This window comes from Suricata suricatta, chromosome 2, assembly GCF_006229205.1.
Source record: "Suricata suricatta isolate VVHF042 chromosome 2, meerkat_22Aug2017_6uvM2_HiC, whole genome shotgun sequence".
In the NCBI taxonomy this organism is placed as follows: domain Eukaryota; kingdom Metazoa; phylum Chordata; class Mammalia; order Carnivora; family Herpestidae; genus Suricata; species Suricata suricatta.
The window spans coordinates 81,018,276-81,080,926 of record NC_043701.1 but is presented as its reverse complement, the minus strand read 5'-3'; the positions used below and the strand labels follow the sequence as shown (position 1 = coordinate 81,080,926).

The 62,651-nt window shown below is 42.0% G+C and overlaps 2 protein-coding genes across 3 annotated transcripts in view; one reads left to right on the top strand and one right to left on the bottom strand.

The window, feature by feature from the left end:
• The first annotated feature begins 2,459 nt into the window (after positions 1-2,459).
• LOC115306665 (serum paraoxonase/arylesterase 1) lies at positions 2,460-36,013 on the top strand. 2 transcript variants are annotated; one of them, XM_029957191.1, is made up of 9 exons: positions 2,460-2,580; positions 10,218-10,288; positions 12,338-12,393; positions 13,606-13,774; positions 16,824-16,950; positions 20,640-20,840; positions 22,510-22,591; positions 32,988-33,116; positions 35,616-36,013. In XM_029957191.1, exons 1-9 carry the CDS (start codon positions 2,507-2,509, stop codon positions 35,772-35,774), a joined length of 1,068 nt encoding a protein of 355 aa, XP_029813051.1. In that variant the 5' UTR covers positions 2,460-2,506; the 3' UTR covers positions 35,775-36,013. The 2 variants fall into 2 exon arrangements, with proteins under 2 accessions (XP_029813051.1, XP_029813057.1); XM_029957197.1 differs by lacking the exon at positions 32,988-33,116.
• Positions 36,014-42,546: 6,533 nt separating this feature from the next.
• PPP1R9A (protein phosphatase 1 regulatory subunit 9A) overlaps positions 42,547-62,651 on the bottom strand; it is a 314,086-nt gene continuing 293,981 nt past the window's right edge. Inside the window, exons 14-20 of the mRNA XM_029918866.1 lie at positions 61,660-61,747; positions 61,484-61,567; positions 49,738-49,936; positions 47,661-47,780; positions 46,794-46,817; positions 45,469-45,651; positions 42,547-44,116 (exon numbers count right to left, since the gene is read on the bottom strand). Coding sequence (XP_029774726.1) covers positions 43,907-44,116; positions 45,469-45,651; positions 46,794-46,817; positions 47,661-47,780; positions 49,738-49,936; positions 61,484-61,567; positions 61,660-61,747 — 908 coding nt within the window. The 3' untranslated portion in view covers positions 42,547-43,906. The remainder of the gene's footprint in view (positions 44,117-45,468; positions 45,652-46,793; positions 46,818-47,660; positions 47,781-49,737; positions 49,937-61,483; positions 61,568-61,659; positions 61,748-62,651) is intronic.

Sequence of the window (62,651 nt, the reverse complement as noted above, 5' to 3'; positions counted from 1 at the left end):
AAAAAGTTCTGCTATGGACACATTTTGAGGAGACTATTAGACACTCTGGTGGAGTATAAACCAGGCAGCTAGTCAGTGAGCACAAAATGAGTGCTCGGCAGTCTACCAGTCATTAAATGTTTAATAAGGGACTACTCTTTGCCAGGCTCTTTCTCACACTTTGAGGTCATAATGGGAAACAAGACAAAAACCCTAACCTCAAGGAGTTTACATTTTTTAGGCAGCAACAGATCACAAACATATAAGTAAATTAACAGGATGATTTCAAAAAATGAGTAACGAAAAATATAGGATAATGTCCAAAAGCTGCTGTAGGTAGGGTGTGCTACTTTAGCTAGAAAGATCAAGGATGATTTATTAGAGCCACAGTAATAGACTTGGGCTAGGTGTGTATATTTTGGGAACACTAGCATACTAATGGTATTTAAATCCACCGAATTGATGGGATCACCTCAAGAGAGAATGTAGAAAGAGAAGATGTTTTAGAACAAGTCCTAGGGCTTCATCATTTAAAGGTCAGAGACAGAAGGACCTGCAAAGAATGTGAGGAAAGTAGGGGGGAAAATGCAAGAGGATGGAATCACAGAATGCAAGAGAGGTAAGTATTTGTAAAGGAGGGAGTGGTGATCAATGCCCAATGTGGCTGAGTATGATTTTAACAGAGAAGTAACCACTAGATTTGATAACATGGGTATTATGGGTCGTTTAATAATAAGAGAAAATTCTACAGTCGGGTCAAAGGAACACAAGTTATATTATAAAATGGGGTTAAATAGAGAATGGGAGATAGGAGATATTTCCTAAAGTTAGTTCCTGAACCAATCATTTTCTTAAGCTCTTAAACAGTAAGTAAGGAATTTGGGCAGGGTTCAGTCAGTAGATTCTTCTGCTTCACATGACCTCAACTGGGGTGACTCAGTGGTATTCAGTTGGTGGCTGGACTACTGTGGAGTGTCCAAGAAGGCTTCATGCCTGCATCTGTTGCCTTGGTGTAGATGGCTGGAGAACTGGCCAATTTCCCTCCCCACGTGTTCAGAACCTTGTATGTGGACACTCCAGTGGAGTGATCAGGTTTGTTATGCCAAAGCTCAAGGTTCAAGAGCGAGTATTCCAAGTGAAATGGAATACTGCCTGTCTCTAAGCTGTTCCTGCAAACTTTACATGAAGTTTAAAATAAAACCACTGTGGTTTAAAGCCACTTAACATAACATCACTTTGTTTTATGAATTAAGGCATTCAAAGAGTCAGTACCCACTTGAGAGGAAAAGTCTTGTGCCTCACTTCTTAATAGGAGAAGTATCAGAGAATTTGTGGCCATCATTAAGCTGTTACAAGAGATGATAAAATGGAAGCAGCAACTGTTGGCAAATCTTTCAAAGATTTAAATCTCTCTCTATCTCTCTCCATCTCTATTTTTCTCTCTCCCTCCCCATATTTATATATATATTTATTATTTATATATACGGAGAGAGAGAGAAGAAAAAGGGCATAGTTAGAATGAGGAGTGAAAGAGCATTTCCCCCCAGAATACTATGAGTCACACCAAATCATGTTGGTATCTGGGAGCATTATTTCAGAAAAGAGGAAATGATGGATGTTGCAGTGGAGACAGGTGTCACTGGGACCAAAATCCTTGAGAAGAAAAGAAAGGGAGAGGCTGAGCTTTAGTGAAGGAAGAAACACTTCATTCATGGTAACAGGAGAGAAAGGAGACATGGGTATAAAGAGGCACCTCCTTTCCAGCTTTGCTCAGAAGTCCCCTTATCAGTGAGGTTTTCCCTGACTCCCATTCTTTAAATGGCACCTCAGTACTCCATATCCTTCTTCCCTGCTTTATTCTTTTCCATAGACGGTGTGCATACCCATAATGCATGCATGAGTTGCCCACAGCACTATATAGGCAGTAGTGCTATATTTTACTGATTTCTGGCACATAGCAGGTACTCTGCTAGTGCCAGCAAGTGCCCGGAATGAATGAACACTGCAGTGATGTTCTTGCTGAGCTGTAAGGTCAAGAGTGGTGCTCGGAGATTAAGGGGCTGGAAATCCAGATGTTTGGAGGTGACACACAGTGGTAGCCTGGTGAGAATGAAGTCAGACCGTAGGGCTTCTAGTCACGACCCTTCCTTCTTTCCGTGAGGCTTCTGGCTGAGTCACTGTGATCACATTACTGAACCCCTCTGAGCCACAGGGATTAGGACCTTGTTGGCACAAAGTGAGAGCTCACCGGAAGCCTGGCTCCCTTTTCCCACAGCTCTCCATTTCTACCCATCGACATGCTCTCCCCGTCTTGCAGGGGGTAGACAGCTGTTCTCCGTCGCCCCTCTCAAGTCTCAGGGAGCAAGCAGCTCCTGGCCTCCCGCCGTGCAGCTGGGAGGGCAGGGCAGGGGCGGGGCGGGGCGGGAAGACGGACCCAGGGACTGCCCCAGCGAGGTTCAGGTTGCAGTCCAGCCAGGGTCCTGGCCCTTCAAGTTTATGAGCCCAGCCATCCGTTCTCATCGGAACCATGGCGAAGCTGGTGATGCTCACACTCTTGGGGCTGGGACTGGCACTCTTCAGGGATCACCGGGCTTCTTATCAGTAAGTTGGGTTGTGGTGAGGGCTGCAGCCCCGGTCCTCCCCCACTTCAGCAACCCCAGGAGGGCCCCTGAAAGAGGGGTGTAGTCTTAACCGAAAGTCCGAGGCAAGTTTTAGATGCACATCCTGCAGGGTTTTCGTAAATGTCTGTCCAGCTTTCGTGTGCCATTTGAAAGCCTGTCCTTGTGCACGGCCCAAGGCATGGGGTAAAGAGACAATTATCACTGGTCTGATGGTCAAGTTGCTGGCATATAAAAACTGATTTTTCATGAAGATCCATGTGCCTTGGCAAAAGATTCACTTCTCAATCTCTCTTCAGGATAAATAACCAGACTAGGGGCCCCCAACCCGCCCCCCCCCCCCCGCCCCGCCCCGCCCCGCCCGCCATACTGTGTTGGTCAGGGAAGTAGCTGCCGGGCCATGGCACAAATCTTCCCAGCTTGGAGAATCTCACTTTGAGTTTGAGGCCACACACAGAACGCAGGTGGAGTAAAGCAGGTGTGAGTAAACGCACTCTATGAGGGTCTGCTCCCCACCCACCATCCTCTCCAGTTGGGTAGGGGTGGGGGGTACAGGCAGGAAAGAACCCTGGCGCAGCCCATATTTGATGTCCTGGGTTCTTACTCTGTCCCTTCCATTATGGGATTTCAGGCAAATCACTTCACATCTCTAACACTGTCTGCTTGAGTAAGCCTGAGCCAGTAATCCACACTTCTATGTGAGGTGGCTAACATGGTGGCTGGGATATAGTAACTCTTTAATAAAAGTTAGTACTCTGCTTCCCTTAAAGTATTTATAAACTCTAAGGTACTGTAAAAGGGAGGAAAGTTTTAAAGAATGTTTTGGTAGTTTGATGGTAACTTTACAGGGGTTCAAAGTCTAGAGATTATCCTGGTTCCTAAGGTTTAGTCAACATCTTGTTATTTACTTTGAAATAAAATATTACTAAATATCAAATCAAACATTTTGGGCCTTTAAAAAAATTATATGACCCCCTAAGCTTTCTTTCGGAATAACTTTTTGCAAACTATTGGGGGGGGTTCCTTCTAATTGTTGATTATTTTTGTAATCACAAACTTTTAGAGAAAAGTAATGGAGAGTTAGTGATTTGGGCTTTAAAATCATGTAAAAATTACAGTTTGTGGATTTTCATGAATCAAAGTACTGTTTGATGCTAAAGGAGAATCTCTCTCTCTGTACACATGCACGCACACACACACACACACATACATATATATGAATATTTTCCTCCTTCCAGCATATGTGTGGATCATGGTATTATCCTGGGATGCAAATAAATGGGATATAAAGAACTAAGACCCCTTATATACTTTACCCTTTCAATTCTGAATCTGTACCTGGGTTTCTTCTGCCTCTACTCTTCCAGAGGTCCCCCATCAAGATGTCTTACAAAGGATTACAGATCTGCCAGGAAGGAGTGAGGGTCTATCTGATTTACCTTCCTTAATTCACTCTGAGAATGGAGACTGAAGGCATTTTGTAGATGTATTTGTGTAAAAGCATAGCTTCCCTACCTCAAATCTAAAACGTTTCTCTAAACATGTGGTCTTAGTGTATGTGATTCACCATTAATACTTCCCCAAGTTTTCCCCTGGAACATGAACCACAAGACTTGCTCCACACAAAAAATACTTTCCTTGAACACATAATTCGGGAAGTGTTGTCTATTACAGTCTTTCCTACAGATCGGCACTGCACTCTGGCCTGCTGAAAGCTTTGAAAAGCTCTTCAGTTTAAATAAGCAACAACAACAAAATGATTTTGCTTTAAGTTATCATTTCACAGACTTATTTGCCCATACCTCCATTCCCCTTTTGGGGTACTATCTACCAGCATCTTATAGAACTCCCTGGTATACAGTGTGAAAAGGACTATCCTAAAGCAGTGACCTGTACCATGACAAATTTCAACCTGAAAAAGTTGGGACCTGTCCTTGGACAGCAAGAGGACCTTGGCCTTAGATTTTGGGCTTCGAGCCTGATTCTGATTTTTCCGATAGGACCAAAGTACAAAGTATCATGATAACCTGACATCACATCAGTCCCAGCAAGTCCCTTTGTTGACCTTACCTGCGGCTTCCTGTTGTGGGTAATGTGTCTGCAGCAGATGCTCTGCTGTGGGGCTGTCACAGTGGGAAGATGTGGAGTCTGGGTTGGAATTAGGAACTTACTGCTTTAGTTTCTGCACCTGTATTCAGCTAAGGGGGAGGGAGCCTTAATCTTCAAACTTCTGTCTGTAAGCAGACAACCGAGAAGGGAAGAGGAAAGTGAGAGGGAGCTGGACCTCTGGTTTTAGAATGGAAACGGATCTGGAAGAACCCGAGGGAAAGGAGCAATGCAGCGCCAGGAGAATGGTGGTTATGGAGATGGAGGATGGGGGCAGCCCAGACAGGCGAAGGAAGGGAAATTGCAGGCCATATTCCAAAGGCCCTAAAGCCTCATTCCTCAAAGGGGCTGTGGACCAGATGCATGAGCGAGCATCATCTGGGAGCTGACTCGAGTTGCACACTCCCAGGCCCCACCCCACACCATTGAATCCTCACTGACATTATTTAACCAGTTCCCCAGGGAGATTTGAGTGTACTTCTTTAAAGGACACGAAAATCCTGCAGCACCCACGTCAGAACCTATCAAGAGATTCTGGAGGATCAGTAAGTTACCTTTGTTACCTTTGTAGAAATAAGGCCCTTGAGTCCCAGAGAAGATCATGAATCTGCCCAAGGAAGAGAGGGGAGGAGTTTATGCCCTGAGGCCTGCATCAGGAGCAAGCCACGCCCCCACTGTGGATACACCGTTTTATCCTCAGAGATCCGATGTAAAGGGTCACAGGACATTGTATAGGCCTAGAGCTGGACGGAACTTGCGGAAGGATACAAAAAGTGTCTTGAGGAGTTCTCTGACACTTTCTAGGTGAAAACAGCACAGACGAAGGAACTGAGAGGGCTCCCCTGGATCAGCAGTCTTCCCTGTCCATCTGTGAAGTCCGCTGTTGTGACCTTGTGGGTGTGCACGTGCAAGTCCAGGGGATGCCTTGGACTAGGATATAAACAGCGCCCTGCGGAATGTTACAGTCTGCATCTCTATAGCAACTTCCCCATTTCTAAGTTGCTGACTGTAATGTGTGACAGACACTACTGTTTCCCTTCATTAAAAGGAGGCTGCAAAGCTGGCGTTAGCATTTTGCCACCTCATACCCTGTCCACACTCCACACTGCAGGGGGTAGGGGGCAGGGGTGGATTCCAGCAGACCTGGGCTGGATGCCGTTTCTGCCACTTCCAAGTCACTCTACCATGCGGAGCCTGTCTCTCCACCTGATAAGTTATGGGATAATAATACATATCACAGTGGGATAAATATAAAATCTGGCACATGAGGGTATTCTGTAAATGTAAGCTTTTCTTATTGCCATATGCTATCTCAAAAATCCACCAATCAATGATCCACCTAATAAGTGATGTTTGAATATATAGTATAATAATTTCTCATGTGACCCAAAGCTAAGGGCAAATAAGTAGTTCTGCAGTCTTCCGTATCAATGCAGCCAACACCATTTTCTCCATCTGATGCACCAGCCTAGTAATTCCACGAAACAACTCAGCGGACATCTATGGAGTACCTTCTTTATGCCAGTGCTGGGTTCCTGCTGGATCACAGGGATGAACAGGAAGTGGTACTCATTCAGATTTCAGAGTTTACTGTGAGCCATAAGACCAAAACTGGTAACTGCAAAACACTAGAGTAAGAGACTTGATAGATGTATAGGTGGAGGTTCGTGAGGAAAAAGGAGTTATTATTCCTTTCACAGTAGATCAAGAGGAGCTACAGAAAATCATGAGTAGGAGCCTTCCCCCTAGGTTAGGAGGCATGGGTATCCTAGATGGAGGGAGACGCTTGACCAAATGAAAAGCAGTGTAAGAGCAATATATAGAAAAGGGCCACTAGTATTATGATACTTCATTTCAAATCTCAACTCTATCCCTTTAAAAAAGCAACAACAAGCAATCTATGTTGCTTCTCTGTGCCTCGGGTTTCTTTCCTATCAATTGAGTAACATTCATCATTGTCTCAAAAGTAACAAGGAGAGGGGTACCTGGGTGGCTCAGTCGGTTAGGCATCCAACTTTGGCTCAGGTCATGATCTCATGAGCTGTGGGTTAAAGCCCTGCATCCTGCCCTGTGCTGACAGCTCCGAGCCTTGAATCTGCTTCAGGTTCTGTGTCTCCCTCTCTCTCTGCTCCTCCCTCACTTGCACTCTGTCTCTCTCTTTCCCTCAAAAATAAATAAACATTAAAACATTTTTTTAAAAAGATAACAAGGAGATTGATTGAGGAAGTATGTGTAAGAGCCCTTAGCACAGGGCTTGGCACACAATAGGTCCCAATAGCAATATTGGATAAATGAGGAGTGTGCAGTGATAGAAAATAGACTGATGGTGCTGCATATAGCCGCAAAAAAAATTCCAGAGTGGTTTTTTTTATATTCATTTGATTTTTTCTTAATGTTTTTATTTATTTTTGAGAAAGAGAGAGAGAGAGAGAGAGACAGCATGAGCAGGGGAGGTTCAGAGAGAGAGGGAGACACAGAATCTGAAGACAGGCTCCAGGCTCGGAGCTAGCTATTAACACAGAGCCCAATGCTGGGCTTGAACCCACGAATGAGCTGAAGTCAGACACTTAACCGACTGAGCCACCCAGGCGCCCCTATGTTCATTTAATTATGAGAGAGGGAGAGAGAGAGAGAGAGAGAGAGAGAGCGAGCGCATGAGCAGGGAAGGGACAGGGAGAGAGGGAGACACAGAATCCAAAGCAGGCTCCAGGCTCTGAGCTGTCAGCACAGAGCCTGATGCAGGGCTAGAACCCACAAACTGCAAGATCATGACCTGAGCCGAAGTCCAATGCTCAACCAACTGAGCCACCCAGGAGCCCCCAGAATAGATTTCTTAATGCATAAACTAAAGAGCCTTACTATCTTTTGTAAGAAGCAAGCACATATTTGCAAAGAATAATTCATAGCAGAGATTGTGTGATTTCTGGTCAGACTTCAGAGGCCTTAGGAATCAGGGACACATCACAGACATCAAATTTTAACCCTTAGACCTGGAACACTTGGACCTAATCAAGTCCTTGACCGGGCATTTCCTGATAATTGAGACTAAAGTAGAAAAGTACAAGCTAGATTATAGTAACACAGGGGGAATTGTCTTCCGGTGGCTCCTCTGGGTTGTAGGTGACACTACCTGTACACTCTGCCTGCATAGGAGGACTGGATGTGAGCTTTGACTTCATACTTGAGTTCCAATCCCAATTCGGCCACTTCCTAACCTTGTGGATTTGGAAAGCCACTTAATCTTAGTTATCTGTGAGATCGGGAAAATAATACCTCAGAGAGGTGTTTGGAGGGTAATTGAAGGCGTATATACAGTACCTGAACTGTAGTAGCAATGATTCTTCTGTTGAGATATGTCTTGTTTTTTAGCCGCAAATTAGAACTCAAAGCAACTGAGTGCTATCATCATATCACTTTGATTATTCTACCTTTTCCAGGTTAGAGATTGCCTTCTGTTAGAGAAAAAGCCTGATTTGGGATAGGTGCTAATCTGTTCTGCTTTTTTTGCCTTCTAGGATCCCATCAGGCTTATAAGCAGTGTACCTATTCTTCCTGTGTGGTTTTGACTCTAAGAAAAACTAATTTGCCTACTCTTGGTATTTTTCACAAGTCTGGGCCCACTCAGTAATTTCACATCATTGAGTCTCTTCTTCTGTGTCACTTTTTGTGTTGTTTTATATAGGACCTGCACCTTGAACATCTTTTATGTCTGTTTTTGAATCCCTTAGGGCACTTTACAAATATTCACTGAGCTTTCCCTTGACTACTGTTTTTCAAAATGGTGGTTCACAAAAGCAGTTTTAGTAGATTATGGCCAGCATTGTAAAATGAATGAAATGTGGGGCGCCATGGTAGCTTAGTTGGTTGAGCGTCCGACTTTGGCTCCAGACATGATCTCATGGTCTGTGGGTTCAAGCCCCAGCTGTCAAGCCCTGTGCTGACAGCTTGGAGCCTAGAGCCTGCTTCTGATTCTGTGTCTCCTTTTCTCTCTGCCTGTCACCTGCTGTGCTGTCTCTCTCAGCCTCTCAAAAATAAATATTTAAAAATTTTTTAAAATAAAATAAAATGAATGAAATAGACTTGAATAGAAAAATTAAGAATGTATTATGTATGTTAAGGTGAGTATGTTTTTGTTTTAGGGGTATGTGTGTGTGTGCGTGTGTGTGTGTGCGCGCGCGCATGCCATGCAAAATGCTTTTCCTACTGCATCATCACTTTATTCCTTTTATTTCTTTATTGTGAACTTTTGTGATTATAATGTCAGATTCCCATTTTTAAAATATCGTTTAGTTTCTCAAATCATGAGGGCAGATCCCAACATTCCTTTGAAAGTCTGCTTTGTAAGCTCGAGTCCATCATTTAGGGACCCCCCTTTGCTTGCACGCCAGGCCTTCCTGACCTAGTCACCCATCTCTGGAGCTCTAGCACCGCGCTTGGTGGCTCTTCACTCTGGTTGTGCTTTGGAATAAACCTAACAGCTCAGACTCCTTCCAAAGGTGGACTTGACAGTCAGTGCCATTGTGTTAGGAACATGTTACATTTCTTTCTGAATGAAAGGATGAAAGATCAAACAGCCCCCAATGCCCATGATTTTATACCAAATTGGGAATTTTATCCAGAATGTCCCTTAGCCCATCCTCTTCCTCTGTGAGACTAAATTATGAAGAATTTCTCAGCCTATCTCTAGCCAACTAAGATTTCTGGTGATCCTTGGATAATTGTTGCTACTCACTAAGACTATATTGTATTGTTAGTTCTCAAAAAAAAAAAAAAAAAAAGAATGTTGATTGTTTAAATCTCTTGGCTGTGCTGATGTTGTGGTCCAGTTCCTTTAAATGCCTCATCAATAGCTTTGCTCTGCTTAGTACTTCCGTCTCACATCTGTCCTTTTTTCCTATGTCCTTCACTCAAATATTCCCCATGACGTTTATGCACTCAGATTTAATAAGTTGCTTTTGTGTGCGTGTGCATATGTGTATGTGTGTGTGTGAAATGTCTTTTTATACGCTGGTCTTGGGTATGATTTTCTAAAGTTATAAATCCTTTAAGCACACCTGTGTTTTTCAAGTGACACACCCGAGAGCAGATGCCCAGTCCAGACTTTGGAGCCAGACTGGGCAGATGTGTCAGCAGCCCTAAAACATCAATGGAGTAAATTGGAACCATGTTGCTATTTAACCCAAATTTCCACATAGGACTCCTTACACAGCGAATGAAATAGATCCTATTCCTGCCAAAGTGCACAGAGCTGTGGAGAGGACACTGTGTATTTGCTTTGTGGATCTGTCTAACTCTGAATAAATAAACACTAAACACTGAATGTACCCTGAGGCCCCACGGGCCTTGCTCTGGCCTTGTCTGGTAGAATTGCTCAGACTTCAGGGACCACTCACCATGGGGATTGAAACCCAAACAAAGTCCAGTTAAGGAGACTTTATTGGCGGCTTACTTGTACAACTTAACTATCGTTTCTGAATAGTTTCATGTGTGTTTTGTTCCTTTTTTCTTCCCCAGAACACGACTTAATGCTTTCCGAGAAGTAAAGCCAGTAGAACTTCCTAACTGTAACTTAGTTAAAGGAATAGGTAAGTATGTGAGCGGAGGGAGTATCTCATTTGAACTTGAAGTACTACCTTGCTATTTATTTGATTAATATACCTGCTTAATTTTCTTCAAAAATAGAACTATGAACCCAAAGAGAATGATTAAGCCAGTAGTTAATTATAAATACCAATGTACTTGACTTTTGACTTCACCAACACATTGCCAAGGTATTGACAGTTTTTGATAGTTTGTTTTTATCTGGTCACTTTAGCAAAAACAATAGAGGAATGATTTTCTGGTAATGCAACCTGAGGGACAGAGGAAAGAGAAAAAGCTGTGAGTAAAGGGACACATTTTAAAAAGCCTTCACACACCTTGGCAGTTACCACAAGGCCTCACCTCATGCATCTCTCTTTTAATATCGGAGAGGAATATTTTTCCCGGAAGTTCTCAGCAGATCTCCCCTTAGATCTCATTAGTCAGCGTTAGACAATAAGCTGCTGCCCTAGCTGCAAAGGAAGCTGGGAAAGTAATTATCAGGCTTCCATTGTGGAAAGAGGCTCTGTCAGCAAAGATAAAAAGACAGGGGAATAGCAGCCTGGTAGGCAACCAACAGGGAGTGTCACAGGACTCAAGTCCCCCTCTGATTTCAGCCAACCACCTTTGTTGTTTGAGGACAACTTGTTTGAGATCCATGCTTTTCTCATGTTTTGTTTTGTTTAGAGTTATTGATCTCCGTTGACTAAGGTTGGACAGATTAGACCATTAGACTTACTCAGTCTGCGTCAAAAGGTTGGCCAGATATCTTTCAGTGCAATTTTTTTCTAGAAAAGAAATGTGATATTGATATTTGATATCATTGGATATTTGAAAAGCAAACATGTCCACTAAAAGTATCAATTCAGGGGCACCTCGGTGGCTCAGTTGGTTAAGCATCTGACTTTGGCCCAGGTCATGGTCTCATAGTTCGTGGGTTCGAGCTCTGCATCTGGCTCTTTGCTGACAGCTTGGGATTCTGTGTCTCCCTCTCTCTGCCCCTCCTCTGCTCATGCTCTGTCTCTCTGTTTCTCTCTCAAAAATAAATAAATATTTTTTAAAAATTTAAGAGAGTATGAATACAAAATTGAAAATCATATTTGTCTCTAGATTGATTGAAAGTTTAAAAATTTATGTGTACTTAAAGTATAATTGGGGCACCTGGGTAGTTTAGTCGGTGGAGTGTCCGACTTTGGCTCAGGTCCTGATTTCACAGTTTGTGGGTTCAAGCCCCTTGACAAGCTTTGCACTGACAGTGTGATGCCTACTTTGGATTCTCTGTCTCCCTCTTTTACTGCCCCTCTCCCTCTCACAATCTCTCTCTATCAAAAACAAATCAATATTTTTAAGTATAATTAACTTGATGATATTTTACTAATGTTTATAATTAATAGTAAATGCATATTTTGTATATGAAATGCATCTGCATTTTAACTGAAGCATTTGGAATTTGGATTCTATTGGATTTGAAATTAAGTATTAATATATATTGGTAGTTCCCTCTGTGTCTTTAACAAAACAGCAAGCTATTTTCAAATTATTGTAACTTTTTAAAATTTTGTGAATTTCCATAAACTTTATGTAAGAGATTTCAGACTCTGATGAAAAATTTTAAAGATATGCGAACAAGAAGCCTGGGCGGCTCAGTCAGTTAAATGTCTGAGTCTGGATTTTGGCTCAGGTCATGATCTCATGGTTAGTGAGGTCAAACCCCGCGTCAGGCTCTATGTGGCAGTGCGGGTTCTCTCTCCTTCTCTCTCTGCCCCTCCACTGCTCATGCACACTCTCTCTAAATAAATAAACAAATAAGCAAACAAACAAATAAAATATACTAAGTGTAAACTTTAATTATGCTTAGTTATATTAATGTCTTCTAATTTTTATATAATCATATTAGTCAATTTGAATAAATGAAAGAGTTAATTATTCTGAATCTATCAAATAAGAGCTAAATATATAGCCTTCTTTTCCAGTTAGGAGTGATAAAGAAAAGGATCAGTAGCTCCCTGCAACAGTCTGCAGCAATCTGTCCTGACTAGTCTGTTTTCTGGCAGAATCTGGCTCTGAAGACTTGGAGATACTTCCTAGTGGACTAGCTTTCATTAGCTCCGTAAGTATTTTCATTCTTTTACAGTGCTCTATACCATTTTCTAGAACCAGCAGCTAAAGTCTTTCATGTAAGCCTATTATATACCAATGCCCACCTTCAAATAAAATAGACAGTCATATGGTTCAAAAAACAAACAGTATATGCATTTACACTGGTGTTAAAATTATGACTGTATGCCTTCTATGGCTATTTGTATATCTGCATATACGTTGAACTCTAATATTACCTTATCTTCCATTTAGTGAAAATTTGTGAGTCCAATGAGTGTAATATTGGCTTTCCATCAGTGGCCTATCCCTTGAAGCCCTTAAGTGGTATACGCAAATATTTACTGAATTGGGTGTATGTATGCATATATATATATATATATCTCCCCTCACAGGTCTCTTAGATTTTTACCATTTTTTTTACACTTTCCAGAATAAGCCCTTTCATATAGAATTGTTGATAGGTCATTCCACAATTCCCACACTTTGAAGAGTGAAGCCATCTTGTTTGTGGAACCTCTTCTGCATGCAAATCACTGTGGTCGTGACATAGCTCAAAACAAGAGAAGCCAACACCTTTTGCTACCTGTTGTAATCGATTTAGTCCAATTTTCTCCCTTGAAGATGCAGAACTAGTCATCTTCTACAGCAGTGTCTTCCAAATTCCTTTTTTTAAGCAACAGAATACATATTCCAAGCAAAATCTTATGTGGGACTCCAACATTGAAAACAGAAACAGAGCTGTGTTGTTCTAATTGAAGGCTAAGAAAGAGGTTGTCTCTGGGCTCATTAGACTTCTCCTAAATCTCTCCCTGAGATGCTTCCAGGGAGACTGTCAGGAGACATTTTAAAAACCATAACAAATGTTCTTTCTCTGTTCCTTGCTTTAATATGATGAAACCCGTTAGCAATTGCCCATTTGGTCTACTCTTCCATTTTTGATCTTTGTCATGATTTAGGAGCTGTGGTATGAGACACTTAGGGCTTTGCTGCTGCTGGAATGGTCTGTGCCCATATTTTGTGTGGGGCAGCCTGGTGGAGCACATGGCTTCCGGACTTCCAGACAGATCCCTTCATGGTCCTATTGCACAAGCCGATCAAGAGGTGTCCCATGCAGCCCTGCAGCCTGAAGCAGATAGTATGAACCCATGTGCCGTCTACCACCTCTATCAGCTTTTGAGATATTTGTAACATGCCTGTTTTTTTCTGGTTACTGTTTTGTAAGGGGTTAAAATATCCTGGAATAAAGAACTTTGAGCCTGATAAACCTGGCAAAATATTTCTGATGGATCTGAATGAAGAAAATCCAACAGTGTTAGAACTGAGGATCACTGGAAGCAAATTCGATCATTCTTCATTTAACCCTCATGGGATTAGCACGTTCACAGATGAAGGTAACAATATTTAATGTTTTTTAAGAACAAAACCAAGTTTAAAAAATGTTGAAGAGCGAATATTTCCTTCCATTCAACTAAAGTGTAGTCACGGTTAATGTTACTATTCTGTTAAACTTACCCTCTATGTTAATGAAACATAGTATTATAACCACTTTAATAGTGGAGAATGCTAACATACTTCAGATCTGTAAAGCACTTACTTTTAAAGATACCAACATTCACATTATTCCTATAATTACAGTAGCAGTAAATTTAGCCCTAATCATTATGGGTTCTCCATTTTAAACGATTATGCAGATCCAGAAATTTACAGGGGTAGATTTTTCAAACTGATGGCATCAGCAACCTATAGATCCACTGACAGAGGCACCATGGTCACTTTTCTATCAGCCCTGTCACCTTCAGTCCCTTTCTGTCCACTGGTTTGTCTGTTTTGTCATCAGATGACTTTTCCACATTTTAAAACTATCAACATATTGCCCCCATCCCTTATGCCTTCCTCCCATTTCTTTCTTCCCCTTTTTTTAAGAGAGAGAGAGAACAAGAGCAATAGAAGGAGAAAGAATCTTTCAGACTTTCCTCATTTTGAGTGACTAAAACATCAGTAATGTCCTTATTAACAAACCTTTCTTCCAATTTTCCCTCTATTCTTTCCTTCCTTCCTTCCTTCCTTCCTTCCTTCCTTCCTTCCTTCCTTCCTTCCTTCCTTCCTCTACTTCATTTTATGTTGTTGACCACTTTCTCCTTCAAATAAATTGCTCCTCCATGTTAACCCAATATACTTACCTACCTAAGTTCTAATCCTACTACAGGCTTTTTCCCTGTTCATTGTTTCATCATTTATTTCAGATTCTCTGACATTCCCCAAAAGTCTGATCTTTCACCTCTTCTTTATTTGCTCTATTTCAGGAAGTTCAGACAAGTCACACCCCTTAACTGTCCCTGCTTTCTAGGAGAATACTGTTAGTGGGGTATTCTTTTTTCTTTTTTTTTTTAATCAGCTCTTTAGTTCCATTTGGTTTTTTTATAGTTTTTTTTTTTTTTTTTGAGAGACAGAGACAGCATGAGCAGGGAAGGGTCAGAGAGAGAGGGAGATACAGAATCTGAAGCAGGCTCCAGGCTTTGAGCTAGCTGTCAGCCCAGAGCCCAAGGTGGGGTTCAAACCCACAAACCGTGAGATCATGACCTGAGCTGAAGCCAGATGCTTAACCGACTGAGCCACCCAGGCGCCCCTCTTTAGTTCCATTTCTTTAGCTTACTAGATTATTCTATTTGGGGTCCTCTTCTATAGCTGCTTTAAACTCAAAATGTTGAAAACTTATTTTCCATCCTTCTATCTTTTTTCTTTACCTTTATACACCATACGAAGTATCTTTATATATATATATATATATATATATATATAAAATCCCTTTTCAGTGATCTCCCCACTCATTTATCAACATCATATTTTATATTTAAAACATTTTTAAGTGCAAAGAAATATGCTGTTGGGTATGTGTACACTTTTAAAAATAGAAGGGAGTAATATTACACAAACCTTTCTTATAAACTGCTTTTACATTTATCATTACATGATAGACTCCCTTCTATGATTTCTATGACAGTGCATTGAGAGCTTCCTTTGCAGTGGCTGTTTGGGATTCAGCTGCAGGGGAGTGCTCTAATATAGTTCTTCTGTTGATGGATATTCAGTCTGTTCCTGCCTTTATGCTCATTGCAAACAATGCCAAAGTAAACATTCTTGTATATATATCTTCTGTAAATATTTCCTTAGGATAAATTCCTGGAGGCAGAATCTGCTGCACACAGAATGAATCTGGCTTTCAGTCCTCACTTACGTTTGGTTTCTGACTCCCCCATTCCTCAGCCATCATCAAGGACTTTTGATACTTCCTGTCAAATGTCCTCATACCCTTTCTCGCCATTTCTTGTCTACGCCATCCTTCTGGCCCCGTGCCCTCTCCCCACACGTCCGGATTACTGCGGTAACTTCAGGTCAAGCTACTCCTTGGCTCCAAGGCCCCAGTGACCAAGCCCCGGATCCTCACCCCAAGACTGGCCGTGGCTATCTACGTTTATGGCCGCAGCTTCCCACCCATTCGCTCACTCTACTTCATCCACAGCCTCAGGCTCTTTGCACACTCTCTTCCCTCACACCTGGGATACTCACATGGTTTGGTCTCCTACTATCATTTCCTGTTCTGCTTTCACATCACTTCTTCAGAACTTCCCTGAGTCTCAGGAAGAAAACATCTCATTACCCTTCATTCCTTGATCTGGTTTTATTTTTCCCTTTGTAGCACTTAGCACCCACTAAAATAAACACTTGTTTGTTGAATGGACAAACTGCAAGGAGCTTTCTAGTTGGCTTCTCTGTTTAATTCTCTTCAATTCAACCCACTACATTTTGCATTGTTTTCCTTTAAACACCAGTTTGGTTACATCAAAGGTTTCCAAAGACTTACTGCTTCTTAAGGCAAAGACTGTAATAATCTAACTTCGCTCGTCAACTCTAATCACACCTTCCTGACCACTTAGATGGGTCTCTTTTGTGTCTTAAATCCGTACTGTCTCAAGGAAGCTTCTTCCCTTCCATAGCATCTCTCAGGTGTTCCTTTTATGGAATTGATCATTTTACACGGTGTAAATTACACCTGAGCACACCTTCTCATATTGGTATTCTCCACATCTTTTATCTCTTTTATCTCGGCTCTGCATCTTGCTGAGACCATTTGCAATAGAAAGCTTAACAGCTCTTTGGAGTTTCAGTGTCAAGCTTTGCTCATTCTTAAAGTGAGGATTCCTCCCCCCTACGCCCCCCCATGGAGTTTGGAGGGTTTTTAGAGACTGTCACTAGTTCGTCTTTTAGCCATTTTTCTTTGGAGCAATCAGAAGTGCTTCTCTCTACAAGGAGATGAAAATATTCCATCTGCCTGACACCCTAAGTACTATTTGGGGGTGGGTTGAAATTGCTTTCTGGAGACAGGGCTGACAGCTGAGAGCTCAGTTAAGGTTTCGATTTTTGTTTTTAATCTCTTTTCAGATAATACCGTGTACCTGCTGGTGGTGAACCATCCAGATTTTAAGTCCACAGTTGAGTTGTTTAAATTTCAAGAAGAAGAAAAATCACTTTTTCATCTGAAAACCATCAGACACAAACTTCTGCCTAAGTACTGAGATACATCACATTTCTATTTTCCTTTCAAACCAGTGGATGGGTGATCTACCTTTAGTTTTTCCTTTTAGCCAGAGTGGGGGGGTGGTAATGGCTGGTCAACCCTCCTTTCTAATAATCACCAACTCCTCCAAATGTTCTTCCGCAGATACTTTTGAGGATTAAAACCCTTGATGGAAGACCCATTCTCTTTCTTTCTCATTTTCCAGGTTGCCTGGACCCTGACTCATGGCTTCCGGCTCAAAACGTCAATTTGAGCTGTTCTCGAGAAATAGCTCTGCTCTTCTCCAAAACCACACTTAGTATTCCAAATCCGAACCAGTTTTGCAGATGAATTCCACATCTTGAGCTTGCTTATTTATTCATTTATTTATTTTTGTATTAAAAAATAGAATCTTAGATGTTTCTATGAGTTAGAAACATATACCCAAGGGAGATCTGAAATCTAGTGCCTGTAAGACCTCCTTGTACTACCTCTACTGATGCTGTTTGCACATGACTTATGTAATAAATTTATCTGTGGTTAACACTCAGCTTCAATCCTAGACTTCTTGACAATATAATACAAAGAAAAAGAAACCACTCAGGGATTCCTGATCAACTCCACAGAGAATCAACTTCCTCACTTAGGATATGGTTTCTGAGGCTAGTGATGGATTTGGGACAATAATCTGACACTGTCTTCCCAAACAATCTTTATCCTTTAATCATCAAGATTTTCTAGAATCCCAACCTTTATTTGAATAATTAGCAGACAGCATTGGCAGGATTTGTAAATCTAGATTTCTTTTAAACTGCATGTTATTTACATGCAGGGACCTAGCAGAGGGCCTAGCACGTTGTGTGCACTCAGGGTTCCCAGTGTCCCCTCCCCTCTTTTCTTACCTGGTGGTTTCAGAGACAGAGAAACTGAAGTGGGACAGAAATTGAGTTACTGGATGAAGGCCAATCAGTTAATTAGAAGTTGAGTAGGTACTATATGGCCCAAGTCTTTTTCTGCATCCCTGGTTTGGGTGAAGATTCAGAGAGCAGCTTCTGGTGGGACAGTTTATTTTTACATTCATTCAACAAATAGATTTTGGAAAGAGAATGCGAATACTGAGTGTCTGGCAAATGTGCTGCATACTGAGATCTCAATTAGGGGAAAATATACAGAATGGAGAAGCTGGGATAATAATAATAATAATAATAATAATAATAATAATAATAATAATAATTCTGAGTTTTAACTCTAAGTTAGGTGCTACAATAATCAATGTAAACTGATGACTTCATTATCTTTTTACAAATGCCTGTTTAATTATGTGTTATTATTATACCTTTTTGGATTCAAAAAAAACCAACTTTGAAGCCTGGAATATTTAACTTGCCTCAGATGTTACCATCAGTAAAATTGTATAGCTGGGATTTTAACTCTGATAGCTTGAGGCTGAAGCTCTTCCTCTGAGCCACTGGGAAAGTGTGAAAACTTCCTTTATTTGTCTCACAATAAGTCTTGGAAATCTCAGATTTGTCCAGTATCCCAGGGTTAGAGTATTTTTTCCAGCCAACTGCAAAAATATTTATCTTTGACAATGCGGAACCAAAATGAAAATAACCATAGTGCTACAATTAACCAAAATTCTGTTCTCTGAACCAAAGGACTAGCCAGGTAGATGTTCTGCTTATATTTGATGGTTGTTTATACTGAGCATTAATGCTTAAATTACTAATCTATTATGATTTAAGCATGTTATTCATTATAACACTGTGGTCCTTATTGGTTGCCTATTATATGCCAGGCATAATGTCAAGGTCTTTGTATTCATTCTTTCATTTTATTTCCCTAACCTCTAAAGGAACAGAGAGGAAACTGGGGCTTGGCGTTTAGTCACGTGTTATGGACCCACATACATAACAAGCAACATCAGCATTCAAATGGGGTCTACAAGATTTCAAAACTATGGGGCGCCTGGGTGGTTCGGTTGGTTAATAATGCTTTGGCCTTTGGCTCAGGTCATGGTTTCACCTTCCTGGATGTGAGCCTTGTGTCAGGCTCTGTGCTGACAGCTCGGAGCCTGCTTTAGATTTTGTGTCTCCCTCTCTCTCTGCCCCTCCCCAGCTTGTGCTTTGTCTCTCTCTCTCTCTCAAAAGTAAATATTAAAAAAAAATTTCAAAGCTATTACTCTGACACATCCATCTCTGTTCTTTTTTATGAAACACAGGCAAATGATTATTATAAAGTGCACTCATTTTGGAAATTTACTTTTAAAAAGGAGAGGGAAAAAAAGAGAGAGCAGAAAGAGGTTTATGCCGGGAGCCTGAACACACTAATCCTAAATTCCTAGACTTTTTTTCCTCGTGTTGTGATAATGGTCACCATTGATTGAGGGTTTAGTGAGTGGCAGGCTTTCTACAAATCACACAACAGACATTGTCTTACAGTAATTTCTCGCGACTCCACCAATTAGGATTCTGACCCTTAGTCTTATACTAATGAGCTGTATGAATTTGGGAAAATTATTTAACCTCTCTTTACAGATGAGAAAACTGAGGCTCTGTATGCTTATCTAACTGGAACAGGAGCCCAGAGCTGCGTCAGAGCTGATGTGCAGGCCATTACGCCCCCTGCACCAGAGCGGAGATCATTCTCTCTCGGATAATGGCCCTGGGGAACTTCTGTCACCTCAATCAGCAAAGAATGACTCACTTATGTGCTCACTGTTGTTCCTATTAAAGCAGAAAAATAGACTCATATATCTTAGATTTTTCAGTAACAGAGAGAGAATCAAAATCAGAAAGAAAATGCACCATAGTTTCCTGTTTCTGAGCATTCTTGTTCATGGGCATTTTACTGGATTTAGAATCATGAAGCTCTAAAGCCGGAAATGACCTTTTAAAGCTGAAAGATAGACCGGTCCATCTCATCTTCCTTTTACAGATAAGGAAACTGAGGCCAGAGCCTCACGTGACATCACTGATTTTGCCTAAATTGCATAGCTAATAGTAGCAGAACTTTAACTAAAATGCAAGTCTTAAGATTGTCTACTGGCAGTGTTCCCACTGCCTGAAGATGTCTCGAATTGTTCTATAGGAAAGTGAGTTCTAGATGAGCATAAATAAATTTTGCCCTGATAATGATTCCCGGCCTAATTTAATATCTACTGAATTTAGTATATCTACACACACACACACACACACACACACACACACCATAGCACTATTTTTAAGATACAGTTAAAAAAATTTTTTAAATACATTTTTACTTATTTTTGAGAAAGAAAGAGAGAGCAGAAGCAAGGGAGAGGCAGAGAGAGAGGGAGACACAGAATCCAAAGCAGGCTCCAGGCTCTGAGCTGTCAGCACAGAGCCTGATGCAGGGCTCGAACTCAAGAACCCTGAGTTCATGACCTGAGCCCAAGTTGGGTGCTTAACTGACTGAGCCACCCAGGTGCCCCTAATAGGACTTTTATGTTACATTGCTATAACAACTTTTTAAGTTTTTTTTAGAGTAATTGCTGTCTTTGAGGATCATACAGGTAGGACTATTGCCATATCAATTCTGCGCTGTAAATTGCTAGAGTGAAATCTTCATCCCACATTTTGATTTTAGGAACAGACATTACTGAATGCTAATGAGTGCGTAGTCCTGTAATGTACAATACTTTTGCCTGTATATATCATATTGCATGTTTGAATTTACAGTTTGAATGATATCGTTGCTGTGGGACCTGAGCACTTTTATGCCACAAATGATCACTATTTTGTTGACCAGTACTTGAGATCCTGGGAGCTCTATTTGGGACTAGCGTGGTCCTATGTTGTTTACTATAGTCCAACTGAAGTTCAAGTGATGGCAGATGGATTTGACTTTGCAAATGGAATCAACATTTCACCTGATGGCAAGTATGTGAACTCTTTCAAATGTCATGCATTCCCCCAGGTTCTTGCTAGATATCTTTAGAACATTTTTTTTTTCAAAAAATTTTTTTGGTTTTTTTAAAATTTATTTTTGAGAGACAGAAAGAGACAGTGTGAGCAGGGGAGGGTCAGAGAGAGAGAGAGAGAGAGATACAGAATCTGAAGCAGGCTCCAGGTTCTGAGCTGTCAGCACAGAGCCTGACACGGGGCTTGAAACCATGAACCGTGAGATCATGACCTGAGCCGAAGCCGGATGCTTAACTGACTGAGCCACCCAGGTGCCCCTCTTTAGAACATTTTAATTATCTAAATAATGTGGCATGTTTTAACATATTATCCTGGTAAGAGGAAACTAGGAAGAACCGTAAAATATCTTAATTTTTCAGGGGATAAAATTTATCAAATAAAACTTTTCTATTTTTGTGGGGGGGGATCTGTGATAAACATGTAGAATTGCAAAACAGCTTTGCTTCAAGGGAAGATGTCTGATGCATAATAAAATGAACAGCACGTAGTTATATGTCTCGGTAGTGCTGGTTTGTGACAAGATAAAGAGGTTGCACCAAAATGCGAATTAAGACACTGCTTTCTTCCTCAAGAAAGTGTTGCTGTGGAGGAAAAGTCAGCTTAACTAAGCAGTGTGCCCCATGATGTAGTTGATTTATATTATTATTTGATGGTGGCCCAGAAATAAACAATGCACAGAGCAGCACTGGTCTGGGTACCACACTAGTGGTAACATTGGTCTATATATAAAAGCTGTATATCTGGGGCACCTGGGTGGCTCAGTTGGTTGAGCATTTGACTCTTGATTTTAGCTCAGGTCATGATCTCAGAGTTGTGAGATCGAGCCCTGTGTCAGGCTCCACGCTGAGAGTGGAGTCTGCTTAGGTTTCTCTCTCCCTCTCTCTCTGCCCCTCCCTCCCCTAAAATTTTTTTTAAAGAGCTATATATCCATCCATCTTGCACCGTCATGGATGTCAGAGGGTTTAGTAACATAATTAGAGGAAACATCAGGGACAGCTTTCAGTTATTTATAGCACTTCCTGATCTCCCAGAATACCTGATAATAAGTCATTATTTCTCTTTTTGCTCTGGGATGCATTGACCACAGTTCTCTATGATGAGTGTGGCATTGTGCTGTGTGCAAAATACCAAATGAACAGGGTCAGGACCAGGAAGAAGGAGAGAAACATCTCTCAGATCCAGGCCAAGCATGTTGTCTTCTCTCATACTTTCTCTGGCCTAAAACAAGAGCCTGATTGTCAAGGGGCTTTCCTGCAGCCTGCCTGAAAGAACCCACTATCCTCTGAAATGCAGAATCTGGGATATATCGCTATATTGAGAAACTAAGAGAAGCAGTGTAATAACATTTTTCTCCCAGATATGAAGAGCTGGTACCAACGCTAAGTTTCTTCTAGTCAGGGACAACTAAGTTCGTAACTTTAGAAATAACTTTTTTGAAATTAAAACTCTTTTGTGTACGATAAACTCACTCAGGGTTTTTTTCTCAGAATTTGGTGTGCTTTGAGATGGGCTCCATTTTCCTGTCTCTAGGCAAAGTTCTTTCCTAGGGAGAGTTATCAGAACTTCATCGTAACCTTTTGAGTCGCATTACTTCAAGTGCTTTGATGTAGCTCTTTCTTCTTTGAAGGTATGTCTATATATCTGAATTGTTGGCTCATAAGATTCATGTGTATGAAAAGCACGCTAATTGGACTTTAACTCCATTGAAGGTAAGATGTATTAACACTATAAGTTTGCAGAGTGATAATTAGATTCTAATTGATTTGTGAAATTAAAAGTGAGCAAGAAAGGACTGTCTAATTGGGGTGGGTGAGAGCCCATCTCTCACGTCTCTGTTAAGAGTCAACAGCATCACGAGTGTTGTTCACTTTTATTCGGCGGCAGAGCGGGAAGCGGCAAGCCAGATCTCTCACCTATGAAACTTTGATTCTTTCTGCCCTCGTGAATTTTCAGTTGGGCTCTTCCTCCAGATCTCTGTGGCTTTCTCATTCATATCCTTCCAATTCTCACTAAAATGTCACTTCAGCAAAACATTCCCTGGCCAAGCTTGAGACTCCGCTCCTCTTGCTACCCACACACTATTGGTTTGCAACCTCAGGGGTTTCCTGGTGCAACCCAAACCCACCTCTCTCTACATGGAGGCCAAGGAGAGACCAAGAGAGAGGCAGACCACTCCAGGTTGGTAGGCGGCAGGTTTAATAAGGGCACTCATTTACTTGGCTCGTCTTAGGCAGCTGCAAGCCGTGTTTCTCTCCACACCTACCTGCCAGAATCTTAAAAGTGTATATAGAGACCTTAATGGGGTTCAGTCACATATGCCATCCAGATGGGCTCAACCGCACCTAACTGTCAAGGCTGTGCCCTTGGAATGGTTCCCACTGTGCAAACAGTGGGCAGAATGTACATTTCAGGGACAGGGAAGGGGATGAGGAGCCTTCAGTTGTCCAGGTCAAGCTTGAGGGTCAACCAGTGGTCATGTCCTCTCAATGACCTCCTCCAACGCTCCATGCCCTGTGATAGCTCTTACAGTCTCTTCTACCCCCCTCTTCTGCAGTGTGCCCAGTGCGTCAGCAAGGGGTGTCAGGAGCACGGATGCAGCTTGATTAGTGGCTATCTGGCTACATCGGAGGCAGATATTAGACCAACAATACCTGCATATGCAAGAGAAGGCACCAAGTAAGGCAATGATTCCCAAAATCAGTGACAATTTTTTCCTCCAAGAGCCCCACAGTCTGAACCACTGATTTATTAAGTCCCCTGAGCTGAGGATCAAATGGGTCAGGGCATTCACTTGTGTTCTTATGTGATTTAATAAAGATGACACATTAGCAGTCTCATCAGGTCTGAACACACAACATTCTGTTTGGATAATGGCAAAGAGGTGGCAATAGCGTTCAAGGCCATCCTGTTTTGGATGACATCTTTTATCATTAGAGACATTTCAGTGTTTAGTACAGACAGGCTTTGTTGGCTCTCATTTAAGTCTTGCTGGATGAATTTCGTAGGGGCTTTGATGTGTGCTCTAACACCCTCCAGGCCAATGGAGGGAACAAAGCGAGTGGCCAAATGATCATACCAGTGCAAACAGTATGCCCACCTGGCCTGGAGGGGAGAGCGCTTGGCAGTTGTCACTGTGAGGTGTACTCTCTCACATGCCCAGGGAAAATACAGAGTGTAGGGGTCCAACCACACTTCTACCTAGAAGCCGTGATCAAAGATTTGGGCCACCTGAGCACTGGGTCCCATTTAATAAATACCTGGGCAGTGTGACCAGTCGGTGCCAAAGCAGTTGCCATCCTTTAATATGATAGAATAATTATACAGTACCAGCAATATCCATCCCATGGATACATTCTTGGTATAATTGGGTTGGTTCTGTTTAGAATGATTTCTCTGTTCCCAACATAGGGGTACCTGGGGGTTCTACTGTCTGTAACCCTAGGTAACCCACATAAACCCATCTCAAATCTGAGCATAGCCACCCACAGCCCTAAAGATGGTATTTCTAGAATCCTTCAGTCAGCCATTTGATGGGGGGGGGGGGAATGTGCAGTTTGACTGACACAAAAAGAATACCCATGCCCAATGTTACTGATAGTATGTGCCATATAAGCTGGTGTCCTGGATCAGTACTGGTAATAAAAGGTGAATTCAGAGTACTATTCCTAACTTGCTTTCTTTTTTTTTTAATATTTTTTATTTATTTTTGAGAGACAGAAGGAGACAGTGTGAGCAGGGAAGTGTCAGAGAGAGAGAGAGGGAGACACAGAATCCGAAAACAGGCTCCAGACTCTGAGCTAGCTGTCAGCACAGAGTCCGACACAGGGCTCAAACCCACGAACTGTGAGATCGTGACCTAAGCTGAAGTCAGATGCTAAACTGACTGAGCCACCCAGGCGCCCCATAACTTGCTCTTTGTTAATGTACTGCTTTAGGGCGTTTGGATCCCCTCCCTGGCATGGTGGTACCTACTATGGCAATCCAGAAAAGGGCAGCTGCCCACACATCCAGCAGTTGAGTTGATTTCTATGTCAGGCATATGAGTGGTTCACAACAGAAAGGTATTTCCCTCAGGTGCCCATTCTGTGACTGGACACCCCAAGATCAGCAGAAGTTTTAAGGTAAAATAAAAAGATATTTAATAGGAACTTATGTGGGAGATCTTCCCCTTCTTTAAGAACTACACTTGTGGCCTGATCTTTAGATGGTAATGCGGCTGCAGCTTTAGGCATTTGACCATGGTGTATATACCATACATCGTGGCCAGGAAGGCAACACTGTCAGGCATGAGGAGGTAGCCTGGGAGCAGGATATGCCAGACTAGGCCCCCTACCCTTTCCCCTCTTTCAGTGGTGTATGTTCCATTCCAGATAGAGTGCCTTTCATCAGGTCCAGCCTGCAGCAGAACAAGTGGGATCCAGTGACACCCTAATAGTTCCCCTTCACCCAGGGGTGCAGAGTAAGTCACCCATCCTGGTGGGACATCTCCTTGCAAACCCCAGTAGATGATGCTTTGCCCAGGCATGATGGGTCTCTGTGTTCTCGGCAGCATAGTTCCTTGATCCATGGTGAGAGTTGGGGCAATGGCTGCCTCTCACGACTTCTGGACCTTTTCAGTATTGGGTGCCTTGCGGGGGTGGGGGGGGTCCCCAGTCTGGCATCTGGGGCAACAGGGCCCTACTGGTCAGTCATTCAAAGATATTAAAGTCTGGGGTGGTACTATTACTCGCTCAGCCAAGGGGGTTCTCCTTGTTGGTAGTTTCATCTGATGCTTTAATATTCCATTTTTCCTTTCTACCCCCCTTGCTATTTGTGGGTTATAAGGCAGATAGAACTTCCATTCAATGTTGTCCTCTTTTGCCCAGTTTTGCACATGATGACTTCTGAAATGTGGCCTCAGTCATTGTCTATACAATGGTGGTATTCATACATATTACCTGGTTTCTCTAATCCCCTGATGGTGGCAGCCATGATGGCAAGGGAGAGCTGGGGTTAGGCCTGGTGTGGTGGCCTATTTAGAACCTCAGTCAGTGCAGTCAGTTTGCCTATTTCAGTGGACGGCCTCAGACTTCTTGGGCAGTTGCTTTGGGTGCTGTTTAAAACATATGGGCATGCTGTTACTGGATTGACAAAGTCACTGTGTTTTGGGGGCAATGGAGCATCCTTGGAGCTATGCCCTCCCACCAGGGCACTGGGGTGGCTCCTCTTTTTATGCACCCCATCTCTGTATCTACTAAAGGGTTAGTTGCTAGTGCTTATACCCAAGCCATAGGATGAATCCCTTTAGAACAGCCCAACTGCCAATGCAAAGGGTTAACGGTCAGGGCTCATGAGTGATCACCAGCCAAACAGCCCCATGGCAGCTGCGGTTTCTTTCCAGTTCCATCCAGATGGTGTCAGTGTCGGGCTGAAGAGCAACTGCAGCGCCCCGGGATGGATCCCCTTTTAGGTCCATCCCCCGCCCCCTCTCTGCAGTCTGCTAGGGCTGCCACCAGAATGGGGCCTGGGAGGGGCGGTGCATCTGGAGGATCTACATACTCTACAGGGCCCGGTACTGCTGTCATTTCTAGAGACAGTGCGCTGGTGGACAGAGTGCTCCTCTGTGGCAGATAGGAACGCCACTTAGTCAACATGAGGGTTTGAGCCATGGCAGAGATGGGTCAGTGGAACATATTCTCAATCCACCCCTTGAAAGGAAGGAACCTTCTTACTTTGACATACTCTTCCTGCCTGAGAGGCTCCACTGGAGCAGTGCTGTATACACTGCTAGTATCTGTTGCTCTGTGGGGTGTATGGAGTTTCTGTCCCCTTTCTGAGCTTGGACCAAAATCCTAGGGGAACTCTGTCCTCCTGTGATCCCCAGTGCAGTTCCCAGTTCATACCGTCTGGAGTCACAGACACATCTACCTCAAATGGTAGCCCTGCTTGGGAGATGCTCAGAGCTTTAATGCCTGAAGCTTTCACTGGTACTTTTGCCTTCTCAAAGGTGACTTGGTGCTGTTATTCCCAGTCCTACACATGTCTTTTTTTTTTTTTTTTTTTTTTTTTTTTTTTACAATCAGTCCATATAAGGGACAGAGACATGGTGCCAGATAGGGAATAAAAGACCTCCCAAACCCAAAATCCCTACAAAGGTTTGTACCTCTTTCAGGTTCTTAGGAGTTGTTAAGCTTTCACCTTATCAATCACAGCTTCTGGAACATGTGTCTTGCCTAACCAAATGAGTCCCCAAAAACTTTATGGCAGTTTCTGGGCCTTGAATTTTTTGTGGGCTCATGGCCCATCCTCTCCCTTGTAGCTGTTTCAGAAAAGCTTTGAGAATGTCCTGCGGCGTGTTCTTGGATAGTTTCTTCTATCTTCTTATGCTCTGGAGCAATTTATATTGTTTGACAATTACCATATTTTTTAGGAGTGGCAGGCTTACTGGTTCCCACTGGGTGTTTTCTTCCAGCACTGGTTTGATTACTGTAACCCAGGGTTGGAATTCACAGATAGAGGTTTGAAGCTTCACCCTGTAGGATGTCAATGCTCAATATGATCTCTGGTATTGGAGAGAGAGAAACGTCATATTCTTGGGGTAGTGGGGAACATTAAATTTGTAGTGTCAATGAACTCTCTTAATCATAACCATTTGTTCGGTGATGGTGCTGAAAACTTCTGACGGTTACCATGTATTAGAGTATTTTTGTATCCAGTATCCACTAGAGTTACTTCTGGAGGACGAGTAAGTAGTGTGTTCAGCTTAAGGCCTCTGATGCCCCCCCCAACTGCCCTCACCTTGAGGCGGTCATGGCCTGCATCTATTCTTGGGGTGTGAGAGGAACCCATCCCAAATAGGACTATATTCCCGAAGCTTCTGCTGGAGCAGGCAGAGCATCAGGGATGGGAAGGGGCAGATGGAGCAGGTCTGATTTGTTCAGGTTTGACGGCTTTCCACAGGCCAATGGATTCAGTATTCAGCTGTCAGTTTTTCCATTCATGTGAGGGCCTGGCAGCAATCATAAACCACATTTGCTTCTGAGTTATTTTTACTGGATCTTTACAGTCAATTGGGATAGCCTTCGGGTTTTGTGGGTGACCTCTCTGTCTCAGCTCTTTCCCAAAGCCCATACTATTCTTGGGATTTGTCAGTTTTCCCCAGATCAACAATGGCTTGCCCAACATCACAACTGGGCTCAACATGGACATGAGTGTCCCATAACAGGTGTTGGGGGCAGACTGGAGTATCCTAGCGTTCACTCTTGCAGTGAATGTGGCCTAATCAGGGCCTTCAAAGACAGAGGTGGAGATTGCCTGTCTCATTTCCAATTGCCTAAGGATTGTTGTACCCCGTCTACAGACTTTCAGGGTTCCACATGCCCAAGTAGGTGCTCCTCATTGGGTGAAACCTCACTGCAGGGCCACAATAACTTAGTCTATAAGGGAGTGAGTACTTTGAACCTTCAAACTCCTTCCAGGTGCTGCTGGAGGGCAGGGTGTGTGGTGATGTTGCTCATTTTCTCTGCTTCCTGCCCAGTGAGAGAAATGTCATCTCCCCCCCAAGCCCCCCCTCCCCCCGTATCCATAGGTGCACTATCCATGCTGGGATACGTTCCCTGGCCTTTTTGCTGGAACTTGGCAGCTATATCAATCAGCTCAGTGGGAGTACATTCTCTCTTCGTGAACGTTGCCTCAGGTGGAGACAGCCCGGCTAGCTGGGGTTGTCGTGGTGCCCTTGCTTCCCTGTGTGTGAGGGGCTGGACAGCAGGGGGCATTTCAATGGCTTCACTATCAGTCACCTCAGCATCCTCCTCTTCACTCTCCTCACTTTTCCGGGGGCTCCATTTCCTTGAGTCTCAATCAGACTTTGTCGCAGCACTTGGGCCTTTATCTGTGGCAGCTTGTACCCTCCTAGCTTTGCCAAGTGGCATTCAAGGTCTTCAAATTACCATACTGTGTCTCGCCTTGTCTGGCAGCCCCGAAGCTACAGAGTAGGGCACACCCACCTGTCCCTCTCTGGCCTCAACTCTTCTTTCCTTCTTTCCTCTTCTTTCTTTGAATTAAATCTACTTATTTAAAAAACTTACTATTGATGTATCGTTGACATACAATGTTATATTAGTTTGACGTGTACAACACATGATTGGAGGATTCTGCACATGACTCCATGCTCATCATAAATGCAGGCATCATCTGTCACCATACGAAGGTATTGCAGTATTATTGACTATATTTTTCTTTCTTGTGACTTAGTGATTTTATAACTGAAGTTTGTACCTCTTAACCTCCTTCACCCATTTTGCTGTCTTCGCACCCCCTTCCCCTCTGGCAAACACTCATTTGTTCTCTGTATTTATGAGTCTGTTTCTGTTGTTTCCTTGCTCATTTGTTTTGTTTTTTTAGATAACACATGTAAGCAAAATTATATGTATTTGTCTTTCTTTTTGGACTTATTTCACTGAGCATAAAATCCTCTAAGTTAATCCATGTTTTTGCCCAAACATGGGGGCAAGGAGAGATCAAAGAAGAAGGCAGACAGACTGGCAGGTGGCAGGTTTAATAAACAAGGGAACTAATATACGAGGCTTGTTTTGAACAGACACAGGACAAGGAGATCTCCATACCCCCCCCTCCCCACCCAACACCAGAATCTTTAAAGTTTATATAGAGGCCTTAACTGGATTCCGCCACATATACTGTCCAGATGGTCTCAATAACACATTACTCTCACAAGGCTACGTCCTTGGAACACTTCCCGCTGCGGAAACAGTGGGCAGAATGTACATCCCAAGGACAGGGGAGGGGTTAAAGAGCCTCCGATTATCTGGGTCCAGCTTGAAGATCAACTGGTGGTCACATCCTCTTGACGACCTCCTCTAACACACACACACACACACACACACACACACACACACACACTTATACTTCTTTTCTCCTTACAGCTTCATTTTCCCTTCAATGTTCATTACTAATACTACATATTTTACAAGTGAACTACTGTATATTTTATTTGTCCTCTCTATTGTCTGCCTCTCCCACTAGGGTGTAGCTTCCAGAAGGCCAGGTAGTTTTCTATTTGTTTCTGGAAGCGTTCCCAACACACGGTAGGCACTCAACAATTACTTGTTAACTTCACATGCTGGGGCCGGTCCACTTCAGGAGTCTATCTTCTACCACCACCAATGACGATCTGGTCTGAAGTTCTGGGTCAAAAGAGGTAAAAACACAAAGGAGAGGAAAACGAACATAACACCAAAGTGGAGCCTTATAAAAGTAGTCCCTGTCCCTTACAAACAGGACAACAAGACATTTCTCTCTTGCCATAACCGCCCATGGCGTGAAGCACTATCACCATGCTCTGTGGAGCTGTTCCTGTCAGTACCCCCAAGGTACTGTCATGACGGGCTTCATTCTGAGAAAATTCCCTCACCACTAATATCAAATGTAGCATCATGCTTGACATTAAAAATCATTGGCATGGCCCATTTGGTATCAGCTGAAGGGAAGTGGAATTTCACACACTGATGCTGGCCGGGGGAATAAAAGCACATTGTGGTTATAACAATAGGTCCCTCTGTAAATTGAAAGTTAAACAATGTTATGTAAGACCAGAGCCCAATCTAATATATATTCAACACAGAAAGATAAATGCACTGGTCCTGCCAAGGATGTATTTCAGGATTGGCCCCCACTTTTGGCAATAGGTAATGCCCGTCTCCTGACATAATAATTCAGTTGAGGCTCCCCACGTGACTGAAATGTTATTCTTTCTCTTGAAGAATTATATTAATTAAGACCAGGTCATTAGTTAATACTTGGAGTATCAAGAAATTTGCTAAATGAACTGAGACTGATCTTAAAATTTGTGATGAGATATGGGTGGTTTATGTCCTGTCAAAATGTGGGATAGACGTACCATGGAATACTATTCTGCCTGAAAAGGGAGCGGGTCTAATACGGGCTCCAACATGGATGAGCTTTGAAGACCTAATGCTAAGCAAAGTCAGTCTGACACAAAAGGACAAACATTGTGTGATTTCACTTATATGAGGTTCCTATAATAGATACATTTATAGACAGAAAATGGAATAGAGGTTACCAGGGGATGGTGGAGGGGGGAGTGGGGTGCTATCGGGGGCAGGGTTTCTGTCTGGGATGATGAAGGTTTTTGGAAATGGATAGGGGTAATGGTTGCACAGCATCGTGAGGGTACTAATGCCACTGAATTGTACCCTTTAAAATCACAAATTTCATGTTATGCATGTTTTACCACAATAAAAATAATCTCAGGGTGCCTAGGTGACTCAGTCAGTTAAGTGTCTGACTCTTGATCTCAGCTCCGGTCTTGATGTCAGGGTCCTGAGTTCAAGCCCCATGTTGGGCTCCATGCTGGGCCTGGAGCCTACTTAAAAAAAAATATATATATATATACATATATATATGTATATATATAATCCCCTTCTCCACAAAAAAGAAAGAAAAGATTTCAAGTCACAGCCAATGAATTGGTCCCACCTTGATGCATTCCGGTTCTCTAAAAATTGGCATATTAACAGAGGACACAATTTTTCCCACTGAGAAGAATTTCTTGTTTCCTTTAGCAAGGAATGTCAGATTTTCCACTTGGCTTTGTGGAAGCATGAAATGTGTACATTGTGTGCCCTGTAGTGAGTTGGTCTAGCTCGGAATTAAAGATTTGCAAGGCAAGAGTGCATTGCTCGGCCCCGAAGGGTCTCCGTGCTGGGCTCTCAGCCCTGGCTTGGCAGGAGCCAGGCCTGCTGCTCCTGACTCGCTCTCCAGGAGCTGAGCACAAGGAGGAGGCTCAGTAATCGTGGGTCACACGGGGGCCTCCAGGCTTTGGTGTCCTTCTCTTCTCTCACCCCCAGTATACATCTCCATAGGCTTTCAACTGCCATGGAATTCACCAATTCGGCAATCACCCCTTCCAAAGATAATAGCAGAGCCCTGAGACCAACATTTTCCTTATCTAAAGAAATTACTGTATTGGCGTAGAATGTCTGACACTGTGATAGATGGGGGGCTCAGAGGTGGGGAGCAGAGAAGGCCTGGGGCTGCTTTTGGCCAGAGGATGTTTGCTTGGCCGCCTCCTTTGGCTGACCTTGCCTGCCTCCAGGGTAGGAATGAACGATGGCTCTGCATGGAGACTCTGCGGCGCTGCTCGAGCCCTCCAGTCACCTCATGGGCATGTGGGGACAGCTCTCATTTTGAGCAGGAAGCCCGGGGCAGGGCAGCCCTGGTTTGCTGCAGCCGCCTGCCCACGCTCTGGCCTTTGCGATGACTCACCACGTTATTACGTGGTCTCTGGGCGCTGAGGTATGCTGGCCTCGGTTTGAGGTACATGGTAGATATTACTTCTCCAACTGAGAGCTAGAGGTAAACAAATAGATGTGATTTCTCCCCAGTAGACGGCAGCCAGGATGATGAATGGTGGAATTAAGAATCATTGGTATTATTTATGATCCCGGCACAAAGCCTCAGCAGCAATCTGTGCAGTCATCACATGCTTGCAACTTATATTTAGAAAATAAACAGCAGAAGCACAGGGAGTTGAATAACATCAGGAAACTAAAGAAGAAACTTTTTCCCAACTCCAAGGCAAAAATTAGACCCTGGGTGATCATTTCTCCTCTGGCTGCACAGCCTATGGTTAGCCACTAAAGAAGAGCCTACATTTCATTGATGTGCTCATCAGAAATGAATCTACATTTCCTGGTTGTTTTCTGAATGTGTATAAAAATATCACTTGTGAATGCCGTTTTAGAAGGAACTGTTTTATGCTACACTTAAAACCTTTTCTTCCTTTCAGTTTTAGGTTTATGCACAGATGTTAGTCCAAATGATTTTGTCTGACTTCTAACAATCCTTCTTGGTTTTCTGCATCTTCCCTTTCCCTCCTCTGTCCTGGAAACTGATCAAATGCTCCCATAGATGGAAAGCTAGAGGAATTCCCTGAACGCTACTGAAATGGGGAAGAATTGTGTCTTGTAGCCAACAGTGTGGTGACGGAGGACAAGACCATCGCTATTCCTGACATATTGTTCCGTCACCTCTCAATTTTTTGTTCACTTTCTGTCCTTCCTTCTCTCCTCGATTTTAATCTGAAAGTCCCTGAACTTCAACACACTCGTGGATAACATATCCGTGGATCCTGTGACAGGGGATGTTTGGGTTGGATGCCATCCTAATGGCATGAAAATCTTCTTATATGACCCGGAGAATCCTCCCGGATCAGAGGTTAGTTTGAAAAATGAATCAGATCAGCAACCTATTCCCTGCTGTTTCTTGGTTGAAAACATAAATCTCAATTATATGTGCAAATACAAGGAGGGATGTGGATAGATGATCCAAATGATGAGATATAAAAAGGAATTTGACTTTGGGAGGCATTTTAGTTGGAGTCCAGGCAGGAGACAGGTGGTGCATTTAAATGGGATAATCTGAGGGGATTTAATAAGGGCACTCCTTACAAAGGTGTGGGCACACGTAGGGAAACGAACAGAAGAGAATGCCTCAGCCCAGGGCTCGCAAGGGCGGCAGGAAATGGTTACCTGAAGCCAGAACAAGTGGAGAGCTGTGCATGGAGAGGCCCTCTGGTTGGGGGACTCAGATACCCAGTGGGGTTCCTGCAAGGAGGAAGCCTGGAATGAACCCCCCAGCTCCCTCCCGGTCCCCTGCCCCGTTCCCCTGCTGCTACACCTTGGGGGATCCTGACTCAGCGCTGGAGAGCAAGGAAGCCTTCACAGTAGGCTTTTGTAGAAGTCTCAGCAGAGTGGAGGGTGGACTTGGGGGGTCAGCCTGGACTGGAGTCCATCAGTAGTGAGTTTCTCCAATGTGAGTATTCACAATGGTTTTAAAAAATCTAACAGACGTCCTTGCTACGGTCTAATCATTTGTTTGTTACCTGCCCTCCCTTTCAACCCCCATTCCTGCGGGTCAGTCTACACACAAGTTAAGACAATGCACCAGTCCTCATGCACAAACGGCCATCCTCTCTACGTTATCCCTGTGGAATGGGAAAAATCAGTCACTTGCTGGAATTATTTTGGTTTAAAAGAACTTTCCTTCCATCTTAGTTATGATGCCCAAAAGATCCCATTCTTGTTCATGGTCTTTATTCAGTGGACTATTTTGGCAATACAAATGAGAATTTGAAACTCACTTTGCCATAGGCGTCTACTGTGACTCATCTAGAGTTTTTATTTTGAGTTTTTCAGCATGCATTAATTATACTTGTTATTTACATCAAATAACCAACATAATTTTTGACACAGTTTACTGCGATGTATTCTTTGCACCAGTTGTAAGAGTCAGTCTCATTCCCAACCACCAAAAAAAAATTTTTTTTAAGTCCAAGTCTCTTAGATTAAAAAAACCCCCCAAACCAATGTGTATTTCCAATTACTTTATGGCTCTTCATACCCTTTATCTCCAGGCTTACAGGACAATTGTGATTATGTTTAATGGCAGTCCTTTGTGCCTTTTGCTGCCTCTTAGCTATTAGGATTGCTATATGGTATGTTTCACAGAATTGACATAATGTATGCTGTGGTGTGTTCATTGTTCAGAATGGGGCCGAATGTAAGATTCTAATTTGTTCTTGCTTGTTAGCCCATTTGGTGAACTTAGATCACTTGCTATAGCATGACCTAGTTTGCCGTTTTGGAAAAAATACTTCATTTCTAATGATGGACTTGGTAAGGAATAGCAAAAAGAATAAAAATCCATTAACGAGTGCACTGCCCCATAGAAGGATGATTTAGTTTTATTAGAAAGAGGTTTACTTAAGCCAAGATGCATCATCATCTATTTCCTAGTAAGTAACTAACACGTCTGTCCTTGGGGCCGGCTGTTCTAAAGAGGTCTTTCTTAGTGCTCCCATTGACCCTTTATGTACAGGCGCTGTCCATCCGAGTCCGCCGTATTTGGTGCTTTTGTATGTGGGTAGCCTTTCTTGCAGTCATTGTATTTTATCCTAAAGGCTTAAGAATAATAGGAAGTTAGAGTTGAAAAGAAAGTTAATCTAGTCCCAGACACCTCATTCCACAAATGAGAAACAAATAGTAAGTAGAAGATCCAAAACATAACCCTGGGCCCCTGCCTTACAGGGTGGTCTTTATAGTAATGTGCATTATATGGAATTGCTGTTTATCGACCAAAGTTGTCACATATTGGCTATCACATGTGGTCAGCTTCACACGCTGCCACACTGTTGTTATCGATACAATCATATTTCTGCTCAACTAGATGAGGGAAACTGAGCTTATGTTTAGAGTTGGAAACAAGTTCAGAGGAGCAGATGAGTATGGTACAGAGATACATATTTTTTATAGTGCCAGAATTTAAAAACCAAATTCCTAGCATCCAAATTCCTAGCTTTTCTGAGAACACACAAAACTGGCTTGAATTCTATCATGGCAATAATTTGTTACTAACAGCCTTCCTCATTTGCCAAAGTCCCTACTACTCCCTAATGTCTCACACCCAGGCTGTGTTACTTACTTCTATTTCTTGCCTAGTCTGGGTAGACCTATGTGTCTCTATGTCTGTTCAAAGTCACCTGATTAAAACCTGTCATTTTGCCAGCTGGGAAACTGGTGTCTTATATAAAGAGTAATTTGGCAACAAAATATGATTTACCTGCAGGCTTCTTCATGTAAAGACATGACCCTTATTTAAAGTTATGTTTTGAGTGACTTGAAAAGAAATATTAAGGTAATGTTATTTCTTTGATAGGTGATCCGAATCCAGAACATTCTAAGAGAAGAACCCAAAGTTACACTGGTTTATGCAGATAATGGTACAGTTTTGCAAGGAAGTACCGTTGCCTCAGTGTACAAAGGGAAACTGCTGATCGGCACCGTGTTCCAGAAAGCTCTGTATTGTGAGCTCTAGGGGGTTGGTTGGCACCGTGCCATTCCAACTGCTTGCCCCATTCATTGGCCACAGCGATCTCATCTGAACAGTGACCACTGACCCTGAACTCGGACATCTGGAAGGAGGAAAGCGCTGGTTAGCCAGGAACAGAATCAATGCAGAAGCTTTTTTGAGGGTATGATAGCAAACCAGCCTAGAAATGCTCGAAAACCTCATTGACCAATGAAAGTCCTTGGCAATAAAATGGCTAAAATTGCTGTGTCGGTTGTCAGGCCTTAAATAATTTAACTGTATGGAATCCAAACGTACTTTCCCCAAAGTGTGTGTTGCCTGAGAGCACGTGAGCTCATGGGTGCCTCGCTGCGTCTTGTTCAGAGAACACAGCAGCGGGACGACCTCATGGATCGCCCTTCCTTCCAGTCCACGTGGCAAGGGGCTCCGGTGCCCCTCCTGGAAGACTACATGTGCACCACAATTTCCCAGGGTGACTTCCATTTCCCCTACTGTGTATGACTTTCTCAGGAAATATAAACCTGAATGCCCCCATTTCTCCTTTTCCTTTGATTTACTCAGTTCTCCTGTAGCAATGACACGAAGGAACCCCTTAACGTTCTTGGGAGTACTGTCACACGAGTGTCTGTTACCTCAGCATTAATTGCACATTTTAGTTTCTTTGACCCAGTGAAAAGGAGAAGTTTGTTGGCTTCCGAGATCGGATATAGTATGAAGTCCATCATCGATTTGGGTAAAGCTAAATGCTCCCCAAAGACCATATTGTTGTTAGAAGTAGTGGTGGTGGGTGGTTTTTTTTCTTCTTCCTGTTGTAACTTGGAGGGGAGGCTAAGAAGAAAACAATAGAAAGGTAAACAAAATAATAAAAAAATTCAACAGCCTTGGCCTATCTTCTGAGAGACATCACTGGGATGAAAAGATGACTGCCATTTTCTTATAAAAGCTGGGATGGGAAGGTTACCTGTCTTCGTTTGCCTGTCTCCTTTGAAAGGATGGCTTCCTGGCTGGATTCTTTCCTTGGGATGCTACGACAGTCATGTTACCAAGTTCTTCCGGGGCACTCGCCACGGTGATGGGCTGGCAGTTTGGGGAAAATGGCTGATAAATTTGAGACGTGCCAACATTTTAAGGTTACTAACTTAAAGTTATAAATGGGAGCATTTTGTTTGGCCTGGAAAACCCTTTCCTCATATCAGATTTGGTCGTGATTTCAGTGAGCATAGGATCATGTGCCCTCCCAGTGCCCGATTAGTCAGTGATGCTTTCACAGCCCTCGAAGCTGGATTTTCTGAAATACTGATTTTGAAACTATCAATGGCTGTTGTCCATATGCTGGAAAAGCCCACATATTTCCTTTAAAAAGAGTTGTTTGATATCATCAGTGAAGTAACCATACTCTTCTCTCGTGTTCTTGACAGAGTAAGCAAATTCTGCCCCCAACCTATCCCCTGACAAAGAAAGAGGGCTATCCCACGTGACACGGCTTACACTCAGGTTCAGTCAGAAAGGGACACAGGCCTCCCCTCGCTGAGGAGTTTCATAACACACTCTGAGGAAGAGAAAACTGGCCTAAACTCATTTACTTTTTGCACTGCCAAAGGTTTAGTCACAGATCAATTATGGTGTGTGTGTGTGTGTGTGTGTGTGTGTGTGATAAAGAAAGAGAAATTAATGTCCCTCATTTGGTATGTTCAAGTCTTCAGAACTTCTAAGGTTTTAGAAATAAAATTGCTGCCAAGAACGCCGTCCTGCGGGATGGCCGGAATCTGAGGCCTCCGTCACGGATCCCTCCCGGCTGACTGGTGCAGCCGGGGAGGGAACCGGAAGCCGGTGAGGAAGCTGCCAGGGGGGCGTCGTGCCCTTTATGCCTACTTCCATAATCATGCTTTCAAATGTGATTCTAGCTGCCAATTTACACTGTTCCAACGCTAAAACTTATTTTTAGTTTCATTTCCATGGAAAACGTGCACTTTTGCTCTTGATTGATAGATATATTTTGACAGTTAATACAGGTTTACCCAGTTAAGGCTTGTTTTAGTTGAAGGTGAAAATGGAAGAGGAAAAAAAAATTACTCTGACAGATATCCGTATTTCTCTTTTTATTGCATTCGTTGTCTGACAACAATAATACTCATTGGCAAGAGATTTATTTACACTGACAAATTAAATGTAATCACAGGTATTTTTAGATTGGTCAGAAAACAGAGGACCATTGTGATATTTTGTTTTGAATGCCTCTGGAAACCAAAGAGTAAGAAATGTCGTTTGAAACGGAACAATCTAGAGAAGTACATATTAACCAAGCACAAGAGAACAATTCAGACGTGGCACTATTGTCTCTTCCATGCAAATGATCAGACACCAAAATGTACAAATTAAAAGTTTCAGATAACATGCTATCCATACTTATTGGACTCAAAATGATTTTCAAACAACTCTTTTCCTTTAGTGATATATAAAGAAAGATTAAAATAAACCAACTTCTTACAACGGAACAGAATTCATTCTCTCTTGTTTCTCTTTTCAGCTGGCTGGTTTCGTTAGTGATACGTAGCAGATATACTAGTGGTTTCACTGCGACACCATTAAATAATACAAAAGCAATGATCGTGATGACCATAAATAATATTAAGGAAAACATATACATACATATACTTCAGGGGTTTCGCAAAGCACTAACTAAACCTGATGCTGTTGGTAGGTGTCATCTAGCCGGAGCGCCTAGTAATTCACACTTTTCAGGGTAATGTAACCATTTTTGGACAATAGTTCTTTCAAGGATGATTGGTTAAATCCTTAACAGAAAACCCAGGTGTGTGGATAAAGCAGCTGAAAGAACGAGAAGGATACACCTTCCAACAACATAACTCAGGCTCAGATCCACTTGCGTTATGTTTGGCAATGACCTGACCATGCTGTCACGTCACAAAAAAAGTAAAGAAATGACTGTGCGAAGGCAACACTGCCATCAGACAGCCAGCAGTCAGTGGCGTAAGCATCACAGCTAGCAAGTGCGTCACGGAAGAGCATGAGCGAATGCACAAGAACACAAGAATAATTTTTAGCCAAGGACACTGCGGCCCGCAGTTGAAAATGCCCAAAGCTGCATAAGTTTCTGAGGTTCAACTCAGCAATGTGCAATCTTGATATCAAAGCATAAACTAAACGTTTGAGGAAATTTTATCTTACTAAAATACCAAGTATCTAATAAATCAATTTTACCAAAATATATAAACATGTAGAAGGATAAGTGCATTTAGTAGAAATACTTACATTAAAAAAATCTCTTAAAATCTTATGAGTCATTCCATGTATACACACACACAAAGTGGCAATAAGGCTATGATGACTGCTTGGGGTCCTAGCTGACATTACCGAGTTCCATATACAATATATATATATATTATTTTTTTTAATGCCATGTGATTGCAGTGTGTGTGTGTGTGTGTGTGTGTGCGTGCACGCATATGTATTTCTGCATGTATGTATGCATGTAAGATGGAAATATATTCACACATATGTAGTTCTGTACATCTACACACACAGCATGCAATTATTGACAAGTTGCCTCTGCTTCTCTTATTCTTTACCTCTTACTCATTCTTGAATCTCTAGCAGTTTTGGGGGTGGGGCAGGGCCAAGGACTGGAAATCATCACATTTCCTTCCTTCCCCACTCTGCAGATCCGGAAGCGGGTCACACACCGCTCACGTATGTGAGCCTTCAAGTAACAGCCATTACCTCACCGCATCCACACGGACACGCAGGCACAAGCACTTAAAGACCCTCTGTTTACCATAAGGTAGAACTTGATGCTTTTATTTTCCAGGGAGAAATGAACTCTCTAAGCCTTTCCCTTGCCCTCTGACTTCCTGGTTGGATCTATTCTAGGTCGCTACTGTAAGTTATTCAAATACTACTGGTGTACCGTCTAGTATTATTTTTTCCCCAGTGTTTTGGACCAACACTAAACTTCCTGAGACTTTTAAACTTCCTAAGACCAATATACTTTAAAAAAAATCTGCCTATATACCCAGGCTGTTTTAAAAAATGAGTCACTGAAGCACATTCATATTTCTTACAACTCTTGTTTTCTTTTGAGAATTTATTCCCCACCCCCATTATCATAATAAAACAAATCCTAGTGGAAAATACAGACATTTTATTTCTGGACTTCATCCTTAAATGCTCAGCTTCAGAACAGCGTACAGGTAGACCCTTGATCAAAGGTAAATTTGAAGAGATATTTTTTAAAAAGCCTGGGCTTTTCTTTTCCATTTTACCTTTCTTCAGAAAGCGCTGAGGACTCTGCATTTAGCCAGCGCCTGCTGCCCACCAGAGTGAAATGCCCCTCACCAGGGCCCTGCTGGGACACTAAATTTAACTGCTCAGATGGAATTTGATAATTCTTGAATATGCAATGTAATGGGGGGCTACCACACATCCGGATTAACAACACTTCTAGAATTGTTGGGACATCTCCCTTTAGAATCTTTGAACACTGGGTTTCTTCTCTTGAAGCTCAGTCTACAGAACCTGTAACATTTATAATTGAGTTTGAATGTCCATATAAATGCAGTATTTTATTTACATTTTAAAAATAGAATTTTAAAGCACATGTTAATCATATTACACAAAAACCTAGTCCAGAATTCTTTGTCTTTAGGCAAAACCATAGGACTAATTAGGGGCTCCATCCAACAACCCTGTGACAGTGGCTTGGATGTGGGAGAGCTTAAGGTTTTGGGCTGTAGAGGATCACAGGATGAAAGCAGTGAGGGTTAATTTGGTTCCTCTCCTGTACTCTTGCCACTTGGTTTCCAACAACAACAGAGAAGCACAAAGTAGGTGGTTCCCAGTTCAGGCCCCCTAAGAAGCGAAGTTTGGAATGAGCGTTGTCATCCTCAATCATGAACCGTTGTGGGTTAAAAATGTTTCTCTGACGCTGAGGGTCAGAAATCCATGTCAACCCCAGCTAAAGAAGGATAGCATAGAATGATAGCTTTATTGTCATGAAATTGATGGTGGACTTCATCAGTGTATAAAAATGGGCAAAATTAAGTTTCTGTCCTAATGTATTACTCTGAAGTACACTGGCAATTCAGGCAGGAAAAAAAAAAAAAGAATGAGAAAACTATTACATAAGTTGTGAGTTACTCTAAGAGATTTTATAATCTGTTATAAAAACTAAAGTCCTTTAATGGAAAACTCTTGCCTAGACATTCAGCTCATACAATGCTCCCTGTCTACAGCTTGGCCTCACCACACATTCCCTAACCCCCAAAGGATTACCTATACCCCAAAACAATTTGGCTATTGTTAGAGTCATACTGAGCTGTCATCTAGGGAATACAGTTCATAGTAACCAGATACTCCCTTTTTGTTCATTTCCTGATAAACAAACACTGCAAAGTCTTTAAGATTCATGAAGCAACAATTCTGTGTTAAACCGTATGGACTCTGAAATACACTAGCATTAAAAAAGGAGTTGTTGAAGACCCTGGAACCTCGGTTAGGAATCATGCACTAGAGTCAAGAAAAGAAATAATATGAAAACCAAACGTTCATAAGATCTGAGGTCCTGCACTTTGTTTTCATACTCTTTGATCAATCACTTTACATTCTGTCCTTTGTTGGACAGTCAAATTGAGTGCCTTTTACAATTTCAGCAGTTTTTAGTAGTAATAATATTAAAGTAACTTGCTAAGACCTAAAGTTACCATAACTTAACTTAACAAATCAAAATAGTTATAATACAAACTAAGTAAAATTTGAGAAATAAGAATTTGGTTTATAATATTTTCAGTTGATCACTGATCTAAACATTGGAAGTGTACAAATAAAGTTCAAGAACAACACTTTTAAGACACTTAAGAAAATGCAATAAATTATGTGCAGAGACTGAGACTTACAGACATTTCCAGTATATACATCCATTAGCAAATAATACCAAAGTGTAAACATAACTTAAAATAATCCTCCTCTATTTCCACTCTTAAAATGAATACAGAGAAAAACTTCCAGTGTGATCCAGATCACCTTTTCACCTTCAAAAATAAGCAAAAATGGCCAAAATTTATAATAGCAAGCACTAGTACTACTTGATTTTGACTAATTTAGTCTTTTAGTAGTAGAAAAGATCTGAATTTTGTAGTTCATGAACAGTGGTGGTTCCTTGTTTCTCATGATATTAACAAATAGTGAAGCACCACTCATCTCAAATATTAATAGTATCCAGTATGGCAGTTTCATTATCATAACCCTAATGAAGATAGTCAGAAAGACATACATAGTGACTCTGATCATTGTAAAACACAATATTAACTTATGTCAGTGTTTCTGAGTATTGAATGATCTGTAACAGCGACAGCATTATAAATTTCTAGTGCAGCCAATTCCAGATTTCAGATATTCAAGCAAGCAAAAAAAAAAAAAAAAAGAAAGAAAGAAAAATCACAATGTTCAAAATGCAAGATGGTGCTATATAGGCAAGAGCCCTCTTACATTATCTGTGACTTGGAACCTTTAAAAGCCTCCCCCAAACTCTGTGTATACAACATTTCTGGTGTAACATATGGACAGAGACCCCAGGCCCCTCATTGCCCCCACCATGTAGTAAAGGAAGTAAAATACAAGTCTGAGAATTTGTCTGGCCTCAACTCTTATTTTGAAACTTGTCCCTTAGAAAGGGGATGGCCTCATTTTTACAGTCAATGCAGGAAAGAGAACCAGAAACACAAGCATAAAAAGCAAAACAACAACAAACAACAACCAATCCTTTGAAATCTCTCCAGATGAATTTATTTTCTCCTCCTTCTGCCCTAGTCTCCTACACTTGAATTAATCTGATGACATCCTGAAATCTTTGATACTGGCTTTAAAATAAGTATTAACTGTCTCCACTGGTAGACTGTATCCTGTGTACTCTCTTAAACAAACTTTAACTGTAAAGTGGAAATCTCTAAAGAATGAAAGAATGGCTCAGAGAAACCATTCAAAGCATCTCTAAAATGTAACTGTCAGCTCTCCTTCACAGGAACATTCCGTGTGCTCAATAAAACTGCTTCTCTGGTTGAATGTTACTCAAATCTAAATTTTCTCTAACTGGTATTTCTATTTTTCTTAAAAGTACATTTGTTAAAACACTAACTGAGTCCACTTGGGAAATCTTAAGCAGAAAATATGTGACCAGTTCCCGATTGTGTCACAGGCAGACTGAAGACTAGCCAGAATGTTCCCCAGGAGAGGAAACCTGAAAATGTTGGTTTCCTTAAAAATCAATTTCCTGTTCAACTTGTTGCGGGGGAAAAAGGAACTACGTTATGTGTGTCAGTGTTGCTGAAATACTGAACACACAGCAGCAGCAAAGTAAACAATGGATCCCAATATCCCATGACTGCGCTAACGTCTGATTTTTTTCTTTGTTCAGCTAAATCTGGAGGATAAATGTTACCCTCAGAACCCCAAGGTAATACCCACATCCGCATTCTTAAGGCTTTTTGCTTCCTTCTGGGGTTAACAAATAACCATAATTCTTTTCTCTCTTTCTGATGCCCAGAAAACAGAAGACTTGCTTGCTTTTTGCCACAGGATGTAATCACTTGACAAGCACGCCTATTTCTACAGTGGGGTTGCTTCGCCGTCCAGACACAAAAATGAGGGGGAAACTTTCCCACACGGAGGGGGAGATTCTGGAGCCCAGATCTCATGGCAGAGCGGTGCTCTCCGCCATGCAGATGTGTGCCATTGCCCAGTATCAGGATTCCTAGACTGGAAAGTCGTGGCCCTCCACTAACAACACCAGGGTGTGTCGTGCTTTTGTTGGGCAGGGTGACATCGTTCTCCAAGCAACATAACCCACCCAACACAAAACAAGCCCATGGTAAGTAATAGAGAAACACAGCTATTTTGCATCTTTCACAAATGAGATCCTTGGTGTGGCAAGAAACCAAAGGTGGCTTGGGATTATTTCAGTAGGTGAACATTAAAATTGTATTCTCTTATTGCAGAAAATGCAGTTAGGCAACACGTGGTTCCCCCATCCGCCTAGCGCACGTCACCCCTGCCATCAGTTCCTTCATCCTCCGGAGGAGAGTGGGGCAGGAAAGAGGGGAGATCCGTCTGCCAGAGGGCGTGTGTTACTGCTCACCAGCGCCCTCTGTGGCAGCTGTCATCTTTTCGGTCTTTTTAGACTTCCTCTGCATTTGCTCTTGTTCCTTCCTCCTCAGCTTTTCTCTTTGCTTTTCCATTTTCTCTTGGGCCTTCCGAGCCTTCTCTAGAGATACCTTCATTTCCTTCAGTTTTTTTTTGACCACTGCTCGGTCCTGGGATGATGTCATTCCCAGAGCCTAGGAAGGAAATACATAAACAAATTGAACTTGACCAGTGGCCTCTCTGCTCAGGAAGAGGTTGATATCACAGTATGTTCAAACTTACAGTATGTTCAAACATAATCAAAGAGGTAAAAAAATGAGGAAGAGCGGATTACATTTGCCAAAAATCTCCATACTTGGGATTGGGCTTTGTTCTTTTAAGTTCCTAGCGCAGGAGGCTCTAAACCCCATTAAGTAAGTGCTTTCCAAATTGGTAATTAATGGGTGAATGAATTTTAAAAAGGGGGCACAGTTCTTCTTCCCCAACCTTTGGGCTGTAGACATTTACAAGCAAAAGTATTGCTAAACTCATCAATATTTTTAAAAGATAGGGTCAGGCACCTGCTGCCAGAGAGGCCTCCAAGAAGGGCAGGGAGAATGAAGTGGCTTCCTTTCTGCCAATGTAATCATTTACAATGAGGACCAAAAATGTCTTTGAGGCCAGAATGCTCATGTCAGCATGACTAGCCATTTTCTCCCTGTAGGCAGACCTATAAAGGAATCCTGTTAATGAAGAGGCTGCTTGATGAGCTTGGAATTCAGAATGAGGGGAGTTGGTTGCGTACTTTAAATGTTTCGTGACCTTCAGAATCAACAGCGGGACGCATCCATCTCCCCAACAGGGACAGCCTTGTCAATGGGGCCTTCATATTCGCAGTCTATTGATTGATCTCTAACCTTTTCAAGACTGTCAAGAGATACTCATCTGCCCTTCAGCCCAGCAGGGGGCTGAGGTTGGGGGTGGGGAGCCAAATGTAAGTTCCTTTTGCCCTTTTCCACAGGGGTAGGTGCCCCCTCAGTCTCTAAAAGGGATGGACTGGACAGGTGAAATGAGAGTGGGATGGAGCGGGGGAGACATGGCCTGCACGTACTTTGAGAAGAACGTTCTGTGGAGAACATCATCTCCGTATTTGGAGAGGTGTGCAGGAAAGAGTGGAGGTGGAGAAGAAATGAATAAAGAAGGAAAACTTCATGGATCTAGGTTTTAACTCTAATGTGATGAAACAGAGTCCACATTGGCCATTATCACAACCCATACTCCACAGGAAGTCAGTAGAGTTCAGCCATGGACCATGTGTGCTAGGTGGAAGCAGTGGAGTGAGTCCCTGGCTCTCCTACGTGGCAGCCTCTGCAGTCTGACTTAGAACCCTGCTGACCTTCCAAAACTTCGTTTGCTACTCAGAAATAATGCACCGTCCTTTCTGCTAACCGTTGATGAAAATTATCTCTCAGAGATGCAGAATGCTCTTCTCTAATGAAAACATTTTAGGTGCTATGAGCAATACAAATCATACCTGGTAACCTAACACAGACATATAATTCTTTACCTTAAGTTTATTTCCATCCAACTGCAGGAGTTGCTCTCCAGTGATGTTTTGGGCACTGAATTCAGATACATACTGCTCCAGATTTAGGCTCATTAGCCAGTGAGAAACCTGCTGCACGCTCCATTCATGAACGGCCCGATTCTGACACTGACTGTGTTTGGGAGACTGTCCATCATCAAGGATCTGAGATAGGAATGTTATGCAGCGTTGTTAAAGGACCAAAATGCTAGGGCTCAGCATGGCTTATTATGCTATCAAAAGGAATCTCTTGCCTCCTAGAGCCACATTTATTTTTAACCATAAAATGATTAAGCTAATGGTTCTAGGTGTGTGTGTGTGTGTGTGTGTGTGTGTGAGACACACACACACACACACACACACACACACACACACGTAGTTTTTACCTACATTGTTGAGGTATTTGGAAATTTAAAAATTCCCCCAGATAAAGTGACATTATTAATGTAGGAAGTTTTGTATTGAAAAATAACACTCCAATGTTGCAAGTCTTATGCTAGAACACTTTGGAAAGATTATTAGATCCAGAAAACAAGTATTTCATTAATCTCTATATGCAACGTATCACTCTGCATGTAGCTTGGGATAAGACATTAGATATATAAAAATACATTTAAAAATATTGAGGTATCTTTCCCTTAGAAGAGGACACATTAGGGGAATTTCTTAGGGGAAACTTCACAGCCATGATTTCAGGTGATTTCATGATTTTCAGCAAGCGAACCTGTGAGGAAGGCAGGGCAGGTAATGTCCATAATGACTTTTAATAAAGGAGGGAAGTGAGGCTAAGCAAGTCTACAGATCTGTCTGAGATCACGCAGCTAGAAACCGGGAGAGCTCAACAAGTAGCGGTTTATTCCAAATCTTAGGTTCGGCCCCGTGCAGAACATCGGTTTTAATAGTGCAGAGGGTAGCTGGGTCCCTAGCACCTCTAAGCTGAGAGGCGATGAAGATGAAGATAGGTCTGGGAGGAGCGACAAGGGTCACCTCGGGGCACACCGACAAGGGGATGGGGGAAGCCGAGATGAAGGCAAAGAAGGTGGAACAGAATGGACTGTGTCAGGGTAATGGCGATGGGGATCAGTCGAGGGACCGTGGAGGCTGAATGTGGCGATCCTCTTGACTCAGAAATAGCTTTTAAACTTAGATAGAGACAAGGGCAGAGAGTGAGACTATTTAGGACAAGGGAATCCTCCACCACAGACACCAGTATTCTTGTATTGAGTTTTAAACCATTTTTCGGAGAGGAAAGAGAAGGTTCGGACAATACCACATAAGCCACCACACGCAGCCCACTGATAGCTCACCTCGTCATCTATCATATCCAGGCTCTGAGTGAGGGAGCAACAAAGGAATCAAAAAGAAAAGTGTTATAGAAATAGGAGACACAACATACACAGTACAAAGTTTTAAAATTAAAATCACTTCAAGCCTGAAGAGTATGGGCAGAAAATTTAAGAGAAAAAGTTTCATTAAACAAAAATCATGTTAGAAAGAAATAACTTAGAACAAATATTTGGAGCAACAATATCTTTATTTACAGTGCTTCTCTCCCTCCCACCCCCTGCCCTAAATACTGGTATTTCTTTCCTCTCCTTATCTCCGGGGACACGAAGTCAATCACTAATGTAATTTCCTGCTTCTCTGTACACATTTATCTTCTGGGACTTCTTGGCAATGCTAATTTGACCCTGGCTTCCAAATAAATGATTCTCACCCAGTTTTCCTTCCTTTTGGGAACTGTATGCCTCTCTCCATTTCTACCGCAAAGGCTCTCAATGAGGGGCCATGCCCTACTCAATGAGGGGCCATGCCCCACTCAGGGTCTGGGCACAGGGGTGACGGTGGGGAAGGTGAGAAAGAAAGGGGGTGCACAGTCTGTATACTCCCCTGATTTCTGAGCTGTTCCCTGTGTGTGCTCTCTAGTGCCCAGGCTCCCATCCCTGCCCTCTGGTTAGCATCATCTCAATTAAATTAGAGAAAGGTGGAGGAGGTCCCTGGAGGGCTTCAAGGGCTCCTTTGTCCTCATGTTGAGATACAGAGGGAGAGAAATCATGATTTCCTATCAAACATGAAACCGTGATCCCAATGATTTATATACAAAATCTACTTAAGAACACCTTCCTGCTGGTAGGTGACGGGATCGGTGGGGGATCTGAGTGCCATGAGCGTACCTCATCTGACGACAGCACTAAGGACTGGGAGAGCCCTGTGGTTTTGGGTTCTGCTCCTAGGCCACTCAGGTCTGCCGAACTGGTACTGCTGGGACTGAAGTCATCGTTGAAGGTAAAATTCTGTAAAGATAAATGAAGCTCAGTGTTAATGAGCACAGTGAGTGAACCAGAGGTGGGTGTATTTGCAGGTTCTAAAAAGCTTCTCTTTAAGTAATGTTGGAGAAATTCACAATTGGTTTGGTGATGACCTTCAAGTAGCAGTGATTGACAACACTATGCCTTTTGCAATTGATAGGGAATTCTGGGTGCTTTCTCCATCAGATGAAAGGATAGGTGTCTTGGAGAAATGATTCTTCAATCTCTCTTCAAGGATACAGCATTCATTATCCTCTGCGACTGCTCAGAGGAGTCATATTCATAAGCCTATCTTCTTTGACCCTAATTGTGATGAGTAACAGTGCAAGTAAAAATACAAGATGGTGTGGAGAGCCTGAGTTATTAGGAACAGATGGCCATCCATATTAGAAAGGTAGCTTGAGCACCCCCTGGGAAGGATCGCTTGCTGTTGGCCATGATAAATGCTGTGAGAAATGGCAGATCCTCCCCTGGATATAACCTTCACAATGGGGGAGGTCACAGTCTGACAATACACTAGTCGTTATATGCTAAAACACAACTCTCACACAGCATCAGCAGAGCACCAGAGAGGCTACAGAACACATACACTTTCCAAATAATCACCTGGGTGGTGATCTTCATTAACATGTTCAGTGGATATCAAAGTCAAATACATTCACAATGACCACATAGCTGCAATTGTGAAAATATCTTAAGCCAAATCTGGAGTCTCTCCAGTGCAAGATAATGGTAGAGTTTGTGAAACTACATTTAGATTTCTCAGATCCAATACTGAAAATGTTACACGATCAGAGTGATCTACTGCTGCCAAAACTTCTTTTGCTACTAACTCTAGAATGACCGGCTTCCTAGGAACTCTGAGCCCTTGGCCAACACCATCTTGTTTCATATTCCACTTCCTTAGGAACTGGACTGTTAGGTTTCTGTTAGGTTCCCTTGCCACTGGGTTCAGGTGGTTGTCAAAAATAAGTACCATGCCAGAGGCTGGAGAAATCAGTTCCAGACAAATCCCAAGGTCTGCTAAAACTTCAGACATGCAGACTAAATCCGGGAACGTGAAGCTAGGCTAGTAGAACATTTACGCAAGAGAGCATTTCACACAACACATCACTAAGTGATACTGCCAACAGAGACATAACTCTAAACCCCATCAAAACCCTGTGAGCTGTGGACCTCAAGAAAAGGGTTAAATTCAAGTAACATTAATCACACATTTCTGTTTGAGAAGGAAAAGCAAACACAGATAAAAGGAGACCAAACAACATGTGAAAGTTAGCCACCGTATGTGTTTCAATAAAATGTTAGATAAGGTTTGCAGCGTCATGCTGGAAATCACCATCATGCATTTAAAAACAAACAACATCCATGCCTTATGTTTTCTAATTCTGCTGAAGTTAAAGAACTTTGGTGATGAGATGTAAGTTTTTCAACATGGAAGTTTGATTTAAAAAAAGAAATAAGTAAGGGTGCTATGTCAGCATTGGTTTGTTTTAAGGAGTTTCATTTAGATACATTGAACACATATTCAGTCCCAAATTTATTTGTTTTCCAGTAAATCTTGAAGAACGCAGTAAAAATAGCCTTGTAATGTAATTTCAAGTGGAATACTTGGTAAACAGATCTATCATACTGGTCCATGACTCAAATGCATCTTTCCCAGCATGGCTGTCAAACTGAGGTTAAACAGCAATATGTGAAAAGACAGGCTAATCAAAGATTAACGTACAATCTAGAATGGAACAGAATTAAAGAAGGTGATGGTTAACTGAGGCTTGCTTTCTCCCCACACAAAAAATACCATGCACGGTTTACTGCAGTGTTATCACATTGAATTCTCGGGTCCAGAGTAAACACACAAGTTGAGAATGCTTTCCAAAGACTGAAGAGGAGGAAGGATTTGGGGTTTCTTGTGTGCTTTTCAAATCCATGTGTTGTCTACCTTGGACCCCTTTTTATCTGAAATTAGAGTTTCAGGAGAAGACTGAAGGGGACTTGTAGGTGAAGGCAGGTTTCTGAAGGAATAGGATCCTTTTCGGCTTTCATTAAACCACGAGAAAGGCATGCATGGTGAGCGGGTGGTGGCCTGGGCTGTGGGGGATGGCTTCAGTTTCCAGTGTTCCAGCCTGCCTCTGAAGATCCTGTATTATAAAATAAATGGGCATGTTAGACAAAGAAAGGACAGATGTAACACTTGTTGAGCTGAGTTCTGATGGGACTCTCAATAAAGTTTGAAGAAAGAGTTTGAGAAATTGTTCTACACAACAGAGGAAAATTTTTGAATTTTTTACTAGGACATTAAGCTTAGTAGCTATCTTGTTTGAATTGAAATAGATTCTAGAACAACGGTCAACGTTTCCTTTCTTCTTTTTTTTTCAAGTTGCACAGAGCCCCACGTGGGGCTCGAACTCCCAAACTGGGAGATCAAGACCTGAACTGAAACCAAGAGTCGGATGCTTAACCAACAAAGCCACCCTGGTGCCCCATGGTCAACATTCTCATACCGCTATTGCCATAGTGAATTCTTATCAAATTTGCCTAATAAATGGATGTGGATGAACTAAAGTCAGGGAGGGGCACCATCTTTCTAAAAATGCTATGAGGTTAACTATCACAGCAGTCCCCTTATTTGGGGGAGGCAGCAGTGCCTTACCATTGGGACCATTAGCTCTTAGCCAGCATTCTTTCCTGGCCTCCCTCCTCTGAACTCATGCTGCCAAGAGTCTGAGACTTCGGAAAATTACGTATTTAAATAATTCAGAAATTTCAGGGTTTATGATACTTGAAGCAGAACACACCCCTTATTGGTTTTTCGCCACAATCTGAGTGCCTTTTTCTAGGAGGAGACCGGGCCACAAGTCTTAACACCCTACTTGGGGGTCTAGGATCTACCACCTCTTGAGTACATGGCCTTGGGCTTTCTCTTAGCCTCTATTTCCTCCTCTGTAAAAGGAGAATATTTTATGTATTTCCTATGTAGTTATTAAGAACTACGTGAGATAGTATGTGTGAAAGTGCTTGGGAAACTGTAAAAGTACAAAGGTCTATGGTTATTTATTTAACACTAAAAGGATTCAAAGTCATTTGAGAAACACACTTTGAAGACTGATATCCTGATCAGTACAAGTACTTGTATATTTATATTCATCTTTTGGTTAGAGAAAAATAATTACCAAGAGCTGAGGCAGAAATGCACCGTAGTGTCTGTGCATCTTGGAAGAGGTCAACCCTCAATATGTCCCAATGGTATTTACTATAATGTCTATTATTCGTTAGCTGTTGATATTATTCCAACAAAGAGATTCCTTTTTCAGTTCAAAGTGCCTCCGCACCACAGCCAGACAACTCCCGACCCACATGTAGAGCGGACTTCAGTCTTCTCAATGCTCATTTCAAATTTACATAACTACTAGAACACTCTTAACAGTCCCTGTTTATTTCCAAAGACTACTGTGAGAATCCAATGGGACAATATATGTAAAAGGATCTTGTTAACTGCAAAGCAATATAAAAAATGTAAAGGGATGATAAAAATAATGATTAAAGAGAAAGGAGATGTCAGTGAGTTTTGGTAGAATATTGCGATCATAGTTTTTGGGTGAGTAACACAGTTGGTCATTTAAAGACTCCAGAATATCTGAGGATTATGATGGTAAATTCCTTTAAAAACCAACTACAATAACAAGAAAAGGGACATATGGATAAGAGAGAAAGCCCAATGAGAGATGTTGATCAACCTTCAATTTCATCCTAAAGTCTAAATTGAAGTCTAAAGCTACTTACTATTAAAAGATGGGGTGGAGGGGGTACAATAATTGAACTTGAGACATCATTCTAGCAGAAGCAGGCTGGCATTCTGCAAGAAACACTTTTCATTCCTGGGTCATGGACAAGTGCAGTGTTTTCCAAACAAATCTGGTAAGAATCATCTGCGGCAGCTGCCAAATACAGATTCATGGGCACCTAGACTTCCTGAGTTAGGCTGTGGGAGAAAAGAAGGGAGGAGGTCCCCTGGAATCTATATTTTAACACATGTCTGAGCTGACACTTAGAGTTTTTAATAATATCTACATTTATTTTTATTATCCTGGATGCCAAGAGGAGGTTTCTGGAGCAGAATAGGTTACTATTTACTTACATAAACTTACTGCACTGGTTCTGAATGCCCTGATTTCTTCTTTCTAGTTGGACATAATGAAAACCAGTTGTCATCCTGTACTTGGGGTCTACACTGCAGGTAAGGAATCTAAAAAATGCCAATCTGGGTGCTTATATAGGAGAGGGACAGTGGTGTTGTTCTTACCTCCCCTCTGGCAGAGGGAGAGAAATCTTATCTCCTTAATGTAAACAAATTCAACTAGGGAAGGATCTTGGGTTCTTACCCTTCAGAAAGTAATATACTGTCTTAGGGGGAGATAAGACCAAACAACCCTGGGAATGTCTCCACCAGGCTGGGTTTCATTCCTCTCCCCATCCTGCTCCTTGGAAATTTACCTCTGGTGAGGTAAATTTCTGCGGTTCCCACTATCTATCTAGTCATAATTTAGTTTCTAAGGCTTGACTTTGAAGCTTAGGTCCCAGAGTCCAGTAAAAATTCTCAGAAACCTCTAACTGTGCAGAAACATAAAAATATTTTTTTCTGCAGTCCCACATTCTTATAACTGGACCTATAGATTATCTCCCCCTTTTGTTACGAACTTCTGAATCAATTAATCAAAGTAACATGGAAGTCTTTTTTAAAGCGTTCCACTCATAATTCCAAAAGGCACAGTAGGGCTTAAATATATGTATATTGTTTTAAAGTTTATAAACAGGCGATCATTAATGACAGCATGGCCATCTTGTCCAACTCCCAGTGAACTGCCTTTGTAACAGTGCTTTTGGGACCACCACCCCCTTCGCCACTTCTCTTTTTAATAGGTGGGAAATAAGAATATTATTACCTACCTGCTGTCTTTCTAATGCCTTTTTTGAAAAGGACTTTCAGTTCAAATTCTGACCATGCAACATTTTAAACAAAATCCCAAGACCATATCTAATTAAACTCTCTCATAAGAGTCTCACTGCCAGGAATATATTCAAGACTAATAATCCCACGAAGACTTGCGCATGCAGCACTGAAGATGGGTCCAGAGGCCACTGTGAGTGTGATGAATGACATCATGGACACTCAGCTTCGGGTGACATTCAGAGGCTTTCTTCTCCAGCTTTCCATATGAGATGATGGAAGGAATGGAGAACAGTCACGCAGAAAGCAAAGGAAGCCTACCGCTAAGGGAAAACTGCTGCCCTCACAGCTGCAAACCACCAGGTCCTGGCATCCTTTGAAGAGGATTTTCTGGGTCTCCAAAAGGACTGGCTGTGCCCCTGCCGGGCTGTATCTTGTCCCCCTCATTTCTTTGTGTGGCCCTGACTCCAAAACCCCCTGAACTGATGCAATCTCTGTGTGTTTCCTAGTATCCTGTTTAGTATGCTTCCGTTTGCTTGGAGCTAGTCTACTCACTTAAAAAAGCAAACTCTCCATTACTTTATAGTTACATATCCATCAGCTTACCAGACGTGCTTTCTAAAATAAATACCAGTTTCTCTCTGGACAATCTGAATTCTTGAGCCTACCAAAGGAGCAGAGAGAGTTTGAAAACAGTCATGCCATGATAGATCACTCCGAGTCTGTTTCACTTTGTGGAGAAATCTGTTAAGAATAACATATAATTCTTCCTTCCCTTCTTTCTCCTTCCTTCCCTTTCTCTCCTCCCTCCCTCCTTTGACTTTTTTGACACTGAGAGCTCACTATGGTCTAGGGAGCAGAAGCTTCATATACATCCTTAATAATCCCCTTGATAAATCAAGATTGGTAGAAATGAACGCTTACTGGATCTGAAAATAGTTTTCAGAGGGTCAAAACAGGTATGTGTTCTGTAATTCATCTTCTTTTTTCACTTGTACACTAATGTCTCACTATTATTTTGGGTCAAAATGCAATTACAAGTCACGGATGTAACTCTGATTGCTTTGTTGTTAGTAACTGAGAAAAAGAATGGCTTCGAGTTAAATCTTTGTAATATTAAACTGCCAGGGAGGTGTGTGTGCAGTGTGTGGCAGGGGAGGAACGGTTTCCTGGCATTTAAATGGTCTACAGAGCAGCTAACCCCATCACATACATCTTAAAACCAGTTCATCCTGGGGTCAGCACCCCAAAGTTAAGTTGCCCAGGTAAATATTCTACAGTAATTTTTTGTTTGTTTTAACATTAAATACAAAGTGCGTGAAGTATTCAGAATAGAATTGAATGTCATCAAGATAAATTAGGAGTTCAGGAACCGGCAGACCATAAAAAGTATAAGCAGAATATAGACTTTGAGCAGGTAGTTATGGAGTTAATTCGAGAAAGTTAGGGGCAATCAGAGGAAGGGCTGCAGACTTCCACTTACTCAGATCAGATCAAGTAACTCTGTCAAGTTCTAACATCCACCAAGGAGACGGAAGGTTTAAAGCCAGCTCCTTCTGAAGGGCACTTGGTGACCTTGACAGTTAACAGCTGTCCATCTGTCGCTGAGGCCAGTACCACCCTGTGCACATCCGGCTTCCAGACCCTGAGTTATGGTCTAAACCTCTGATCCATAACCAATAGCCCGTCTGAGATGGTCACTGCAGCGTTAAGCCTTAACTTGGGATGGGGTTTCTGGACATGCTACCACCGAATATGGTCACTTGGCATAGCAAATATTTTAAGGTTAAGGAATCTGAGAAATGGCAGGTACTCCGACCTCCCCCACTGCCCCTGAAGCGGGTGATAAGACCCTTACATGAGAGGTGCCCTCCCTATCCCTGGAGGAAAGGAACATCCTGATCTCTGTACATGGAAGAACACCTAGAGAAATCTGAAGGAATGAATGAATGAACAGGCCTTGCTAAGCTCCCCACCGTTTCCTACCTTTAGTCCATACCCTTTTGTCCTATCACATTTTCCCAAGACTTTCCACTCTTCAACAAACCTAGCATTAAAATGCTCAGACTTGGGGCCCCTGGGTGGCTCAGTCAGTTAAGCATCTGACTTCAGTTCAGGTCATGATCTCGCAGTCTGTGGGTTCGAGCCCCATGTCGGGTTCTGTGCTGACAGCTCAGAGCCTGGAGCCTGCTTCTGATTCTGTGTCTCCCAATCTCTCTGCCCCTCCCCTGCTCACACTCTGCCTTTCTAAATTAAATAAACAAACAAAAAAAAATGCTCAAGCTTCAAAGAGTCATTTCCTTATAAGCATTCCTGAATCAGACAAAACTTACATTAAATATATTTTTATGCTTTTCCCTTGTTAATCTGTCCATCTCATTTATAAGACTCCAACTAGAGAATCCAAGAGGGTAGAAGGAAAAAAGGTATTTCTTTTCCTCCTCTACATTCATATGAGATGGAGAAACTGTTCCTTTAATGAGTTCTTCCCGTATTAGGAAGGTTTAAAAAAATGTTTTTTAATGTTTATTTATTTTTGAGAGAGAGTGTGCATGTGAGCAGGGGAGGGGCAGAGACAGAGGGAGACAGAATCCAAAGCAAGCTCCAGGCCCCAAGCAGTCAGCACAGAGCCCGACATGGGGCTTGAACTCATAAACTGTGAGACCATGACCTGAGTTGAAGTCGGCTGCTTAACCAACTGAGCCACCCAGGTGCCCTGGGAAGGTTTAAAATGAAACATCAAGAGGATTATGTAAATAAAATTTTGATATTATCAAAAAAATGTTAGATTTAGGAATAATAAATATATTGCTTAGGATTTAAGAAAATTTGTATTATTAGAAATCTGAGAGAGAAGTTTGTTGATTCTGTCTTAATACGTTTAATTGGTTAAGATGTAAGTTAAAGACCACTGGATATTTAGAGTCACTATCTTATCATTTTAATCTACTAGGTTTTTGAGTTTTGGCAAGTGGAAAAGCATTGACGTATTAGGAATGTAAAAGTTTGTCAAGTTTCAAGCACTGGAAAGTACTTAAAAAGGAAACTGAAAAGATTAAATTTATAAATGCAGTTTTCTAAAATCAGGACAGGCGATTATGGGGGGAACAAGTCTGTGCTACTGAGTCTAAGCTAACATTATTCAGAGATCTCCATAGGGAGATTTTTTTTTTATAATTTTACTAGGTGTATAAATAAAACAACAAGATTTGTAAACTGAAATGAAACTCCAAAAAAGGTAAGTTTTATAAATTGGAGACTTTTAATAGATTACTTTTAATTTATATCTCAAATAATCCCCTTTTTAAGAATAAAGCAACCTTTGGGTATGCAAAACATCAAGTGAAGTGGAGAACCTGCAGTAGTTATAATGTCAAAGTTGAGCACTTTGTAGGAGCTTTTACTGAGTTTTCATCACCATTATTCATGCTTTTAACATTTGCTTTATTTAAAAAAACTTTTTAAATGTCTTTTATTTCTTTTTTTGAGACACAGAGAGAGACAGTGCAAAGAGGGGCAGAGAGAGGGAGACACAGAATCTGAAGCAGGCTCCGGATTCTGAGCTAGCTGTCAGCACAGAGCCTGACGTGGGGCTCAAACCCACGAACCGTGAGATCATGACCTGAGCTGAGGCCTGACGCTTAGCCGACTGAGCCACCCAGGCGCCCCTAAACATTTGCTTTAAAACTTGCCAAGCTTGGGGCGCCTGGATGACTCAGATGTTGTATCTGATTTCGGCTCAGGTCATGATCTTGCGGTTCATGAGTTCAAGCTCCACGTTGGGCTCTGTGCTGACAGCTCAGAACCTGGAAGTCTGCTTAAATTTTGTGTCTCCCTCTCTCTCTCTGCCCCCCCATACTTCTCTCTCTCTCTCTCTCTCTCTCTCAGAAACAATAAATGAATAAACTTTAAAAATAAATGGAATAAAATTACTTTAAAAAACCCAGCTTGCCAGGCTCAAATTATTTTGCCATTCTCTAATGGACATTCTCCTCTGGCCACTTACAATAGCATTTTTGTTTCCTGTTCTTTAAAATAAAATTTTAAAAATGTTTGTTTATTTGTTTTAAGACAGAGAAAGCAGGTATGAGAGCAGCAGAGGGGCAGAGAGAGAGAGGGAGAGAGAGAATCCCAGCGAGGCCCTGTGCTGACAGCCCCAATTGAGGGGCTTGATCTCATGAACCATGAGGTCATTACCTGAGCTGAAATCGAGAATCAGACACCTAACTGACCAAGCCACTCATGTGCACCTTTAAAGTCTTTTTTTTTTTTTAAATGAGAAATGTTGGCTCCTCTTAGGGGTGTCTCTGGTAGGCAGAGGCGAAGTGCTGTTCTCTTCAGGGACAATTGCTCGTCCTGCTCCTCCGCTCTTCTGAAAGAGCGTGTTTCTGCTCCAGCTCAGGGGCAGAGGCTGTGGCCTCACTCAGCACCAGAGCCGAGCTGCCCTCCAGGTATATGTCACAGGAATGACCTCAAACTCACTGTAATGCCTTGATTTACCTAAAGGTTCTTTGAGAGAAGTATCTATGAAGGGTTGTTGGAGCTATAATCCCAGTCCACTCATTTTCACTGAGATTAACAATGGATGAACAAGACGGCCAGCAAAATACATAGAGAATACTTTGTTTTACATTCCTCTGATCAGAATTGTTTTAAATAGTAATAATGGTAATGATAACTGTTTACATTTATTAAGGACTTAAAATGTGCTTAAGTGTGACTTCTCAATCTTCCTGACGACCTGAAGTGGTACGAGCGTTTCCGTCTTACAGATGAGGAAACAGACACAGACAGGCTAAAGAACTTGCCCAAGACGTAAAGTGGCAGCTCTGACAGAATCCAGGCTTTTTAGTCTGACATCATGCTCTTGACTTTTACTGAAGGCCATTGTTATATTTACTATGAAGGTACTGTTGAAGAAGTTACAGTTTAAGTACCAACTTTACTTTTTGCTTTATCTTTTTTTTCCCTATCCAATTTGCCTTTAAAATAAATTATATTATGGTATCTTTTGTACCTCTGTGTGTAAACAAATTATATTTAGAACACAGAGGAACAGTTATAGATTTAAAAAAGAATAGACAAAAAGGAGTACACATATTGTGATGGGCACTGAATAATGTATAGAATTGTGGTTGAATCGTTACACTGTACCTAAACCTAATATGATACTATTGATTATACTTCAATTAAAAAATACAAAAGAATAAAACAAACATGAAAACATGCTAATTTACAGCCCAATGAAATGATGGGTTAGAACTCAAAAAGAGGACATTTTACATAGGATCATACAAATCAACATTATCCAAAAGAAATATAATATGAACTACATATGTAAATCATACTTTTCTGGGAGTTACATAAGAAAGAGGTAAAAATTATTTTATTTAACCCCCAAATATTCAGAATATTATTTCAATATGTAATAGGTATTACAGCATTTTTAGTAAGCTATTTCACATTCTGTTTTTTCATACTAAGACTTTGAGATCCTGCATGCACTTTCCCCTCCAACACATTTCAGTGTAGACTAGCTACATTTTCTAGTGCTCAATGGCCACATCTGACTAGAGGCTACCATACTGGACAGCACAGATAGTGATGGATGGACGTTAGACACCACAGGGTTTGAAATCATCTAATTATTTTTGGTGGGACACGAAGGTCCAAGAAATTCAGAGCTTTGCAAAGTGAGGATGAATGAACACTTGGATTCTAGCACTGTGATTTTCCACAGTTCATACTTTTAAGGCGAATGCAAATTCGCTTCGTGAATTCCCTTCCCTGCTGATTACCCACACACTACCATCTAGCCTAGTTCTAAGATACACATGACTGCTCACAGGGCTTCCCATTCAGCAACTCAACTGAAAGCTTCTCCCACAGAGCTCCAAAGCAGGCACTCCGCTGCCATCAGTGGCTACTTACGCTAGAATTAGGAGATTATTTTATTTTACTCTGGTGTGAAGAAGCTCTGACAACTACATGCTTCCTGCTTCTGTTATCTGCTCTGCTGCCTCCCTAAAGCTGTGTTCACTGAGGACATAAGGGAAAAGGATAGAACCAAGCCATATTTCTGGTAGGGCTTATTCATTATTATAACTATTCATTACTCATTATTATAATTATACCTTATCTATTTGTTTCATGTTGCTCATGTATTTGAGTCATAATGTCTCCACAAGCAATACAATACATTCTTAACTCTTGAAGAAGGAAAAAACTAAGATCAAGGGCGAACTTAGCACAAGGTCTTGCCTGTTTAGAGTCTGACAGCCTCAGGCTATAACTGATTGAATGACCTCATCAGATTTTTACAGCCTAATAATGAAAAGCCTAAGAGATAAGGTTACTAACTCAATCCACGAATCATTCCCTCATTTTTCTGCGAATGCTGCATGGAGGTGATGAGTTTATTCCCAGTCCTCCACAGCTGGAAAGGGACCCCGCAGCTCCTGGGGCTTATCAGCCACCTACCTGCAGGGGCCCTGTGAACCAACTCAATTGCATTAAGCTCCTACGGGGCAGTAACTCTGCTTCTTGCCATATGTTTTAAAAGGTTCTGGGCCCATCATCAATCTCTACAGGAGAACACAGATTGTCATTAGATTTGATTAGCGTTAACCAATTACTGTGACAGCTCAAAAAGTCATTTTTTGCGACACAGAAAAAGTCCCTCTTCTTCCCTTGTTCTTCCAGGATTTCAATTCTATGAATTCCTGTCAGTCCTGTCCAAACTTTACTATAATTACAGATAATTATACACTTATGATGCCAATTGAAAGCGATTTTGTAGCATTGGTATGTGTGTAAATACTTGTGACCACTGAAGCAGAAAGACTCCTGAGTTCATATTTTAAAAACACAGAGCTGGCTGGCTGCTGGTTCAAAAGCCAGCATTAGCAGTAGTGCGGGCGCACCCCTGGCTCCCTGTGGTTCGCCCAGAGCAAGGTGAGCGCTCACCTACAGAATCACCTTGCTTTTCGCCTGGACCCTGGGCAAGGGGGTGACCCCTCTGGCCACTATGATGAAACTGAGTCAAGCCTTCTCCCCACTGCTGGATGCCTCGCTTACATCCCTGTTAGGGGGTAGCCTCGAGGTGACAGCTAGTGACTGTCTCAGAAGTCCAAGGACCAGAAGTGTTATTAGAGAAGTGTCCCAGCTTGTCCTCCAGTGGCGTACCTGAGCACCTCTCTCTCTCTCTCTGAAACAATTTCATTATTTGTTGTTTTTTGGTTTTTTTTCTGAGTACATTTGATAGTTTTCTAGTCTTAATTTTAAGGCACAGAGTAGACTGTTTCAGGTTTCTCACTCCGAAACCGCACAGTTAAACTGCTTTTGCGTTGTATCATCGACTTATTTTTCTCGAGACCAGTGTCCTCAGTGCAAACAGAGCTTTCTGTTCTTTCTCCAGTGTACAACATAAAAAACAAAACAAACAAAACCAAACAACAACAGACTAACATAATTAACTTAGGAATTATCTCTTCTCATCCCTCACCCTATTGTCCTATAATCCCAGGCAGAAGGTACAATTTCTCACCAGGCTGTATGCCAGAAAAAAGAAAAAAAAGAAGAAGAAACAGCAGATGACAACAAATAAAATGGGTAAGTGGTCCCCAAATGATTTTACGATTTTTTATTGTTACATTCTCTTTCTTCCTTAGTCTACACTAATGAGATGGTTCCCAAATTTCATAAAGAAATTTATACATCATTAGGTGCATAAAGACGTTATATTGGAAAGACATCTTGACAGGAAGCGCAAGCCCTGTTGCATAATTGTGGCCAGATCAATTAAGTGCTATGGAGGTGAAGTTCTTAATAAAGTATGGTATTATTTAATATCCGTCCTCCCCATCTTATTATAAGGATCAAATAAAGTGACAAGTGTAAAACTGCTTTGTAACTTGCAAATAATAATTAAAGACAATTGTTATCTTTATTATTAACTTTAAGTACCTACGTGCCAGGAACCATTTTAAATACTTTGTATGAAAACCCATTTAATCCTTCCACTGCTGTCATTAGGAAGCTACTGTTATCTACCCTACTTCACACGAGGAAGTGGAGGCAAATGGGTTAAATAACTTGTCCAAGATTTTAAAGGTGACAGCTGGGAGAGCTCTGATCCAAACCCAGACAGTCAAGCTCCATGCTTTTTTGTCTCTGATATAAATCTGAACTTAAAATTATGTGACCTCAGAATAAAAGTGGGAAACGTGACAGGATGTGGTATAAAGCTCACTTCTCTACAGGGAAGTCTTTATTGAACAATAAGCAGAGTTGGCAGGGCCCGAAAAAATCAGTTAAGCAGCCAAGTTCAGCAAGAGACGAGGGTCCTTCTTACACACGTGTGGACAGAACAGTCTTGAAAGCCAACAAGGTTCTTAAAAGTAAAATTACCCTTTTGCAGACTTTACAAAAAGAGGGCTAGTACTGTGGGGAGCAAAAAACCTGCAGTGTGCCCAGCTGACATATCACAGAGATACACCGTTGCTGTAGTCAGATAAACATTTACTGAAGCTGCACACGTGACTGTAATTCTTCACTTACGCCCGCAGACAGTCCCAAGGCCAGCGCAGGCTAGAACTGGGACAAGACAAATATGAGCTGGTGGTGCAACTTCTCTTTCAACTCACTTCTAGGTGCGCCACCTCCGCCCCCAGATGCTGACTGACCAGTGATTCTGGGGCACGAAGGGAGGGGCCAGAAAGAGTGGATCACCCGCCCGTACCTGCCACCTGGAGAAAACCTATTGGCTTCTTTTTCTTTTTCTTTCCATTTCTTGCCCTTGTTGGAATTCCTTCGCAAAGGTGCCCTATAACGACAGCACAAAGTCAGAAAGGGGACGCTGACATTTTTCTCTTCTAATCCTTCTTTCACAGAGGGTTTGGGTCATGAAAGGCTTACCCCAGATCCACAAACTTGCGCTTAATTTTTCCTCCTTGCACCACCAGTGAACTGGACGCCCTTAGTGATTTGAGATCTTTGGCACCATCTAGGATATACACACATGTGAAAAAGACCAATTATTATTCTTTTTTAAGGCTATGAGTCAAAAGTCAGTGCATCTCTGAATCTCAAGAGTTTACCCCAATTCCAAAGCATAAAAGAGAATAATGTATGCCTTTTTTTTTTTTTTTTTTTTTAAGCCAGAGGAAACACAGCTATGTTGAGGAACATTCAGTTAAGCCAGGAGAGGTCCTGTTGGACAGAGGCCCAACACTCATCACAAAGAGTTTTGGCTTCAAATATATTGGAATGAACAAAGCAAGCAAGAATAAGCACTACCAAATAATTCTGCATTTTAAAAGTTTATTTATTTTGAGAGAGAGAGAAAGGGAGAGAGAATCCCAAGCAGGCCCCATGTTGTAAGCACAAAACCCAATGTGTGTCATGAGCTTGAACTCGTGAACCTCAGGATCATGACCTGAGCTGAAATCAAGCTGGATGCTTAAGCAACTGAGCCACCCAGGGACCCATAATTCTTTACATTCAAAGCAGGGACTGACATGACTTTCCTTTTGTTCCTTCTCTGGCTCCAACACTGTTTCAAATGTCCAGGCTCTGGGGGCGCCTGGGTGGCTCAGTCAGTTAAGTGTCTGACTCTTGATTTTGGCTCAGGTCATGATCTCACAGTTCGTGAGACAGAGACTCACGCTGGGCTCCATGCTGACAGTGCAGAGCCTGCTTGGGATTCTCTCTCTCCCTCTGTCTCTGTCTCCATCCTTCGCCACCTTACACACACGAGTGCACGAGCCCCCACCCTACTCTCAAAATAAATAAATAAGCCTTAAAAAGAAAAAATGTCCAGGCTCTGTCCTTCATGCTTTTCCTGCCTTTGGGTTTTGGTGCCTTCTGACAGGAACCCAGCCCACGTCCCCAATATCTCCCAAGTCCAG

Coding starts and splice junctions, on each gene's coding strand:
- LOC115306665 (XM_029957191.1), top strand. CDS start 2,507: ATGGCGAAGCTGGTGATGCTCACACTCTTGGGGCTGGGACTGGCACTC. Junction 2,581..10,217: donor GATCACCGGGCTTCTTATCA/GTAAGTTGGGTT, acceptor TTTCTTCCCCAG/AACACGACTTAATGCTTTCC. Junction 12,394..13,605: donor GACTAGCTTTCATTAGCTCC/GTAAGTATTTTC, acceptor CTGTTTTGTAAG/GGGTTAAAATATCCTGGAAT.